This window comes from Mustelus asterias, unplaced genomic scaffold (assembly GCF_964213995.1).
Source record: "Mustelus asterias unplaced genomic scaffold, sMusAst1.hap1.1 HAP1_SCAFFOLD_996, whole genome shotgun sequence".
Taxonomy (NCBI): domain Eukaryota; kingdom Metazoa; phylum Chordata; class Chondrichthyes; order Carcharhiniformes; family Triakidae; genus Mustelus; species Mustelus asterias.
Genome location: NW_027590942.1, coordinates 74132 through 140762, shown reverse-complemented (window position 1 = coordinate 140762; position 66631 = coordinate 74132). Strand labels below are relative to the sequence as shown.

The following is a 66631-nucleotide window of genomic DNA, read 5'->3' as shown; positions in this document are numbered from 1 at the left end:
GGATGGGGAGTCAAGTAGCCAATCATGATACGGGAATAGGGCTTCTCTCTCTCCCATTTGCTGGCTCAGCGACCAATCACTGCAGACTCTGAAGCTACTTTTCCTATTGGTTAAGAGCTGTCACGCGTACAACCAATCAGAGTGATCATAGTCCCCCGCTTCAGGAGGCCAGTGCAGCGCCCCCTGGCGACCGGAGGACTGCCTGACTGCAGCGCCCCTTGGTGGCCGGAGGACTGTCTGCCTGCAGCGCCCCCTGGCGGCCGGAGGACTGCCTGACTGCAGCGCCCCCTGGCAGCCGGAGGACTGCCTGACTGCAGTGTAACATCTCCAGATGTTCAGAACATCTCCACATCATGACTGCAGTGTAACAGCTCCAGCTCCTGATTACAATTCGTTTTATTCTTCAATACAAACTACACAGAGTGGATGCTGGAATTCTAAAACAGGAACAGAAAATGTTGGAAAAGCTCAGATGGTTTTTGGCAGCATTATGTGGAGAGAGAAGCAGAATTTGATTTGATTTATTATTGTCACATGTATTGGAATACAATGAAAAGTATTGTTTCTTATGCACTATAAAGACAAAAAGAACACTTGGAGAGGCGATGGCCTCGTGGTATTGTCGCTAAACTATTAATCCAGAATCTCAGGGACCCCGGTTCGAATCCTGCCACAGCAGATGGTGGAATTTGAATTCATTAAAAAATATCTGGAATAAAAAATCTACTGCTGACCACAAAACCATTGCCGATTGTTGGAAAAAACCCATCTGGTTCACTGATGTCCTTCAGGGAAGGAAACCTGCCATGCTTACCTGGTCTGGCCTACATGTATCTCCAGAGCCACAGCAATGTGGTTGACTCTCAATGGTCCTCGGGCAACAAGGGATGGGCCAGCCAGCAACCCACAAATGAATAATAATAAAAGATACCATTCATAGACTACATAGGGGAGAAGGAAAGGAAAAGCAGCCAGTCAAGGACCCCGGACATCCTCTGTTCCACCTTCTTCCATCAGGAAAAAGATACAAAATTCTGAGGACACGTACCAACCGACTCAAAAACAGCTTCTTCCCTGCTGCCATCAGACCTTTGAATGGACCTACCTTACAGTAGGTCCATTTAAAGTAGGAGGAAATTGCGGGTCCCCTAGTAGAGATATTTGAATCATTAATAGTCACAGGTGAGGTGCCTAAAGATTGGAGGGTGGCGAATGTTGTGTCTTTGTTTAAAAAGGGCTGCAGGGAAAAACCCAGGAACTACAGGCCAGTGAGCCTCACATTTGCTGTGGGTAAGTTGTTGGAAGGTATTTTGAGAGACAGGATCTTCAGGCATTTAGAGACACAAGGACTGATTAGGGAGAGTCAGCAGCTTTGTGAGTGGAAAATCACGTCTCACAAATTTGATTGAGTTTTTTGAAGGGGTAACCAAGAAGGTAGATGAGGGCAATGCAATTGATGTTGTCTACATGGACTTTCGCAAGGCCTTTGACAAGATACCGCATGGTAGGTTGTTGCATAGGGTTAAATCTCATGGGATCCAGGATGAGGTAGCTAAATGGACATAAAATTGGCTTGATGACAGAAGCCAATGTTTTTCAAACTGTGTAAGAAGTTTAACAACCTGGTGTTGTTAAACTTCTTACTGTGTTTACCCCAGTCCAACGCCGGCATCTCCACATCATTTCAAACTGTGACCAGCGGTGTGCCTCAGGGATCAGTGCTGGGTCCACTGTTATTTGTCATTTATATTAATGATTTGGATGAGAATTTAGGAGGCATGGTTAGTAAGTTTGCAGATGACACCAAGATTGGTGGCATAGTGGACAGTGAAGAAGGTTATCTCGGATTGCAACGGGATCTTGATCAATTGGGCCAGTGGGTTGACAAATGGCAGATGGAGTTTAACTTAGATAAATGCGAGGTGATGCATTTTGGTAGATTGAACCAGGGCAGGACTTACTCAGTTAATGGTAGGGCATTGGGGAGTGTTACAGAGCAGAGAGATCTAGAGTACATGTTCATAGCTCCTTGAAAGTGGCGTCACAGGTGGACATGTTTGGTTTCATTGGTCAGAACATTGAATACAGGATTTGGGACATCTTGTTGAAGTTGTACAAAACATTGGTAAGGCCACACTTGGAATACTGTGTACAATTCTGGTCACCCTATTATAGAAAAGATATTATTAAACTAGAAAGAATGCAGAAGAGATTTACCAGGATGCTACTGGGACTTGATGGCTTGAGTTATAAGGAGCGGCTGGATAGACTGGGACTTTTTTCTCTGGAGCATAGAAGGCTAAGGGGTGATCTTATAGAGGTCTATAAAATAATGAGGGGCATAGATCAGCTAGATAGTCAATATCTTTTCCCAAAGGTAGGGGAGTCTAAAACTAGAGGGCATAGGTTTGAGGTGAGAGGGGAGAGATACAGAAGTGACCAGAGGGGCAATCTTTTCACACAGAGGGTGGTGAGTGTCTGGAACAAGCTGCCAGACGTAGTAGTAGAGGCGGGTACAACTTTGTCTTCTAAAAAGCCTTCAGTTACATGGGTAAGATGGGTATAGAGGGATATGGGCCAAACGCGGGTAATTGGGACTAGCTTAGGGGTTTAAAAAAAAGGGAAGCATGGACAAGTTGGGCCGAAGGGCCTGTTTCCATGCTGTAAACCTTTATCACTCTATGGCTCTATATTAAGTTGATCTTTCTCTACACCCTAGCTAGGTAACACGACATTCTGTACCCTCTCCTGTCCTTTTCTATGTAGGTCATGATGTGGAGATGCTGGCGTTGGCTTGGGGTGGGCACAGTAAGAAGCCTCACAACACCAGGTTAAAGTCCAACAGGTTTATTTGGAATCATTAACTTTCAGAGTGCTGCTCCTTCATTAGGTAAATGTGGATCCACTCACCTGATGAAGGAGCAGCGCTCTAAAGCTCATGATTCCAAATAAACCTGTTGGACTTTAACCTGGTTTTGTGAGATTTCTTACTGTTCTCTATGTAAGGTGGGCTTTGTCTGTATATCTTGGACGAAACAATACTTTTCACTCTACACTAATACATGTGACAATAATAAATCAAATAATAAAATACCCGTGAGGGCAAGGAGAGTTGGGATCTGTGTGAGTTTCTGCAGTGAATTTTCTCTCCGCACATTTTCGACTGCAATTTGTTCCTAGTCAGTCAGTGGGCTGAGCGGATTGTAATTGATGTAGCATGTGTCAGCTTTATTTCTCTGTTGTGAGTATTAGCAAATGTGTGATGACATCAATGGTAAAAATATGCTGCCTCTTGTGGAAAACATTCCTCTCGTTAGCATTGGAGAAAATTGGAGAAAATAGGAACAGTTTAAGACACACCCTTAACCCGAGCTGACTGTAAAATCCATGGAGAAAATTATTCAGGTTTGAGAAAAATATTTGGCGATTAATGCCAGTCAGTATGCAAAGTTGTTCCTATGGCATGTTGAGCAGTAGCCAAAAGAGAAAACGCTGGAAAATCTCAGCAGGTCTGGCAGCATCTGTAAGGAGAGACAAGAGCTGATGTTTCAAGTCCAGACGACCCTTTGTCAAAGCTAAAAGGCAGAGTAAATGGGATATTTATACTGCAGGGGGAGGGAATGAAAGATGAGTCCTAGCCATAGAAGCCATGGGGAAAAGACTGCTAATAAACAGCTGTCCACAGAGAAAATAAAGGGTGTGAATGGCCAAATGGCAGAGAAGCTGTAAGCTGTGATAGATGGAGATGTTGGGGGAGAGGGGGGGGGAATGGGACAGAGGTAGAATATAGAAAAGGGGAAGTGGGGGGAGAAAGGGTAAGGGAAGGGGGATGAAGTAGGGAGAACGAAAGATTGGGGGGGGGGAAGAAACTTCATAGTCTCCCAACCCCGAACAGCCCGCTTCTACCTACTTCCCAAAATCCACAAGAAGGACTATCCTGGTAGGCCCATTGTGTCAGCATGCTCCTGCCCCACTGAACTTATTTCCTCTTACTTTGACTCCATCCTCACTCCCCTGGTCCATTCCCTCCCCACCTACATCCAGGATTCCTCTGATGCCCAGCGTCATAGAAACATAGAAACCCTACAGTGCAGAAGGAGGCCATTCGGCCCATCGAGTCTGCACCGACCACAATCCCACCCAGGCCCTACCCCCACATATTTACCCGCTAATCCCTCTAACCTACACATCCCAGGACTCTAAGGGGCAATTTTTAACCTGGCCAATCAACCTAACCCGCACATCTTTGGACTGTGGGAGGAAACCGGAGCACCCGGAGGAAACCCACGCAGACACGAGGAGAATGTGCAAACTCCACACAGACAGTGACCCGAGCCGGGAATCGAACTCAGGACCCTGGAGCTGTGAAGCAACAGTGCTAACCACTGAGCTACCGTGTCATATTGACAGCTTCCAGTTCACAGGCCCTAACCGCCTCCTATTCACCATGGATGTGCAATCTCTCTACGCCTCCATCCCACACCAGGACGGCCTGAGAGCTCTTCGCTTCTTTCTTGAAAAGAGGCCTGAATAATTCCCATCCATCACCACTCTCCTCTGCCTGGCTGAACTCGTTCTCTCTCTCAACAACTTCTCCTTTAACTCATCCCACTTTCTCCAAATCAAAGGAGTAGCAATGGGTACCCACATGGGTTCTAGCTACGCTTGTCTTTTTATGAGGTATGTGGAACTTTCCCTGTTCCAAGACTACCTGGGTCCCCTCCCACAACTCCTTTACCGGTACATCAATGACTATTTTGGTGCCGCTTCATGCTCTCGTCCAGACTTCGAAAAATTCATCAACTTCACTTCCAGTTTCCACCCCTCCATCGCCTGCACCTGGTCCATCTCAGAAACTTTCCTTCCCTTCCCTTCCTTGACCTTTCTGTCTCCATTTCCGGCAATAGACTATCTACCAATATCCATTACAAAACCACTGACCCCCACAGCTATCTGGTCTACAGCTCTTCACACCCTACATCCTGTAAGGACTCCAACCCTTTCTCTCAGTTCCTTTGCCTCCGTCGCATTTGTTCCGATGATGCCACCTTCCAAAGTGGTGCTTCTAATATGTGCTCAACCGTGGATTCCCATTTACAGTTGTCGACAGGGCCCTCAACAGCGTGCGGTCCATCTCCCGCGCCACGACCCTCACCCCCTCCCCTCCCTCCCAGAACAAGGATAGATGCCCCCTTGTTCTCACAATTCACCCCACCAGCCTCCACATGCAAAGCATAATCCTCCGCCATTTTTGCCAACTCCAGAGTGATGCCACCACCAAACACATCTTCCCTTCACTCCCTCTGTCAGCATTCCACAGAGATTGTTCCCTCCGGGATAACCTAGTCCACTCCTCCACTAGACCCAACACCTCTCCCGTCACTCATGGCACCTTCCCATGCAATCGCAGAAGGTGTAACACCTGCCCCTTTACCTCTTCCATTCTCACCGTCCAAGGTCCAAAACACTCATTCCAGGTTAAGCAGCGTTTCACTTGCACCTCTTTCAATTTGGTGAATTGTATTCGCTGCTCCCAATGTGGTCTCCTCCATATTGGAGAGACCAAGCATAGACAGGGTGATCACTTTGCTGAGCACCTTCGGTCTGTGCGCAATCAGGACCCTGACCTTCCGGTTGTTTGCCATTTTAACACACGATCCTGCTCCCATGCCCACATGTCTGTCCTTGGCCTGCTGCAATGTTCCAGTGAAGCTCAACGCAAACTGGAGGAACAGCATCTCATCTTCCGGCTCGGCACTTTACAGCCTTCCGGTCTCAACATCGAATTTAACAACTTCAGATGATTTGCTGTAACCCTCCTTGGCTCTCTTTGTTCTCATTCTATTTTATTTAATTTTTTACTGTTCTCTATCTTTTATTTCTTTGTGGTCTTTTTTCATTTTTCTCCGCCCCTCCACCATGCCCCCCACCCCCCACTCTTACCTTCCCCCTACTTCATCCTGCTGAGATTTCCTAGCAGTAATTTGCTTTTATTGAGCAGTAGCCAAGTGGAGTGGAAAGCCTTTCACTTTTAATTTCCTACAATGGGCTGAATTGGAGCAAAACCAGGCAAAGTTCCAACTCTCTGTCTCTCTCTCTCTGCAAAGATGTGGAGATGCTGGCGTTGGACTTGGGTAGGTACAGTAAGAAGTCTCACAACACCAGGTTAAAGTCCAACAGGTTTATTTGGTAGCACAAGCCTTCGGAGTCTCGCTCCCTCATCAGGTGAGGACTCACCTGATGTACTTTATTGGGCTTGCAAAATCTCACTAACTGTCCTGTCTGGAGACAATACACATCTCTTTAACCTGTGCTTAACCCTCTCTCCACTCACATTGTCTGTACCTTTAAGACTTGATTACCTGTAAAGACTCGCATTCCAACCATTATCTTGTAAATTGAGTTTGTGTCTCTGTATGCCCTGTTTGTGAACAGAACTCCTCACTCACCTGAAGAAGGAGCGACACCCCGAAAGCTTTTGCTGCCAAATAAACCTGTTGGACTTTAACCTGGTGTTTGTGAGACTTCTTACTGAGCCAGGAGGAGGCAGTGTTGTGCCGTGTGGGAGCCTGCGCGGTACCGGCAGTGCCATCATAGCACCTGCGCAGTGCGCTCTCCCTGCTCCCGCAATGCCGTGCCGTGTGGGCGCCTGCGCAGTATGCTCTGCCTACCTCCGCAGCGTCTGCGCGGTGCCGGCCGTGTGTTGGCATTTCCGGTTCCGGTAGTTGTCACGGGTTACCGGCGCTGAGCGGGTGGATCCCGATGGTGGAGAGATGGCGGAGTGAGTGAGAGACAGGGAGAGAGAGGGATCGGCAACCCCCTACTGAATCTGAGGAGGGGAGGGGTCGTCTGCCCCTTTGCCCGGGAGGGGGGTGTCTGCCCCTTTACCGGGGGGGGGGTGTCTGCCCCTTTACCGGGGGGGGGGGGGGGGGGGGTGTCTGCCCCTTTGCCCAGGAGGGGGGGTCTGCCCCTTTGCCCAGGAGGGGGAGGGGGGGGGTGTCTGCCCCTTTGCCCAGGAGGGGGAGGGGGGGTCTGCCCCTTTGCCCAGGAGGGGGAGGGGGGGGTTCTGCCCCTTTGCCCAGGAGGGGGAGGGGGGGTGTCTGCCCCTTTGCCCAGGAGGGGGAGGGGGGGGTGTCTGCCCCTTTGCCCAGGAGGGGGAGGGGGGGTGTCTGCCCCTTTGCCCAGGAGGGGGAGGGGGGGTCTGCCCCTTTGCCCGGGAGGGGGGTGTCTGCCCCTTTACCGGGGGGGGGGGGGGGGTGTCTGCCCCTTTACCGGGGGGGGGGGGGGGTGTCTGCCCCTTTACCGGGGGGGGGGGTGTCTGCCCCTTTACCGGGGGGGGGGGGTGTCTGCCCCTTTGCCCAGGAGGGGGAGGGGGGTGCCCCTTTGCCCAGGAGGGGGGGGTCTGCCCCTTTGCCCAGGAGGGGGAGGGGGGGGTCTGCCCCTTTGCCCAGGAGGGGGAGGGGGGGGTCTGCCCCTTTGCCCAGGAGGGGGAGGGGGGGGTCTGCCCCTTTGCCCAGGAGGGGGGGGGTCTGCCCCTTTGCCCAGGAGGGGGGGGGGGGTCTGCCCCTTTGCCCAGGAGGGGGAGGGGGGGTCTGCCCCTTTGCCCAGGAGGGGGAGGGGGGTTCTGCCCCTTTGCCCGTGGGGGGGGACAGGGGGGTTCTGCCCCTTTGCCCGGGGGGGGTGAGAGGGGGGTCTGCCCCTTTGCCCGGGAGGGGGGGGGGGGGTCTGCCCCTTTGCCCGGGAGGGGGAGGGGGGGTCTGCCCCTTTGCCCGGGAGGGGGGGGGGGTCTGCCCCTTTGCCCGGGAGGGGGAGGGGGGTCTGCCCCTTTGCCCGGGAGGGGGAGGGGGGTCTGCCCCTTTGCCCGGGGGGGAGGGGGGGTCTGCCCCTTTGCCCGTGGGGGGGGACAGGGGGGGTTCTGCCCCTTTGCCCGGGGGGGGTGAGAGGGGGGTCTGCCCCTTTGCCCGGGAGGGGGAGGGGGGGTCTGCCCCTTTGCCCGGGGGGGAGGGGGGGTCTGCCCCTTTGCCCGGGGGGGGGGGGGTCTGCCCCTTTGCCTGGGGGGGGAGGGGGGGTCTGCCCCTTTGCCCGGGGGGGGAGGGGGGGTCTGCCCCTTTGCCCGGGAGGGGGAGGGGGGGTCTGCCCCTTTGCCCGGGGGGGGGGGGGGAGAGAGGGGGGGGGCTTCCCCTTTGCCCGGGAGGGGGGGTCTGCCCCTTTGCCCGGGAGGGGGGGTCTGCCCCTTTGCCCGGGAGGGGGGTCTGCCCCTTTGCCCGGGAGGGGGAAGGGGGGGTCTGCCCCTTTGCCCGTGGGGGGGGGAGAGGGGGGTCTGCCCCTTTGCCCGGGGGGGGAGAGGGGTCTGCCCCTTTGCCCGGGGGGGTGAGAGGGGGGGTCTGCCCCTTTGCCCGGGAGGGGAGGGGTGCATCTGCCCCTTTACCGGGGTGGGAGAGGGGGGGTCTGCCCCTTTGCCCGGGGTGGGGAGGGGGGGGTCTGCCCCTTTGCCCAGGAGGGGGGGTCTGCCCCTTTGCCCAGGAGGGGGAGGGGGGGGTGTCTGCCCCTTTGCCCAGGAGGGGGAGGGGGGGTCTGCCCCTTTGCCCAGGAGGGGGAGGGGGGGGTTCTGCCCCTTTGCCCAGGAGGGGGAGGGGGGGTGTCTGCCCCTTTGCCCAGGAGGGGGAGGGGGGGGTGTCTGCCCCTTTGCCCAGGAGGGGGAGGGGGGGTGTCTGCCCCTTTGCCCAGGAGGGGGAGGGGGGGTCTGCCCCTTTGCCCGGGAGGGGGGTGTCTGCCCCTTTACCGGGGGGGGGGGGGGTGTCTGCCCCTTTACCGGGGGGGGGGGGGGGTGTCTGCCCCTTTACCGGGGGGGGGGGTGTCTGCCCCTTTACCGGGGGGGGGGGGTGTCTGCCCCTTTGCCCAGGAGGGGGAGGGGGGTGCCCCTTTGCCCAGGAGGGGGGGGTCTGCCCCTTTGCCCAGGAGGGGGAGGGGGGGGTCTGCCCCTTGCCCAGGAGGGGGAGGGGGGGGTCTGCCCCTTTGCCCAGGAGGGGGAGGGGGGGGTCTGCCCCTTTGCCCAGGAGGGGGGGGGTCTGCCCCTTTGCCCAGGAGGGGGGGGGGGGGTCTGCCCCTTTGCCCAGGAGGGGGAGGGGGGGTCTGCCCCTTTGCCCAGGAGGGGGAGGGGGGTTCTGCCCCTTTGCCCGTGGGGGGGGACAGGGGGGTTCTGCCCCTTTGCCCGGGGGGGGTGAGAGGGGGGTCTGCCCCTTTGCCCGGGAGGGGGGGGGGGGGTCTGCCCCTTTGCCCGGGAGGGGGAGGGGGGGTCTGCCCTTTGCCCGGGAGGGGGGGGGGGTCTGCCCCTTTGCCCGGGAGGGGGAGGGGGGTCTGCCCCTTTGCCCGGGAGGGGGAGGGGGGTCTGCCCCTTTGCCCGGGGGGGAGGGGGGGTCTGCCCCTTTGCCCGTGGGGGGGGGACAGGGGGGGTTCTGCCCCTTTGCCCGGGGGGGGTGAGAGGGGGGTCTGCCCCTTTGCCCGGGAGGGGGGAGGGGGGGTCTGCCCCTTTGCCCGGGGGGGGAGGGGGGTCTGCCCCTTTGCCCGGGGGGGGGGGTCTGCCCCTTTGCCTGGGGGGGGAGGGGGGGTCTGCCCCTTTGCCCGGGGGGGAGGGGGGGTCTGCCCCTTTGCCCGGGAGGGGGAGGGGGGGTCTGCCCCTTTGCCCGGGGGGGGGGGGGGAGAGAGGGGGGGGGCTTCCCCTTTGCCCGGGAGGGGGGGTCTGCCCCTTTGCCCGGGAGGGGGGGTCTGCCCCTTTGCCCGGGAGGGGGGTCTGCCCCTTTGCCCGGGAGGGGGAAGGGGGGGTCTGCCCCTTTGCCCGTGGGGGGGGGAGAGGGGGGTCTGCCCCTTTGCCCGGGGGGGGAGAGGGGTCTGCCCCTTTGCCCGGGGGGGTGAGAGGGGGGGTCTGCCCCTTTGCCCGGGAGGGGAGGGGTGCATCTGCCCCTTTACCGGGGTGGGAGAGGGGGGGTCTGCCCCTTTGCCCGGGGTGGGGAGGGGGGGGTCTGCCCCTTTGCCCGGGGGTAGGGAGAGGGGGGGTCTGCCCCTTTGCCGGGGAGGGGGGGTCTGCCCCTTTGCCCGGGGGGGGGGGGGGGGGGGGGAGAGGGGGGTCTGCCCCTGTGCCAGGGGGGGGGTGAGAGGGGGGGGTCTGCCCCTTTGCCCGTGGGGGTTGAGAGGGGGGACTGCCCCTTTGCCCGTGGGGGGGGAGAGAGGTCTGCCCCTGTGCCCGGGGGGGGGGGTGAGAGGGGGGGGGTCTGCCCCTTTGCCCGGGGGGGGGGGGGGGGGAGAGGGGGGTCCGCCCCTTTGCCCGGGATGGGGGGGTCTGTCCCTTTGCCCGGGAGGGGGGGTTCTGCCCCTTTGCCCGGGAGGGGGAGGTCTGCCCCTTTGCCCGGGGGGGGGGGGGGGGGGGGTCGGCCCCTTTGTCCGGGGGGGGGGTAGAGGGCGGTCTGCCCCTTCGCCCAGGAGGGGGAGGTCTGCCCCTTTGCCCGGGAGGGGAGGGGGGGAGAGAGGGTGGGTTTGCCCGGGAGGGAGGGGTCTGCCCCTTTGCCTGTGAGGGTGGTGGGGTCTGCCCCTTTGCCCGGGGGGTTGGAGAGGGGGGGGTCTGCCCCTTTGCCTGGGGGGTTGGAGAGTGGGGGGTCTGCCCCTTTGCCTGGGGGTTGGAGAGGGGGTGTCTGCCCCTTTGCCCTGGACGGTGTTGGTCTGCCCCTCTGCCCAGGGGAGGGGGGGGGTCTGCCCCTATGCGCGCGGGGGGGGGGGGGTGGGTCTGGCCCTTTGCCTGTGAATGGAGGGGGGGTGCCCCCTTTCTGTCTGAGGGATATGGGCGGATACCCCCTCTCTGTGTTTGTTTCTGTTGATTCAGTATTTTATGTTCGTGTTTGATCTGTGTATTAGAATAATTTTATGTATCAGTTAATTATGAATAATGTGATGCAGATTAACTATCTCTGCAGATAAGTAATCTGAGATCTGACACAGTCCTTGCCTCATCAGTGATTGGAAGAAATGAGTTTGATCCTATTTCCTTTCCATGTCTGGGTCCACCAGTTTCTACATTCCTGACCCATTTCCTCATCCCTTTGGCACTTTTTCACTCTTCTGTTGAAACCCAAATCAACGCCCTTTTTACACTTCTGTTTAGCTGGGAGAAAACTCAATATGTTGTTGGACTGTGAGCCACAGCAGATCAGCAATCGCAGAAGTGAGGGGTGATCCGGAATTGACACAGGTTAGGATGCAGACAGCAGCATTTTGGATCAACTCAAGTATATGGATGGGGCATATTTTGATTTGATTTATTATTGTCACATGTATTGATATACAGTGAAAAGTATTGTTTCTTGTGCGCTCTACAGACACAGCATACTGTTCATAGAACACATAGGGGAAAAGGAAAGGAGAGGGTTAGGGGCATCTGGAGTCATGACTGAGCAGCAGGGAGGATGAGTATTCTCTTCATTGCATATTCCAGGAGGTGACCACTCCCACTGGCAGAGATGGGTTTATAATAGTAGGTGGGTGACTATCTATAAGAGTAGGAAAAAGCAGGTAATGCAGATGTCTTTGGTGTGTCTGCCATTCTAAAACAGGAACCCAATATTATAAACTACTGGGAGTGGTAACTCTGGCACCAAGGGGCAAGATCTAAGATGGCACTGGAGTGAGGCAACTTCTTGCAAGCTGTCCTCAGAATACCCTCTAATTTTATCTTTTACTTTCGTTCTACGCTGTTAAAACTGTACTCTAACTCTTTACACTGTATTTTGCACCCTCTCCTCTCTCTGTACTCTATGAACGGTATGTTGTGCCTGTATAGTGCACACAAAACAATACTTTTCACTGTATCCCAACGTGTGACAAATCAAATCAGGAAAGGGTTGTGTCCCATCTCTCACCTCCCATAAACTTGCGTTGATCCAAAATGCTGCTGCCTGCATCCTAACCTGTGCCAATTCTGGATCACCCCTCACTGCTGTGTTTGCCGACCTGCTGAGGCTCACAGCCTAACGACATAGAGTTTCCTCACCTTTTCATCCATGGCCTCACCCTCTCCCTAGTTTTGCGGCTTCCTCCCTCCCACTCCTCAAGCCTCCTCTGTGGAGAAGGATTTCTAAACTACTCTCAGACTTCCTCCATGCTAGCTTCTTGCTCATCCCTGATTTACTTTGCTCCATTGACAACCATTTCTTCAGCTGCAACGACCCAAAACTGAAGCTCTTGGTCCCCACATCCAATGTGTGACTGGCTGCTGAATTCTGATTGATCGTGCTCCTGTGAAGCACTTGTGGGTGTTATACTATATTCAAACCACTAAAAACATGCAGTTTGCTGCTTGTATAGTCCCCAAACCCCTCCACACGAAGGATTTCGAGTTTGGGGTCCGAGCTAGGAGTGTTGTAAATTAGTTGATGAGAGATTAATCTCAGCAATCAATTATTGTTATCACCCATCTACCAGGATGGTAGAAGGTGAACTGAATGGAACTCACTCTTTTCCTGCAGCTATTTGGTTGTTCCCTATCATGTCCAGTGCATCACTCTGTTGCCTCTGGACTGGTTCTTTTCAGATAAATTTGAATTGCGGTTGACTGCCGCTTTGAGTCAGTTATGTTGTTAGTTTGGGAAGGTTACAAAGTGGTAGGTACTTGTAAATTTGCCAGGCCCTGGGCAGTGGAAAGTAGCTCAAAATAACTGCTTTTCTCCCTTTTAAAATACTCCTAACACTTCCACGTAGATTGATTTAGATCTAGCAAAAAAACAAAATGTTCCTAATGCACTGCATTTTACTATAATGGTTATAGAGTACTATTTCCAAGGAGCTTGTACAAGCTGGAGTTAAGAATATTCGAGTAGTCCAGCCTTGAGGGGGACAGGGGTCTACATAGACTTCGATTGAAAGTACCTAACAGAAATGAGCACTGGTTCGTACTCCACATGAACCTCCTCTCACCCCTCTTCATCTAACCCACTCAGCATAGCAGACCTGCAGATATCAGTGTTGGTCAGTGAGGTGGAAGAAAACACTTATCTGGAAGAGCTGATGAAGATTGAGTCGAGCAGGACACTGGGATTTTCTGACAGCCCTGGCCAACCTTAAGGCTTCAGCTGTGAATTGGATATAAGTTCAGAGCAGATGAATGGCGGCCTTGACGGAAACTGAAGGAGATGGTTTAAATTTTACTGACAAATTGGAAGACATGATGAGTCGTTCGAACTGAATCTCGGAGGTGGTGTCAGAATAGTAGGAGGAATCTCATCTGTTTTCTCTCATGGTTTGCTTCAGACTGGTTGCAGTTGTACATTTTCTGCAGTGAGATGGACCTGGGAGATTCTGCAACTGGCAATTTGAGTGTCTAACTGTTGGGAGCTCTATTACCCAGTTGTATCATGTTGTTTGATTTATTATTGTCACATGTATTAGTAAATAGTGAAAAATATTGTTTCTTGCGCACTATACAGACAAAGCATACCGTTCATGGAGAAGGGAAGGAGAGGGTGCAGAATGTTGGAGTTCTATTGTATACGCTGGGTAGGAACAATTCTTCTTGAAGGGGATACAAAGGTTAGCAGATTATATTTCCAAAGTAACCCCCACCATCGTACATTTAAAATGTACAGCAAACATCTTTCACTTAGATCACACCTTTAATGTGGTTGTAAAGATCCAAAGGCAATTCAAAGGAGGCAGAAGAGAAAGGGGGAAAGAGAGAGAAGGCTGTGGAGCGAGTTAAAAGCACTGTTCCATCCATTTTTCCTTTTGCTGGAATGCAGTGTAAGTGAGAAGGGATGACTTGGTGGAATGCAAAGCTTACACTTTGGTGTGATTTAATATTGGCCTTGTTGTAGAAGAGGTATCACATTTTCATACCAAATGACTGCGAACAAAACAGCTCTGAAACATGATGCAATTTCTACAGCAACTAACTGAACAACACATTGCTTGGGGGTAGTTTTTACTTTTAGCTGTACTCTTTTTGTAGTTTGTGACTAAACTCTTCAAAATTTGATTTGATTTATCATTGCCACATGTATTAGTATACAGTGAATTGTATTGTTTTCTTGCGTGCTATGCAAAGTATACCGTATATAGAGAAGGAAAGGAGAGGGTGCAAAATGTAGTTTACAGTCATAGCTAGGGTGTAGAGAAAGATCAACTTAATGCGAGGTAGGTCCATTCAAAACTCTGGCAGCAGGGAAGAAGCTGTTTTTGAGTCGGTTGGCGTGTGATCTCAGATTTTTGTACCTTTTTCCCGATGGAAAAGAGTATGTCCCGGCTGCGTGGTTGATTATGCTGGCTGTTTTTCTGAGGCAGCGAGAAGTATAGACTTAAATTATTGATATGTAATTTACTGATGTAATCAGGGCTGAATTTACAAGGGGGGGGGGGGCGGGGAGGGTGGAATCCCAATAATTGGGAAGCATTTTGGCATTTCACAACTTGTCCTTCTAATCTTGTATCCAGCTGATCCTCTGTTAAATTACCCTGGAGGAATATTTTTTAAAAATCAGTTTGCTTTGAAACTACATGCTTTCTGGTTTGATTTCAAGTAATCTGCTTGGTTCCCCTCTCAGCATCTCATCCCTCGCCTACATAAAAGTAAATGGCAGTGTGTAATTTTGGCACCTTGATGGTGTTTTGTTGGTGAATATCCGTTTATCTAATTAGGCAGCAAAAGACATTCTGGTTCACAACTATTCCATTGTGATATAGTTCAGTACAAACACTGGTTTCCACTCTTCCCGTCTGGATCCCCTCTCTTGTCCAAAAATAACTCCCCAACTGGGAGGAAACCAAGCTCTCAAGTATAAGCTTCAGTCAGCATCACCAGCTCTCGACTCATTCTGAATTCTTAAAGTGACCTGCATTTCTAACATTAACAGTTTATTCCTAAATTGAGATTTGAGTCTTATGTCTGGGCTGTTTTCAAGAACACATTCTTCTATCTCCTGAAATCTGCCAAATTTTGCTGCTCACTGTACCTCAGCAAATCAACTTCTGAGCTCCAAGTGTTCAGGTGGCCCCACTCTATGACAGGGATGGATCTTTCTGCCTCCATGGGCTGTTTTTTTTTTGCTTCCTCTGCTCCTTTAATCAGATGACCATTTGTTTTTGCTTCCCCTATCCCATCACTGGGATTTTACCCTCTGGAATTCTTTCAAAAAAATCAGTTCACTGCTCACCGATCAAAAAGCTTTCATAAGAACTAGGAGTAAGCCATCTGGCCCCTCGAGCCTGCTCCGCCATTTAATACGGTCATGGCTGATCTTTTCGTGGACTCAGCTCCACTTACCCACCCACTCACCATAACCCTTAATTCCTTTACTGTTCAAAAATTTATCTATTCTTGCTTTAAAAACATTCAATGAGGTAACCTCAACTGCTTCACTGGGCAGGGAATTCCACAGATTCACAACCCTTTATGTGAAGAAGTTCCTCCTGAACTCAGTCCTAAATCTGCTCCCCCTTATTTTGAGGCCATGCCCCCTAGTTCTAGTTTCACCTGCCAGTGGAAGCAACTTCCCTGCTTCTAGCTTATCTATTCCCTTCATAATCTTATATGTTTTTCTAAGATCTCCCCTCATTCTTCTGAATTCCAGTAAGTATAGCCCCAGTCTACTCAGTCTCTCCTCATAAGCCAACCCTTTCAACTCCGGAATCAACCTCATGAATCTCCTCTGCACCCCCTCCATGCCAGTATATCCTTTCTCAAGTAAGGAGACCAAAACTGTACACCGTACTCCAGGTGTGGCCTCACCAGCACCTTATACAGCTGTAACATAACCTTTTAAACGCCATCCCTCTGGCAGTGCTTTTTCGATTTGCTATTCTGAAGATGGATTTTTCTGATGCATTGTAGCACTGTACTCAACACTGGAATGCCACAGGAATTTGTCAATGAAATATTGTCATTGACTCATTCATATGGGAATTTTCTGTTTTAATAAATTTTGTGCTGTGGACTTGTTCTGTAATTCTAACAGTAGCATACTTTTGTTTAATAGTGCCCAAACTTTTATTGTGAATAGCAGCAAGGCTAATCAGCACTCACCATTGCTCAATCAGGCAGCAACTTCCAGAGTCCAGTTAAAGGGGCAATGGAGAAGTTGCAATCTGAGTTCTCCTATTCAACCACAGAATGATCATAATACTAACTGGTGCCTAGATTCGATTTTGAAATTAATATCTGGGTAAGAGATTGTCGTATGCATCCACTAAACATGGCAGAAAAAAATAAGGCTTGAGATGCATTTGAGTGTACATGAGTTTCTAAATGCAGTGCTATGTCTTAATAACTGCCAAACAACTCCTCTGATCTTGAACATTTCATTTTGAAGTTGTCTGTAGTTGCATTTTTAGAATACTTTTTCTTTGTCTCTCTTCCTCCCCTCTCTTGCTCAAAATCCCATCTCTTCTTCCCTCCTTGTGCTTTGTTTTCCATTAGTGACTTTATTATGATTTGAATAAGCTATTGTAAGCTTCCTTATTTAGATGTTGTGAGTCTGTGAGGATTCTTCACTAAGAAGTTTAACAACACCAGGTTAAAGTCCAACATGTTTATTTGGTAGCAAATACCATTAGCTTTCGGAGCGCTGCGCCTTCGTCAGATGGAGTGGAAATGTGCTCTCAAACAGGGCACAGAGACACAAAATCAAGTTACAGAATACTGATTAGAATGCGAATCCCTACAGCCAACCAGATCTTAAAGATACAGACAATGTGGGTGGAGGGAGCATTAAGCACAGGTTAAAGAGATGTGTATTGTCGCCAGACAGGGCAGCCTGCAAGTCCAGGAGGCATGCTGTGGGGGTTACTGATAATGTGACATAAATCCAACATCCCGGTTTAGGCCGTCCTCATGTGTGCGGAACTTGGCCATCAGTTTCTGCTCAGTGACTCTGCGCTGTCGTGTGTCGTGAAGGCCGCCTTGGAGAACGCTTACCCGAAGATCAGAGGCTGAATGCCCGTGACTGCTGAAGTGCTCCCCCACAGGAAGAGAACAGTCTTGCCTGGTGATTGTCGAGCGGTGTTCATTCACCCGTTGTTGTAGCGCCTGCATGGTTTCCCCAATGTACCATGCCTCGGGACATCCTTTCCTGCAGCGTATCAGGTAGACAACGTTGGCCGAGTTGCAAGAGTAGGTACCGTGTACCTGGTAGATGGTGTTCTCACGTGAGATGATCCAGCACGTCTTGCAGAGGTTGCTGTGACAGGGTTATGTGGTGTCGTGGTCACTGTTCTCCTGAAGGTTGGGTAGTTTGCTGCGGACAATGGTCTGTTTGAGGTTGCGTGGTTGTTTGAAGGCAAGAAGTGGGGGTGTGGGGATGGCCTTGGCGAGATGCTCGTCTTCATCAATGACATGTTGAAGGCTCCGGAGGAGATGCCATAGCTTCTCCGCTCCGGGGAAGTACTGGATGACGAAGGGTACTCTGGCCACCATGTTTGTCTTCTGAGGAGGTCGGTGCGGTTTTTCGCTGTGGCAGGTCGGAACTGTTGATCGATGAGTCGAGCGCCATATCCTGTTCTTATGAGGGCATCTTTCAGCGACTGGAGGTGTCTGTTGCGATCCACCTCATCCAAGCAGATCCTGTTCGGATGAGGAGGATCGCAACAGCACACGACAGCGCAGAGTCGCTGAGCAGAAACTGATAGCCAAGTTCCGCACACATGAGGACGGCCTAAACCGGGATGTTGGATTTATGTCACATCAGTAACCCCCACAGCTTGCCTCCTGGACTTGCAGGCTGTCCTGCCTGGAGACAATACACATCTCTTTAACCTGTGCTTAATGCTCCCTCCACCCACATTGTCTGTACCTTTAAGATCTGGTTGGTTGTAGGGATTCGCATTCTAATCAGTATTCTGTAACTTGATGTGTCTCTGTGCCCTGTTTGAGAGCAGATTTCCACTCCATCTGACGAAGGAGCAGTGCTCCGAAAGCTAATGGTATTTGCTACCAAATAAACCTGTTGGACTTTAACCTGGTGTTGTTAAAACTCTTACTGTGTTCACCCTAGTCCAACACCGGCATCTCCACATCAGGATTTTTCAGTCCAGTTGTTGAAGTGGCTCAATGTTGCTTATGCTGTTCTGTGGCATGGCAAATCCCCTGGGTCAGAAGCCCAAACTAGAGTAACGCTATGCTGAAAAGCCTATAACTCTCCGGGTCAGTGTAGTGGAGGTGAAGCAATGTTCCTTCAGTATTAAGTGCAAAATCTGGACCAATAACTCTTCTGTCAAATTATAATTGCTTGCCCACCTCCATAGGGTGTTGGCTATGACGAGAGGTTGAATAAAATAGGATTGTTTACACTAGAAAAACAGGATCTGAGGGGAGAGCTGATAGAAGTCTACAAAATTGAGAGGCATGGACAGAGTGGATAGTCGGAGGCTTTTTCCAAGGCTTGAAGTGTCAATTACAAGGGGGCACAGGTTCAAGGTGAGAGGAGGAAAGCGTAAGGGAGATCTGCGGGGGAAAGTTTTCACGCAGAGTGATGGGTGCCTGGAATGCGCTGCCAGAGAAGGTGGTGGAAGTGGGCACATTAGCAACATTTAAGAGGCCTCTGGATGGGTACATGAATATGGAGGGAATAGAGGGATACAGACCAAGTAAGGAAAGAAGGTTTTTAGTGAGGGCATCATGATCGACACAGGCTTGGAGAGCCAAAGGGCCTGTTCCTGTGCTGTACTTTTCTTTCCCCAATGTTCTTTCTTTGGATGGCTTCAATTTTAACTCAACTTGTTCAAATCCTGTTAAGCATTTCCTCATTCCCTCGTTCAGTCCCCTCTGCTGTGATTCTACCCAAGTATAAGGTCATGGTTTACTGTCCAGCAGTGAACCTTATATTTATATACACCAGAGACTTGGACAGATGCAGATGCATCTCCAAGCAATGGAGAAGTACTAACTGCAATGTCTCCACCAAATCCACTGGCAATAAATGTGGTCCAACAGCAGCGTCCTCTCACTCGCCCAGCATCGAGGTGCTAATCCCTCAAAACCAGCTCCGTTGGCGTTGCTTGCTGTTAATATGCCTGACACCAGATTCCCAAAGCAGTTCTACTCCGAACTTGGCCATAGTGGGAGTTTTTCAGGAGGACAGTGGAAATGCTTTAGGGATGTCCTCAAAACATCCCTGAAGTGGTTAAACATCCCGCCGACTCATGGGACACTGACTTGTAACCAACTGAAATGAAGGTGATTTGTTCTGGAAGGCACTGAACACTTGAGAGACTTCCAACAGGAACATGCGGAGGCAAAGTCAAGGCATTGGAGAGCATGCACAAACCTCCCAACAACTCATCCAGCTGACCCTTCGAGCACACCCTGCCCCGCGTGTGAAATAGTTTGCTGACACGCATCGGGCAGACGTTTCAGAACCCATCAAACCAGAGGTGGAAGCAACTCTTCCTCGACGCCATATGTCCTCAGACGGACATATTTTACACAGAGGGTGGTGGGGGCCTGGAATGCGCTGCCAGGCAAGGTGGTGGAGGCGGACACACTGGGAACGTTGAAGACTTATCTAGACAGCCATATGAACGGAGTGGGAATGGAGGGATACAAAAGAATGGTCTAGTTTGGACCAGGGAGCGGCGCGGGCTTGGAGGGCCGAAGGGCCTGTTCCTGTGCTCTATTGTTCTTTGTTCTTTGACGCCCTGGTACTGTATCAGGAGAAAACCAATTCTGCAGACCATTGTTTCTGATTCTAAACCTATTTGCATTATTGACCAACGGTTTCAATGTGTTTGGATTGACTTTACTCACAACAGTAGATTAAATGATTCTCTTTTTGTTCCATTCAGTTCTGTACTGCAGCTGCATCCTAAAAGAGCCTGTTGCTAGTGACACTTGGCAACCGATAACCAGAATGAAAAGCTGTGAAAGGGCAGCAAATGCAGTAATTTAACAAATTACCAAGTAATCAAGCTCTAATTTAAAACCTTATCATATTCAGAATTCAACACTTTGTCACATTGACATTTGCCAGGTGCTGTTTTGATCTCCCTAAATAGCTGAGCCATATACACTGGGCAAGTTTCAGGTCTCTGCCAGTTAAATCAATTCATTATTACAGAGAAGAGTGTAAACAAGGATAATAGGACTAAAATGTTTGTACTCTTCCATGAGGTGTGAGCAACGATGACAAGGCCAGCATTTGTTGCCCATCCCTAATTGAGAAGGTGGTGGTGATCTGCCATTTTTAACAGCCATGATGTGGAGATGCTGACATTGGACTGGGGTAAACACAGTAAGAAGTCTCACAACACCAGGTTAAAGTCCAACAGGTTTATTTGATAGCAAAAGCCACTAGCAGCGCTCCGAAAGCTCGTGGCTTTTGCTACCAAATAAACCTGTTGGACTTTAACCTGGTGTTGTGAGACTTCTTACTGTTTTTTAACGGCTGCAGTTCATGTGGTGTAGGTACTCCACAGTGCTGTTAGGGATGGAGTTCTCAGCGACAGTGAAGGAACAGCATCATTTCCAAGTCAGGATGGTGTGTGACTTGGAGGGGAGTTTGACAATCACGGTGTCCCCTAGCATCTGCTGCCCTCATCCTCCTCAATGGTAGTGGTCACAGGTTTGGAATGTGCTGCCAAAGGAGCGTTGGAGAGTTGCTGCAGTGCATATTGGTTGTATAGGATAGACTTTGCACATTGATGGTAGAGGGAGTTTGTGAGATTCTGAACAAACGGGTTGCTTCTTTCTGATGGTGTTGAGTTTCTTGAGTGTTGTTGGAGCTGCGCTTATTCAAGGAATTGGTAAGTATTCCATCACACTCTTCACTGTAGATGGTGGGCAGTCTTTGGGGGGTCAATTAGTGAGTTACTTGCCGCAGAATATCCAGCCTCTGATCTATTCTTGCAGCCACAGGATTTATATGATTGGTCCAGTTCAGTCAATGGCAACCCCCTGGGATGTTGAGGATTCAGCAATGGTAATGCTGTTGAATGTCAAGGGGAGATGGTTAAATTCTCTCTCATTGGAGAAGATCACTGACACCTTTATGACACACATGCTACTAAATGCTGGTACAGAAGCAGTGGACCTGTTAACGTCCTGCGCTGTACCATTTGATAATTCTATCTCTGCCTGGCAACCGTGTGTCAAAAGTTCCACCAGTGTCATTACATCCTGATCAACATCCTGTCATCACTGCTGAAAGTGTGAATGTCACAACTGCTGATACTATTTCTCTGACCTGATTGAATAACCCCCAGTCACAGTTCATGTCCAGTTGCAAATTGGACAAGGTGCATCACTGCACTGATGCAACTGTATCCCAGTGAAGAGACTGTCTTCAGACAAAAGGAGGAGATAAGTAGGGGAGAAGTACAATCACTCTTACTTTCACTGAATAACCTATGCGTGTCAGTGACTGAAGTTTAACTGTGCATATACATTTATTCAGTTTATGACCCCATCCAGCACGACATGTGGATAATGCAAACAGTGTAATCATCATTGTGCTGGTTAATTTCAAATTTTGAATAATTAGGCAATGATTTTCAACATTGAAAAAACTATCTGGATCATGGAATTGCTCAGTAGATTCTTTTGCTCAGATTTTGTTTTTGCCATAAATTAGTGTGAAAGTTCTGCCTGCAGTATGAGGAAGCAGATTGGATCAAATTTACTAGATTGCATAGGATTCTATTGACTTCTGTTGCTGATAGAACAACAGTCAAATTGCGTGCTGTGCGAGGATAGATGTTCCAGATATTCAAAGTGGCTTTGGAAGACAGAGGACACATTGGGTATTGCCTGGTCCAAGTGTTATGATGTGGCAGGTGCCGATTCCCGGGCTGACCAAATCCCAAAGGGAAACTTGGGCAAGCTATCACAACAATTTGCAAATTTGTATTTTATTATGAGAAGGTACATTGTACTGAAGTCGAGAGGCAAAATATTATATGCCACTTTTGGAGATATTAAATATTAACTCAAAAGTTTATTAACAAAGAGAAGAAAACTTAAACCTGCAAAATTATATTTGCACAGTTAAGAATTAATCTGACAATAATTTCCCTCAATCCCTTTCGATACTTAGTCTATGCAAATTGCCAGTAATATTACCGCAAGACACCCACTGCTGTTATTGGGGAAGTACTTCACAAAGCTTCACTCTCATTCGACAGTGAAAATCCAAGACTGTCATCAAAACCCTACTTTCTGGAACAAACCTCTCTGCGTTTTCTGGATATAGCTTACTTTGTTTTTTTCACAGCCTTCTCTCAGCACAGCACACTGCAGGATCTTAAACGACCACTCCTAGCTTATCTTCTAACCGCCCCTTAAATATGCTTTTTCTCTTTCATTTTTAAAACCATTGTTATCCTTTGGAAGTTACCTTTCCGAGAATATAAAAACTTCTTGTGTTTTCCTAATAGTTGCCACTTTTGGATAAAATAAACATAGTTTTTCTTTATTCATTTATGATCTTTGCCAATCCATATCTCCTTTGACAAAGGGTCATCTGGACTCGAAATATCAGCTCTTTTCTCTCCTTACAGATGCTGCCAGACCCAAGATTTTCCAGCACACACACTCTTATTTTCAGATTCCAACATCCACAGTAATTTGCTTTTATCCATATCTCCTTTGTTTATCTTTGAAATTCAACAGCTAAGATCCAACTCCTCACTTATTTCCTAATGCAGATTTTGACTCGGGTTGTGTTTACTTGCAACTTATTTTAGCTTGGTCACCTCCACTTCAAATGCCTGCTTTTACACCTAGCCTTTTGATGATTTAAAGCTTGCAGCCGAACTGTCTTCGGCTTAATTAAATTAGTCACGCACACACACAACCCCCACAAGCCTGATTATTATTTGGAGAAAAATACATTTTCTTCAGACACGAGGAAGGCAGAATGAAAGCACTGGTAATCCTTACTGCTCCCGAGCATCTAATAGCTTGTTCCAAAGCAAGAGCAGCTTGACAGCTCTGTTATCAGCTAGGTAATGATGCGTGTGAGTTATAGATGGACCTGTTGAATTTTTCACGATGTGCGTAATGCATTGTCATTGGTTTGGTTTCATTGGGGGTGGAAAGGATATTATAGCTTTTGTCAAAAGGTTGCATTTCTTACTAAGACCCAAACGTGCTTACTGTGAGAACGAACAACTGCTTATAAAACATGGGGTCAAGTAACCTTTCTTATTTCTGTTGCAGGTTACTGAACTAGATAAAGGCAACATTGCTTCTAACTGCAGGTAGTGCGGTCAAAAGACTGCATCTCAACAAGTGTGTTGCAGCAGATCCATACACGCAGTCTAACCATGCTGGAAGAGGATATTGAAGTAGCCATCAAGGTGGTGGTTGTTGGCAATGGTGCTGTTGGTAAATCGAGCATGATCCAGCGATACTGCAAGGGGATTTTCACCAAGGATTACAAGAAAACCATTGGAGTGGACTTCCTGGAAAGACAGATTCAGTGAGTGAAGATCTCTGCTATACTGTAATATATGTAGGAGGGACTTGTCATGAGTCATTCGGATACTTGTAGTGGGGGTGAGCAATAGAATCATTCAAAGAAAAGAATCAATTTAACAATTAATAAAAGTGCAAGTTTCAAGGCATTGAGCACAGTAAAGAATCAATCTGCACCGTTCCATCTTAGTGATGTGTACCAGTGGCAAAGCACTTTTGGCTGTTCAATTAATGCACTTCACTGTTGCAACGGGTTTATTTTGCTTTGATTGAATTGTAGATTGTCAAAGCACAGAAGGAGTCTAGTAGACCTATCGTGCCGTTGCCAGATCGACCAAAAAATTGTCCAAGTAGACCTTCTCCTGGCAGCTTTTTCCAATCCATTTTGGAAAGTCATTATTGAATGTTTTGGGCAATGCATTCCATATCACACTGAACGAAAAAGATTCTCCTCGCATCTCTGGGTCTTGCCAGTTATCATGAAACTTCTCTAGTGTGGCTGACTAAGGTAGTGAATAACTGGGGGCATTATAGACTTGGTAAGTTCCAGCTTTGATCCCCTAGTCTTCGGGTTAACTGGTTTGTACACCAGGAAAAGGACAAAGATGGACAAGAAATTAGGCTTCTGGATTGGGGGAAGGCTGATTTTAATCAGATAAGACAGGACCTAGCCAAAGTAGTCTGGGAGCAGCTACTTGTAGGAGTCATTCAAGAAGGAAATAGAGAAAGTACAAAGCCAACACGTTCCTGGAAAGGATGGGATGAAAAACTCCAGAGAACTCCGGATGTCAAGGGAAATACAGGATTTGATAAGGAAAGAAAGAAGGCTTAAAACAATGGATAGTCTAGAAAAATATATAAAATGCAGGAGGGAACTTAAAAAAAGAAATTAGGAGAGCGAAGAGATGGCATGAGAAAACACTGGGGGGAATAAAGGAAAATCGCAAAGTGTTTTAGAAGTATATTAAGGGCGAGAGAATAACCAGCAAAAGAGTAGGGCCCAAATGGACCAAAAAGTGTGTGGAGCCGAAGGATGTAGGTGACGTATTAAATGAGTATTTTGCATCTGTATTCACTATGGAGAAGGATGATGTCGGTATAGCAAGCAGGGAGGGGGACTCTGATATAATTGAACAGATTAGCATTGAGAGGGCAAGAGGTGTTAGTGGGCTTAAAAGTGGATGAATCCTCAGGTCCAGATGAGATGTATCCTAGGCTGCTGTGTGAGGCAAGAGAGGAGATTACAAGCGCTCCAAGCTCTTCAAAATCCCATCTAGCCACAGGAGAGGTGCCAGAAGATCGGGAGGAAGAAAGGAAGTAAGGGGGAAAAAAAACAGGTAATTACAGGCCAGTGAACAGGCCACTAAATTGTCCCCCCAGTGTCAGGGGAACTAGCTAGGGTAAATGCATGGGGTATAGGGATAGGGCCTGTGTGGGACTGTGGTCGGTGCAGACTCGATGGGCCAAATGGCCGCCTCCTGCACTTGGGGCTCTATGATTCAGTGAATCTAACACCAGTGGTAGGGAAATTATTGGAAACAATTCTGATGGACAAAATTAATCTCCACTTGGAGATGCAAGGATTAATCAAGGATAGTCAGCATGGCTTTGTCAGGGGAAGATCATGTCTAACAAACTTGATTGAATTATTTGAGGAGGATACTAGGTGCGTTGTTGAGGGCAGTGCAGTTGATGGTAGTCTACATGGACTTCAGTAAGACTTTTGACAAGGTCCCGCATGCAAGACTGATTAAGAAGGAAGGAGTTCATGGGATCCAGGGCAATTTGGAAAATTGGATTCAAAATTGGCTTAGTGGCAGGAGGCAGAGGGTATTGGTCGCATTTTGTTTTTGTGACTGGAAGTCCGTGTCCACTGATAGAACCATAGAAAATTACAGCTCAGAAACAGGCCTTTTGGCCCTTCTTGTCTGTGCCGAACCATTTTATGCCTAGTCCCACTGACCTGCACTTGGACCATATCCCTCCACACCCCTCTCCTCCATGAACCCGTCCAAGTTTTTCTTAAATGTTAAAAGTGACCCCGCATATACCTCAGGGATTGATGCTGGATCCCTTGTTTCTCATGTACATTTAATGATCTAGATGGGAATGTAACACAAAAATTGGTGGTGTGGTAAATAGTGAGGAGGAAACCCTTAGATTACAGGGCAGAAAGACCTCTTTCTGTGCTGAATGGCGATGAAAGGGGAACGTGGCCAGGCTTCTCCTGACTCATGAAGCTCTGGACCCTGCTCCTGGAGGTGGATATTTAACCCAGCGAGGGCAAGATCTCTCGCTTCGCCTTCATTACCCTGTTAAATCATCTGCCAGCACTTGCTGTTAAGACTTTAGACATGGGGAAATGCCATGGAGAATGGAGCATGATTGTACAGTTACAACTAAGAAGAGGTGGATGCTTTCAGGCTGGGAAAGAAGAGACGAAAAGCCTCTGCACAGAATGGGGGGACATTTCAGGAGAAAAGCAAGGGTAGGTAAAGAAAGAAAATTACTCTGGGAAACATGAAGGTAAATGTTTAAAATCCTAAAGAGACCGCCACACTTTCTGAAAGTTGGCGTCAGCTAACTCAGCGAGTTTTGCTTAACCTTTGATTCCTCGATTTGAATTCCATCTCAGTGGATGTGGGTTTCCTCATTGTCCCACCTGTAAGTGGGCCCTGTGTGCAATTACTTCATCCGTACTCAATTCCTGATCGATACTGGGCCCATGGTATGCAAATAGTGACAGAAGCACGCGGTTAACATTCTCACTGAAGGAAATTTCGGGCAAGGTGGTTAGCACTGCTGCCTCACAGCACCAGGGACCCGGGTTCAATTCCCGGCTTGGATCAGTGTCTGTGTGGAGTTTGCACATTCTCCCCGTGTCTGTGTGGTTTCCTCCGAGTGCTCAGGTTTCTTCTCATGCTCCAATGATGTGCGTGTTAGGTGGATTGGCCATGCTAAATTGTCCCCCAGTGTCAGGGGAACTAGCTAGGGATAGGGCCTGTGTGGGATTGTGGTCGGTGCAGACTTGATGGGCCAAATGGCCGCCTCCTGCACTGAGGGCTCTATGATTCTAAGAAAGGGGAGAATACGTCTCGAAAGAAGGGAGGAATGATGAGGGTGTTAATCGTGAATGTCATAGCGAAAGAAAGGGGGATACTGCTGTGTAAAAAAAATAGTTGGAGCAGAAGAGCACCATTTTGCAATTTATGCATGACCTGTAATATTACTTCGATTTGCCGCGTGTGGCAAAATTGAAACATTGCCTGTCCCATAATATTGATCTACAAGTCTTTGAGTACAAAATGCACCAAAAGTTCTAATTTTCAGACTAAAGAAACATTTTTATTTGTTTTAAAAATAGCTTTGTTTTATATTCCTCAGAGCACCCTAAAGAGTTTCTCATTCATTGAGTTGCTTTTGAAGTTGTTGTGTGGGGAAAGTGAGGCAACAATTTAAAATCATAGAATCCCCACAGTGCCGAAGGAGGCCATTCGGCCCATTGAACCTGCACTGACAACAGTCCCACCCAGGCCCCTATCACCATTACGCACGTATTTACCCTGCTAAGCCCCCTGACACTAAGGGACAATTTATCATGGCCAATCAATCTAACCCACACATCGCTGGAATGTGGGAGGAAACCGGAGCACCCAGACGGAACCCACACAGACATGGGAAGACCATGCCAACACGACACAGACAATCACCCAAGGTCAGAATTGAACCCGGGTCCCTGGCGCTGTGAGGCAGCAGTGCTAACCACTCTGTCACCCCCACACGTCACTTCCGCATGTCAAAACCCAACCACATCAAATGAGATGACTGACTCATTAATTTTTATGGTGTTTAATTCAGGAAGAACAGCTCCCTCAGGCTCGTGGAGAGCTCTTTTGCTCTGTGAGCAGCGCCACTCCATAATTCTTAATCTTGACCTGGGCCTCACTTGTTTAATACCTGATCTGAAAGGTGGCACCTCTGACAGTGCTGCCCTCCCTCAGTACTACATCAGCCGAGCTGATCTGCTTAATCCCTGGGTGGGCATTAACCCGCAAAGCTTGTGGTTCAAAGTTGAGAGTAACTGAGACGAGTCAATGAGTAGTGAAATATTCACGTGGTATTAATGGTGATGTTACATGTTGTGTTTCAACAAGTTGCGCTGCGGGAAACGGATCCCTCACCTGACTTGCTGGAGGGACAGTTGAAGGATTGTTCTCTTGGGTTGCTCTTGTAAGTTTGTCAACATTTGGCAGGATTTATTTATTCTTATCCTCTGAGCAAAGGAGCAATTGTGCACAGCGATCCTGCAAAAAGATGCAATAAACTTGTTGAAGGGAAGAAATTGCATTTCATAAACAGCCCCACAATAAAGCATCAGCTCCTAATTAAATAGAAATGTTCCACTTACTAGTAGTTACTCTGAGCATGATTAAGCACAAGAGATCTCAATCTATCATCTTTTGAAAGTAACAACTAACAAGCAAGCAAATTGATGTATAATATTGTAACAAATGATATAAGGCAATCATAAAATACCAATCTGAGCATGTGATGTGATGATTGTTCTCCTTGATGCTGAGCAGCTGTGGTCGGGAGACCAGAGCTGATTGAATGTGGTGAGCTCTCTGTAATCGAGCACGGTTAGATTAAGTAAACGCTCCATTAAATGTTCCACTCACGTTGCAGGCTAATTTCAGGGTTTCCAAGACGAATGATTTGATCTCGAGTGTCACATCTATTTTTCAGAATTAATGATGAGGATGTCAGATTAATGTTATGGGATACGGCAGGTCAAGAGGAGTTTGATGCTATAACGAAAGCCTACTATAGAGGTGAGTCAATAGGATACATCTGTAAGAGGATTCCAGTTGGAACTCTCGAGTTTGTTTTCTGTTCAAGTTTATTTATTAGTGTCACAAGTAGGCTTACATTAACACTGCAGTGAAGTTAGTGTCTGTGTGGAGTTTGCACATTCTCCTCGTGTCTGCGTGGGTTTCCTCCGGGTGCTCCGGTTTCCTCCCACAGTCCAAAGATGTGCGGGTTAGGTTGATTGGCCAGGTTAAAAATTGCCCCTTGGAGTCCTGGGATGCGTAGGTTAGAGGGATTAGCGGGTAAATATGTGGGGGTAGGGCCTGGGTGGGATTGTGGTCGGTGCAGACTTGATGGGCCGAATGGCCTCCTTCTGCACTGTAGGGTTTCTATGTTTCTACTGTGAAAATCCCCGAGTCGCCACACTCCGGCACCTGTTCGGGTACAGTGAGTGGGAATTTAGCACGGCCAATCAACCTAACCTGCACTTTGGAGTGTGGGAGGAAACCGGAGCACCCAGAGGAAACCCGCAGACACGGGGAATATATGAAAACTCCGCACAGACAGTCACCCAAGGCTGGAATCGATCCTGGGGCCCTCAGCGCTCTGAGACAGCAGTGTTAACCGTGCTGCTCTTTCATGTAAAAAGGACATTTTATAATTTGGGCTTTTATAGAAATAGCATATTGCATCTATAACTGGTTTAGACAAGATCATCAATACATTTTCTGTTAGTGGAGCCTAAGAATTTACCTGTTGCACACTTATTACTGGGTGGCTTCAATAGCAAGTTCAAAGTGTACCATAAGCTGGAAAAATTACTTTAAGTATAGCGCCAATTGCTGAAAGTTAGTTATGTCAGAAAATGAACAAAACCATAAGATATAGGAGCAGACTTAGGCCATTCATACCGGCGAATCTGCTCCGCCATTCAGCCATGGCTGATGAGGTTCTCAACCCCATTCTCCCGCCTTTCCCCGTAACCTTTAATCCCCTTACCAATCAAGAACATATCTATCTCTGTCTCAAATACACTCAATGACCTGGCCTTCACAGCCTTCTGTGGTAATGAATTCCACAGATTCACCACCCTCTGGCTGAAGAAATCCCTCCCCATCTCAGTTCTAAAGGGTCGTCCTTTTACCCTGAGGCTGTGCCCTCAGATCCTAATCTCTCCGACTAATGGAAACATCTTCCCCACGTCCACTCTATCCAGGCCTTTCAGTATTCTGTAAGTTTCAATGAGATCCCCCCTCATCCTGAACTCCATTGAGTACAGGCCCAGAGTCTTCAGATGCTCCTCATACGCCAAGCTTTTCATTCCCGGGATCGTTCTCGTGAACCTCCTCTGGACCCTCTCCAAAGCCTGCACATCCTTAGATACGGGGCCCAGAATTGCTCGCAATATTCTAAATGTGGTCTGACCAGAGCCTTTATAATGCCTCATGCTTTAATTCCCTGGCATTTAATTCAATCCCTGAAAGGAGCTTCACTTAAGTTGACTTGTACTAGTCTTGTGAGTTTTCTCTGCCCTGATGACATGCTGTGTAAACCCGATTACTGAACCCTGGTTAGTAACTTGTGCTCTGGAGTGTTACACTGTGGTTGATCAGGATTTCCTGGGGGAAAAAAGGCAGTGCTGCTTCTCGTTAAGCAGTGAATGTTTCCTGTATCACTGTGGAGGATTCCTCGAAGGTATTGGAAACACTATGTGTGTCTTCACTGAATACAGTTCCACCCCAAAGTGTTGGTTGCTTTGGTAATGCAGTACTCCAGTGCCAGCTATTCCTTAAAGTAATAATATGCAAAGTTATATCGCTGAGCATTTTGCATGGGACAGAATTCAAATTGCGGTGGCCAAATGTTACGAGGTTGTAAAGAGCAGTTGCAATTCTAATATGATGGTTTTGCTACTTTATCGCAGGTGCTCAGGCATGTGTGCTGGTGTTCTCCACTACCGACAGGGAATCTTTTGAGGCTATCCCCAGCTGGAAAGAGAAAGTTGAGGCTGAAGTCGGAGATATCCCTACGGTCCTAGTACAGAACAAAATAGACCTCTTGGATGAAACTGTACTTAAAAAGTATGTGGATGAGGTTTATATTCAACTCGGGCTGACTGATTTATAAATTATTGGTTATGTTTCACGCACTCGAGAGGCAAAACAATTTACATTTATATAGCAGTTATAACATCACAAAATGTTCCAAGGCACTTCACAGGACATTACTGAGTAAAGTTTTGTGCTGAGTCACATAACATAAGACATGGGAGCAGAATTAGGCCACTCAGCCCATCGAGTCTGCTCCACCATTCAATCATGGCTGATATGATTCTCATCCCCATTCTCCTGCCTTTTCCCCATAACCCCTGATCACCTTATTAATCAGCAGGGATGGGGGAGGCGATGGCCTCGTGGTATTATCCCTATACTATTAATCCAAGAGCTCAGCTAATGTTCTGGGAGATCCGGATTCGAATCCCACCGCGGCAGATGGTGGAATTTGAATTCAATAAAATATATCTGGAATCAAGAATCTACTGATGACCATGAAACCATTGTTGATTGTTGAAAAAACCCACCTGGGTTCGCTGATGTCCTTTCGGGAAGAAAATCTGCCATCCTTGCCTGGTCTGGTCTACATGTGACTCCAGAGCAATGTGGTTGACTCTCTCTGAAATGGCTAAACAAGCCGTTCAGTTGTATCAACGGTTCAAGAAGACAGCTCACCACCACCTCAGGGGCAACTAGGAATGGGCAATAAATGCTGGCCAGCCAGCGATGCCCATGTCCCACAAATTAATTTTTTAAAAAGTGAGCAAAAGCTTGACCAGCAAGAGAGGTTTTTAGGTGCATCTTAAAGGACGTGAGAAAGGCAAGCGGTTTTGGGAGGGAATCCCAGAGCTTGGAGCCAAAGCAGCTGAAAGCGCAGCTACCAAGAGTAGAGTGAAGAAAATTTTCAGTGTGCAGGAAGCCAGAATTGAAGGAACACAGATCTCGGTTACACAATGCCACAAGGGCATTTCTGCAGTGACTGAAACTTTGAGGTCAGTGGCATGCTGGAGAGAAAGAGGGAGAGAGACCCTTAAAAGGTGAATGGAAAAATAGAATATATAGAGCTATAGATAATGACAAAAGGAGTCATTTGCGCAAATGTCAACAGGATTCCTACTCGCAGGTAGAATATTGTTGACATATTAGCTGGGCCTCCTAAACTATGATGGTTTTGTTTAGTACCGGTGCAGTTAGAAGTCTAAATGCAATTTTAAATAATCCCTTTGTGCAACTTCACCGATGCAGGGTAAGGAGGTTGAAATTGGTGTGACAAATTTTCTTGCAGTTGTAAAACTGGAAGGATTATAATAAATAAATAGAAGGTGGAAGTCTTGATCCTGATTTGGAAGAAGTTACTTTTGTCGGGGGGTCTGTTTTGGATCCAACAAGCAGTTGAAAATGTTTCTTTAAGCCGTATGGCACATAAGCCAAATAAAGAAATTTCATTTGGGTTTTGTGAAAGAGGTTTTTCAGTTTGACCCAATTCCATTCTCCCTTTTGCTCACTTTCCTTGATACTCGGAGGAAGACGCGTCAGTTGAATTGACATTCAGCCTAAATCTCTGAATGCCATTGCTAGTTTAGTACGTTATGTGAAAGACAAATATGATTCTATTGATAAGAACCAAAACAAGTTCAACAGGGGCCAGCAGGAGAATAGAACAAAATAATTTAAGATGGCAGAGGCAAAGATTTGCAGATTAAAAAAAGTCATTTCGATTTATGTTCTGTTTCTTGCCCAGACCCCCAGGTTGTTGATAACATCTGGTTAGCGATCAATAATGCTTTGTTTAAAGTAGTCAAAGGTTCAGATTCAAGGCATTTATCAATGAATAAAGCCACAAGGTTCCAAACAGAAATAAACATTATTATGCAAGTTTGGAAGAATAAAACATTTTCCAACATTTATCTTCTGCTGTTCAGGGTTAATATGGGGCACACGTGGATTAGCAGGCAAACTGGAGTCGAACACAGCACCCTGAGCAATAAATGGCAAATGCAATCAAATAAGGTCATTGGATCCATGGATTTCTCAACAACCCACCTTGACGTCAGTAACACTGAATCAGCCAATCTCGCTGATACGGTGGGTGGGACTTTCTGGCCGCGCTCACCCCGAGGCCAGAAATTCCCACCTGAGGTCAATGGACCTTTGCATGGTCCGCCCCCGCCTGCTACTATTCCTGTGGCGGGTGGAACGGGAAAATACCACCCTTTGTCTCCCACGAGGGATTCCAGTCTTCATCTTCGAAGATCTAACCTTGACATTTTTTTTTCCAAAACCCACTCCAACTTGGATGGTGTTAGTGGTGCATCTCGCAGGGTTTCAATCTCATTTCTCGTGATCCTATGCCCCTCGATTCCTGAATATGTACTCGAGCATCAACTCTCAAACATGACTTTATATTTTTTGGCTGTGCCAGGCAGAACACAGAAGGGTAACTTTCCCCTAACGGCCCAGAGCACGGAGCCCTTGGGCTGCTTTCCTGGATCTTCAGGGCTTCTCCTGAGCCCTCTTCACTTAAAGGTCTGCTCTCCACAACCGTTTTCCCATTTGGATCCTTTTTCTACTCCTCTCTTTGTAACGGAGCAGGGACACTTTCCTGTCTATTGCCTGTCTAACTATTCTTTTGGCACTTTTCCTCCTCTCTGCCTTCTGCTTGGAATGCTGGTCTTGCATGGTCACCTGCCCTGGGTCTTTTCACCTTTTTGTCCACAGGCACGCTGGGCCCAAAGGCCACTGAAATTACAGAACTGTGTATTTGTAGCCCGCTCGTGGTCTGTGCATGTTCATTGGGAGGTGAAGTTCCCAACCTCTGCTCTCAAAAAGGTTCAGTATAGTTTTCATAACAATGTGGGAAGGATAACCCAAAGGTGCAATTGGGGGATAGCAAACAACAATAAGTCATCGTCTTTAGAGCATTAGTAAACATCTTGAAACTGTCTGCCATTCAACTTAGAGCTTGGCCATCCTGTGTGTTCTCTCTATCTGTAATTCTTAATACCTGAGGATTGTTTGAGGACTCTGGGTCTGTACTCAATGGAGTTTAAAAGGGTGAGGGGGAATCTCATTGAAACTTACAGAATACTGCAAAGCCTGGATGGAGGGGACATGGGAAGATATTTCTGTTAGTGGGAGAGACTAGGGTCTGAGGGCCCAGCCTCAGAGTAAAGGGACGACCCTTTAGAACTGAGATGAGGAATTTCTTCAGCCAGAGGGTGGTGAATCAGTGGAATTCATTGCCACAGAAGGCTGTGGAAGTCAGGTCTGTATTGACTGACTGTATTTAAGAGAGAGATAGATAGGCTCTTGATTGGTAAGGGGATTAAAGGTTATGGGTAAAGATGAGAGAATGGGGTTGAGAACCTCATCAGCCATGATTGAATAGTGGAGCAGATTCAATGGGCCGACTGGTCTTATTCTGCTCCTATATCTTATGTACCTTTGACTCACCAAAATCTATCAATCTCTATTTTGAAATTTTCAATTGATCCTTAGCCTCAAAAGCTTTTAAAATAATTCCAGATTTTCACTATCCGTTGCTTGCTTGACCACATCAGCGACCTCAACAGTGCGAAGGCAGCAAATGATGGGAAAAAAGGAAGCTTGCATTTATGGACTTACAGAATGAGTGTAAATAGATGTGGATCAATGAAGGAACTGTCATAACTTGTACCCTATAAAAGTCAAGAAGGAGGGTGCTAATCTATGTGTTTTCTTTGGTGCAGTGAAGAGGCTGAGGCTCTCGCTAAAAAACTGAAACTTCGGTTTTACCGGGCTTCTGTGAAAGAGGATCTAAATGTCAATGAAGGTGAGTGTACCAGGGGATCTTCCCTGTTTAACTTTGCACTTTGTCAGTTACTTTATCAGGAATATTTATTTTGCAGTTGAAAATTTAGCTTTGTTCATATTGGAGCTTACGGCAATTTACTTACTTGATTATGGATTGCATCATAAAAATAACTAAACAATCTAGCCTCCACTGTGATCCTTGTTTTCATATCCTTCCATGGCCTTGCTTACCCTTTCCCTGTAACTACCTTCAGTCCTGAAGCCCTTTGAAAACACACTTCCTCCACTTCTGACCTCCTTATGCAGCCCAGACCCCTCCATCGACAGCCGTGCCTTGAGTTTAGGCCTTTATGCATTAGAATCCCTAGTCCCCTCTAAAACTTCTTCCCCCTACCTCTTTCTTCCTTTTAAGAAAGCTTTGTTAAACCAAGCTGATATCTCCCTCAGTGCCTTGGCATCGAAGTTTTGTCTGCTAACACTGTTAGAATGTTTTGCCAGGTTAAAGTTGCTATATAAAAGTTGCTACATAAATGCAAGTTATTGTTGGGTACTACAGTGGACTCTCCAAAAACTGTTGAGATTCTCCCAGGCTGTTGTGAATTGAACAGTGTGGTCGTGGACATATTAAGACCCAGGCCCGAAACTCCAAGGTGTTTTGTGAAGTTAGCCTGCACCCCAAGTTTTACATTTGATTTTGGATTTGGGGTGAGCATAAGGTGTTCCAATGCAGGTATGATTCAAGTGACCACTAGGAAACTTTTATGAAACAAAGTTTATTTAAGGACACAGTTAAAATATAGCAAAAAGAATTGGCATAACTTTTACCAATTACAAAACTTAAATATGGCACATTATAACTCTGAATGTTTGAATGTTGGATCAATTCTTCGAGGTGCCTCAGTCCTTGAATTTTCCAAAAGCCTCAGGGGAGAGAGAGTGAGACAGACAGAGACACTGCCTTCTTCTACCAGCTTCTAGCAGCAACGGAAACGAAACTACAAACTTGCCCGAATCTTCCACGAAGCGGCAGTCTCTGTCAGATTGCTGTTCCTTGCTTACTTTTCCACGCCCCGACTCTGTTCCGCGTTTCTGGACAGGTCTTCCAAGGCTGGCTGGCTTCAGAAATGCAGAGCCCACAATCCCATAAAGAGCTTCATCGCAGTGCTGGAGTGTCATGGGAGAAGATGAGTCATGGCCCCCTGTTACACCAACAGCTGCTAGTAAGACAAGTTAAAACTTCCAGTGTGAATGTTAATAGACAAGTGAGTGAATGGGCAGGCTAAAAGGCTGGATAGCTGGGTGAGCTAAGTGGGGTAGGTTGGCAGATGGGTAAGGTGGTCGGTGGATAGAGTGGGTGGGGTGGCTGGTGGGAGGCTTGTCAAGTCGGAGGTAGTTAGGTGGTAATGGGAATAATTAGATAGTTGGAGGTTAGGGTGGTGAGCAGAGGTGGTCGGGTCGAGGTGGGGTCAGGCAGGGTGGTTGGGGTGAGTGGTCGGGGGAATGGTCAGGTTGGGTCGGGGATAATCAGGGGAGTCATGGGGCAATTGGGTGATCAGTTCTGTAGTTGGCCAGGAGTTACACTAGGATTTTTCTGCCTCGCGCTTCCTGGATAAATATTCAGGTAAGTAAATCAGGATTGCCCGAAGTCTCAGACTGTAGCTTGGAGTCAGAGACTTTCATGGAGATTCCTAGGAAGCAAGGATGTTAACCTTCGGAAGTTCAAACTTCCTGGTCCATTTCCACAGAGATCAGGCACACCAGGACATCCGCATGACCCAAATCTTCAGGGTACGTCTAGTCTCTTGACAACCTGCAGACTGAAAGATTGCTTTTTGGAACTTTGTCGTTGTTCATTTTGTTTGTATAGGGTTTGCAATGGCACAAAATCATACATTACAAAAGGAGGCTAATTGAACCATTGTGCCTGTGTCACCTCTCTCCCACTCTCTCTGCCCCTTGCCCATTAACCTGCAAATTTCATCTTTTGTTACGAATGGCATTTAAAGTGGACTCTTCCAGTCTTGTTTTTGGGTGGGGAGAGTGTTGTAGCACTTTGATTATGGGGATTTATTGAAGCTTTGAGGGGAGATTTGGCTGTTGTGGGTGTGCCAATAACTCGATCAGTGGAGATTGTGCATCATCTGGAAGATCAGAGAGGGGGGTGGTCATATCTGCTTCTGAGTTGAACGGGGATTGGGTTGTGGAGGCGACTGAAGATTTTTTTTTCCATTCCTGATTCTGTCACCCCAACAACACTCAAAATCCCAATCCACCTGATCAGCTGGTGACGTACACAGTCAGAGCACCAGGGTAAGTAAGGATGCTGGAGGTGTTGCATTGAGCGGTGGCACTCCGAGTAGTGCGGTAACCCCATTGTTTGGCTGCGATTATCCCAAATTGTTTTGTTGCAATTCATTGTGAGAATGGCTATTTTTGTGTGAGGAATACTTTTTTTTGTTTTTTTTGGATGTATTGAAATACAGTGAATTCATTCATTCTTGAAATGAATTGCATTTTATCCATTTGGATTGAAACAAGCCATTGTTTCAATACAAACGGATCTGGTATGTTCAATCTGACTTTAGAAAACATACACAATGGTGGGAAGGTTTAGTTCAAGTTATTTTATCTCCACAGTTTTCAAGTATCTGGCTGAGAAGTACCTGCAGCGACTCAAACAGCACACCACAGAAGAACAGGAACAAGTGCACTCGACAAGCAATCGCATAGGTACTTTGCCTCATTAACTCATTAAAAATACCTCCGAGTTGTGATGTCCGACAGCCTTGGGTATCGTGTTCATGTGAGCTGTCCAAGGGTTTCAGTGTTGGAAAGGGAATTGTCTGACACTAGATGATGCAGTAGGTGAGACAACATTTCACGGGGAACTTCAAATTGAGGGATGAATCTCTGCTCTAGCTGTTGATTGTAAGGCTCATACACAAAACAAAGCAATTGCTTTCGATTATAGGAAGCTCCTACAATGAAGACTGCACCCCAGGAAATAGCGAACCGATGGTTTCTCCTCCCTCAATAGGGCGGCACTGTGGCACAGTGGTTAGCACTACTGCCTCACAGTGCTAGGGACCTGAGTTCGATTCCCAGCTTGGGTCACTGTCTGTGCGGAGTCTGCACGTTCTCCCCGTGTCTACATGGGTTTCTTACAGGTGTTCCGGTTTCCTCCCACACTCCGAAGATGTGCGGGTTAGGTGGATTGGCCATGCTAAATTGCTCCTTAGTGCCAGAGGGACTAGCTGGGGTAAATGTGTGGGGTTATGGGGATAGGGCCTAGGTGGGATTGTGGTCAGTGTAGACTCAATGGGCCGAATGGCCTCTTTCTGGACTGTAGGATTCAATGATTCTAATATCCTGTGCGCCACGGCACAATGGCTGATGTTGGCCTATTTATTAACTTGCTTGTGTCTCATTGCTCTCATCCCTTTCAAATCCCACTGTTGCTCATCTGTACAGTAGCCCTGGTACAATCCCCACCTCTTCAGTTAGTGGCCTAGTTGCTCACTCAGGTTACCTCAAGCAATGGAAAGGAAGATGTGCTTATTTAGCATCTTTCAGGGTCTCAGTGTCTCAAAGCACTTCACAGCCAATTAAGTGCTTTTGAACACTGCCATGAGAACCAATTTGCACACAGCAAAATCCCACAAACAGCAATGCAGTAGTGACCAGATAGATGATCTGTATTGTTGATTGATGGATAAATAATGAAAGTGTCAGCTGCACAAGTGGAGGTTGAATCTGTGCCTTTCTGACTCAGCGGCAAGCGTTCTATCCATGAAGACACTGTGTGATGGATTTTATGGTAGCAGAAGTAGTCATGTTTGGATGATGTACAATTTGTCAGGTAGTTGCTGGGAGCACGTGGTTTAAGCCTGGTGGTTCAGCTTCTCCAAACCAGTGTTTCCTGCTTCCTGCCAGACATGTTAAATCTGCTGCTGCAGAAACCCTCTGAAAGCTGGCTGCAGGGGCAGAGCCATCAGGCACATAGAACATAGAACAGTACAGCACTGAACAGGCCCTTCGGCCCATGATGTTGTGCCGAACTTTATCTGAAACCAAGATCAAGCTATCCCACTCCCTATCATCCTGGTGTGCTCCATGTGCCTATCCAATAACCGCTTAAATGTTCCTAAAGTGTCTGACTCCACTATCACTGCAGGCAGTCCATTCCACACCCCAACCACTCTCTGCGTAAAGAACCTACCTCTGATATCCTTCCTATATCTCCCACCACGAACCCTATAGTTATGCCCCCTTGTAATAGCTCCATCCACCTGAGGAAATAGTCTTTGAACATTCACTCTATCTATCCCCTTCATCATTTTATAAACCTCTATTAAGTCTCCCCTCAGTCTCCTCCGCTCCAGAGAGAACAGCCCTAGCTCCCTCAACCTTTCCTCATAAGACCTACCCTCCAAACCAGGCAGCATCCTAGTAAATCTCCTCTGCACTCTTTCCTGCGCTTCCACATCCTTCTTATAGTGAGGTGACCAGAACTGCACACAATATTCCAAATGTGGTCTCACCAAGGTCCTGTACAGTTGCAGCATAACCCCACGGCTCTTAAACTCCAACCCCCTGTTAATAAAAGCTAACACACTATAGGCCTTCTTCACAGCTCTATCCACTTGAGTGGCAACCTTTAGAGATCTGTGGATATGGACCCCAAGATCTCTCTGTTCCTCCACAGTCTTCAGAACCCTACCTTTGACCCTGTAATCCACATTTAAATTAGTCCTACCAAAATGAATCACCTCACATTTATCAGAGTTAAACTCCATTTGCCATTTTTCAGCCCAGCTTTGCATCCTATCTATGTCTCTTTGCAGCCTACAACAGCCCTCCACCTCATCCACTACTCCACCAATCTTGGTGTCATCAGCAAATTTACTGATCCACCCTTCAGCCCCCTCCTCTAAGTCATTAATAAAAATCACAAAGAGCAGAGGACCAAGCACTGATCCCTGTGGCACTCCACTAGCAACCTGCCTCCAATCCGAAAATTTTCCATCCACCACCACCCTCTGTCTTCAATTAGACAGCCAGTTACCTATCCAATCGGCCAACTTTCCCTCTATCCCACACCTCCTCACTTTCATCATAAGCCGACCATGGGGGACCTTATCAAATGCCTTACTAAAATCCATGTATATGACATCAACTGCCCTACCTTCATCAACCCACTTAGTTACCTCCTCAAAAAATTCTATCAAATTTGTGAGGCACGATTTGCCCTTCACGAATCCATGCTGACTATCCCGGATTAATCCGCATCTTTCTAAATGGTCGTAAATCCCATCCCTAAGGACCTTTTCCATCAATTTACCAACCACCGAAGTAAGACTAACCGGTCTATAATTACCAGGGTCATTTCTATTCCCTTTCTTAAACAGAGGAACAACATTCGCCATTCTCCAGTCCTCTGGCACCATCCCCGTGGACAGTGAGGACCCAAAGATCAAAGCCAAAGGCTCTGCAATCTCATCCCTTGCCTCCCAAAGAATCCTAGGATACATTTCATCAGGCCCAGGGGACTTATCGACCTTCAGTTTAATCAAAACTGCCAGGACATCCTCCCTCCAAACATCTATTTCCTCCAGCCTATTAGCCTGTAACACCTTCTCTTCCTCAAAAACATGGCCCCTCTCCTTGGTGAACACTGAAGAAAAGTATTCATTCGTCACCTCGCCTATCTCTACTGGCTCCATACACAAGTTCCCACTACTGTCCTTGGCACGGCATCACAGAATTGTTGCAGCACACTAGAAGGCCATTCAGTCCATCGTATCTGCACTGGCTGTCCAACTGAGCAATTCACTATGTGCCATTACCCTGCTTTCTCCCCATAACCCTGCACATTCCTGCTATGCTTCAATTGAACCTGTTTCTACCACATCCTCGGGCGGTTCATTCCAGACCTGAGCCACTCTCTGCGCATCGCTTTTCGGACAATTACATCAAATCTGTTCGCTCTCGTTCTCAATCCTTTCACAAGTGGGAACAGTCAACTTCAGTGTTCCTGACAAATCAAAAGATGATAGAAGATCCTCGGCTCCCTGCTAGTATTTTCTACAGGAGGGTTTGTGTGTGTGTGTGTGTCTAGATAGTGGAGGAGGGAGTAAGTTTGCATTTGGATCCCATTGCCAAACCAGAGAGTTTTTTTCATGAGGGTGAGGGACATTGAAAGTATTAGATTTACCCTGCCAGTATTAACAATTATTGTTTGAGGAAACTCTGTCCAATCTTCTTTGACAAGCTGACAAAGGATTAATTATGTTGGCTAAGTTGCACAAGTGATTTAAAAAATACATATATAAAGTTGCAGCCAAAGAACCGTAGTACAAGTCTGTGCATGTACAGTTTTAGAGTAGGTTTGACACAAAGACAGTCGTGAAGAGTTGCCATGCAATGCTGTTAGCGCTAACTGCAATTAGTGTATCAGATTAAATGATTGAAATTCTTCTCTTCTCCCAGGAGTATTCAACACGGCTGGCGGCAGTCACTCTGGCCAGAATTCCAGCATGATAAACGGTGGAGCGGTTATCAGCCTGCGGCCAAACAAGCAGAGGACCAAGAAGAGCAGAAGCCTCGGGGGCCGCTGTGGAAAACTCTAGCCATTCCGCTGCAGCACAGCGTCGGTGCGCAACGTCTGTGCAGCTGTTGAGATCAGTAAGGGTTTTTAATTTAGATATTCTGACACTTCGGCGGTAGGTCACAATTACGGACACTGTGGTACTTGGCTACCCACAGCTCGGCTCGTGCAGAGGCTTCGGAAAACATATCACTCGGTCCGAATTCGGTTGATGGTTGCGATAGCGTAAAAGGGGGAGCTGTGCCCGGAACAGGCAATCACTGGCGCATCTGATTGCTGCAGCTTTGCGTGGATTGGTTCTGGGACGTTAGGTTTATTCACCGCTTTAGTCACCTCCTTTATTCCGAAAATCAATGTGCTCGAGTTGTGCAGCATCCAGTCAGATCCACGGCATTACCTAAAAGGGAAACAGTAATGAAGGCAGTGTGATTAATCCTTGAAAGCACTTCCTCCAAGTGAGGGAGTAACCCAGTTACCAGGACCAAGAATCACCAGAGCGAGCTTAAAATATTTTCCTTTAGGGAATTGACTAAAAAAACCCTTTTCTTTTTAAAAAGAAAGCATTGTAATTATGAGATTTTATTGTCATTTGAACAGATGTAACGAAAACATTGCCATTTGTGCTTTATGTGTGTGATTGTTAATTGATGGAACTGACACTAATGACTTGTGCAATATTTCAGTGTTGGATGCAGCTGAAGCAAAGTATTTTGCTACTAGGAGTAGTATTTTTCACATTCCGATGGTTTGAGTTGATCGTACTATTTAGATAAGTGTAAAAAAAAATGGCTTTTGATATTTTGATGTTTGTAATCATAAATTTGCTGTTTGTATACTTTTTCTATTGTGAATGTATAATCATGTCTGTCAATTGTTTGCATGTAAGATTTGGATAATTTTCTTCACAGGCCTTATTATTCAGAGCAAGATATTAGCATGAGTGCCAATTCAGTACTGCAATTATTGCCTTTTGTCTTTCATTGTTTCCTGCAAGTAAATAAGAAATTCGCCCATCCCGAAACCGTAAAATCCCGCCCGAAATCAACGGACCTTTCCGTGGTCCGCTCCGATTCCCGTGGCGGGTGGGATGGTAAAAGATTCTGAATGATACGGTAAGTAGAACCTATGGCAGGGGCCCATATCTGAGGTAGCGTTACCTGATAGCACTACAATTTTTATATCATACTGTCTCCAAATCACGAGTTACTGACTGCATGATTGTTGTTTTTAAGTTACACAGCTTGGCAGCTGCTATACGTTCTCCCCTTCCACCTCCATCCAGAATTTCTGCTGTGTTCAGTTTGCAGTCTGCACGTGACAACAACCAGTTTGTGGATGGCATACTAACGCTGCATGGTTTTGTAACTTTTGACGTAATCTCCATTGTCACCGCGAATCTACAGAATTAGCAGGTAGGAAAAGATGAGCTTGTCCAGCCAGCCTGCCTCACCATTGACAGATCTTCATGACTAGGCCTCTCCTCCCTTTCGCCCTACCTCACCCCGCAGCCGTGAAATTGCCTAGGAGAGAATTTTTAAAAGCCTGGGCTAACTAGGGGAGAGAGATTCCTGGAAGATTCCTCTCCATCCTCAGGCAATCAAAACGAGTCCAGGGAACTGGTGTTTATTTTTCAGTCACCCAATTAAGTTTCAGATTTTTAAATCTGTTGTTGTTTGAGGCACTGCCAGGAAACAGGCACTTTGAATAAAATGTCTTCCCTTGCAGTGATGTCGGGAGAATAGCATTGACTGTGTTGCTGCTGCTGCTGACTTGTGTCACTACAAAGGAGGCTTTTCGCAGTCCTAGACAAGATTGTTCAATGTTCGAGTCACTGAAATGAGGGACCAAATTAATTATTCTGATATTCACAAGAATGCAGCTGTGTTAAACTTTTCAGTCACAGTCAGCTGAAGTAAAACGCAAACTTGGATTTCTCCCGACACATGCTGACTGGTCACCTGTGCTTTTCCATTTTTGTTATTCGGAGCAAATGAGACATCGGTTTCTTTGATCCTACTCCATGTCACTCATTTTAGAAATTTACAAGGAAACAGCACTCGCCAAAATAAATGTGCATTTGGGAAGCTGCATGCACCCAGATGGTTAAATATAAATCATGGAGCTGCCTTTTTCTTGTGAAGAATTTTACAGCGCAGAAACAGACCATTCAGCCTAAATAATCTTTGCTGGTGTTTATACTCCACACCACCATAAACACTGCAAGTACCATACACTATTAAAGATTTATTTTTTGTAACAGATTTTTATTGAAAGAAGCTAGTGTGTGTGCGTGCTTGCATATATAGATATATGTATGTAGGTTGAGGTTAGATACAAGTTGTTTGAAGCCAACCTTATACATTGGTCCACATTGTGGGTTTATTGCAGTTTTGAAATTCCGAGCTGTGCTTCAGGTTTATTTGAGGTCCATTTGTACAGTCAGGGCGGCGCACTGCTGCCTCACAGCGCCAGGGACCCGGGTTCAATTCTGGCCTCGGGTCACTGTCTGTGCAGAGTTTGCACGTTCTCCCCACGTCTGTGTGGGTTTCCTCCGGGTGCTCCAGTTTCCTCCCACACTCCAAAGATGTGCGGGTTAGGTCGACAGGCCATGCTAAATTGACCCTGGTGTCAGGGGGATTAGAACAAAGAAAATTACAGCACAGGAACAGGCCCTTCAGCCCTCCAATCCTGCACTGACCCTGCTGCTCAACTGTACTAAAACCCCCTACCCTTCCCAGGACCATATCCCTCTATTCCCATCCTATTCATGTATTTGTCAAGACGCCCATTAAAAGCCACTACCTTCCCCAGCAGCGAGTTCCATGCACCCACCACCCTCTGTGTTTTAAAAAAAAAGCTTGCCTCGTACATCTCCTTTAAACCTTGTCCCTCGCACCTCCGAGGGATTAGCAGGGTAAATATGTGCGGTTACGGGAATAGGGCGTGGCTGGGATTGTGGTTGGTGCAGGCTCGCTGGACCGAATGGCCGCCTCCTGCACTGTAGGAATTCTATGATTCAGACTGATGGCACATGGGTCGTAAGAAAAAAGGGACAAAATGCAATTACTGGAGATGAATACAAAAGTTAATAAATGCCACCCTTGCCAATGATACCAACATTCTGTGGATGAATGAATCAATACATGTACTAAAATTGGTGCCTGGAAGATGAGGGTGGAGGGTTGAGATTCGGGCCGTTAGGATGAAAAGTCTTGCTTGCGAGGTTTAGCCAGAACTTTCATGTGTTGCTTTCCCCTATTACTTGTTACCAGGACATCCTGGTTTTGGTTTCATGAGGATTGGCTTTTCTCAATATACACTCCCTGCCTTGCATGAAATTGTAATCATGAGCTTGCCCACAATCTCCCAGTGCAAGGCACCATGTTTGGCAGTGTGTATTGAGAAAATCCGCCCTAGTTTCCTTGATGTTGCTGCTATGATATTTTGTACAATTTGTCATATTTGCTGCTGCATATCAATTTAGTATATAGTTTTCAAGATACCTATAGTTGTGCCTTCCAGTCAATGGAGGGTTTGTGTTATCTCGTCATATAATACTGTATAGAATCAGACCATTCAGCCCATTGGCCCTGTACAAGCTCTTTCAAAGAGTGAAGAGTGGGTGGCATGGTGGCACAGTGGTTAGCATTGCTGCCTCACAGCGCCAGGGACCCAGGTTCAATTTCGGCCTTGGGTCACTGTCTATGTGGAGTTTGCACGTTCTTCCCGTGTCTGCGTGGATTTCCTCCAGGTGCTCCAGTTTCCTCCCACACTCCAAAGGTGTGCAGGCTAGGTTTATTAGCCATGCTAAGTTGTTCCTTAGTGTCAGGGGGATTAGCGGGGTAAATCCATGGGGTTACGGGGATAGGGCCTGGGTGGGATTGTTGATGCAGGCTCGATGAGCCAAATAGCCTCCTGCCCCTGTAGGGTTTCTATGATTCGAATTAGTCCTCCTCCCCTATCCTCATCTGTAAATTGTACCCTGATATATGCTCCTTTTTGCATTGCACGATACAAAACTGCTGTCATAGTACCGACCCATTGCCATTCCACTATTCCATGTGCACATAGTTGGGCCAGTGCAGTGCCTGCCAGCAGGACAATGCACCTCCTGGCAGCCAATCTGAACACAGTGACGTATGGGGACTGAATGCAGTACCACCGAAAGCGTAGGGTCAGAGTGACTTGTACCCAACAAACTCCAGAACTCTGATCATTATACAAGAGTTGGAACATCACTATGTCCACTTTGGTTGACGTGTTACAGACTCACAAAGCACCCTGACCCAAGTCTGTGTGGAAAGCAGTGGTCTGGTGGTAGGAACTGCAGTGTGGTACAATTCGACAAGGACAAAACACTTGTGTTTGGAGACATCTGTTTTGTTGCTTCCTTTCAACTCTCTGCCTGATAAGGTTCCAGGCAGCTAATCTTTGTGCATTGATTTCCCCACTCCCATCTCCCTGCATTCAAAGTCAGTGCTCAATTGAGGAGTCAAGTTGGCCTATTTTGGCAATTCTACTCTTCTCTACAGCTTCTGCTTTTACAAATCCTGTGAAAACCAGTCATTAACTTCCAAAAGCCCAGGGGGCAGTTCATCACTTGTTTGAGCGTATCCATGCATGGGGGTAGGGGATCGCGCAGTTACTGGTCAGAATTTTCAGATAAAATATATATTAGATGCAGGCCATTCTCTGTGACTGTCTCCTATTTGGAGAAGACTGGAATGTTTGTTAGAATTTGTCAATGTGCAAGTATTATACTGAGATGTTCCAAGTGTCAAAAGTGAAGAGGTGTTGCATACACCTTGCACTTCCTCTGTATTATGCAGTCATCATTCTTTTTGGTTAGTGGTTGCTGTGATGCATCACTATCACGTGTTAGCCGTGAGTCCGTGGATAATGTACTCACCTCTGAGTCACAAGGTGCCGGCTTCAAGTCCCACTCCAGGGCCCGAGCACAAAAATCAAGGCTGACTCCAATACAATGCTGAGGGAGCACTTTCTTTTATGCTTCGATATTAACTGTTTTGCTTCCATTCCTCCCAGCCCTTGGATCATTCTACCAAGTATGTTAAGGTGCTATATGAATGAACCTTGCTGCTCTTGCTTCCCCACCCCACAGGCCCACTAAGCCGAGAGGATGAATGTGAAGAGACTGTTTGACTAGAAGAGGAGGGAGGTCTCACCCAGATGGCCCATTACCTCTTCACGTCTCTTCTTGAGCTGTCCAGTCCTGGATATTTTTTCTCCCCTCCTGTGGAGGCGAGGAATCCAAATCAGAAGGTGCATCAGCATTGAGTGGTTAGCAACGGGAGGAGGCCACTGGTGTCTGTGGCAGCTCTTCAAAAACACCATCAAATTAATCCCATTCCCCAGCTCTCCCCAAAAGCTGTACAATATGTTTCCTTTTCAAGTCCAACTTTCTTTTGAAAGTTATTGAACCTTCATCCTTACACTTTCAGACAGTTAATTCCAGATCATTATCATGGTACTCCTTATCATGGTACTCCTTATCATTCTCATTCAAGAGAACTGACACTCCTTTATGTAAGAAAGCAGTCATCTCACCCTGGGTCTTCTACCCATCTCTGGTTACTAGCCTTTCAAGGCTGACACTCCAATGCAGTACTAAGGGAGCACTGCACGGTGGAAGGTGCTGTCTTTTGGATATGACATTAAACCAAGGTCCCGTCTGCCTGCTTTAGTGGGTGTAAAAGCAGGGACGTTCTCCCCAATGCCTTGGCTGATGTCTATCCCTCATTCAACATCACAAAAAACTTATTTCTGGGTCATTACTATGCTGTTAACCACATTCATTTTAAAAAAAATGTTGGCAGAATGCAGATGTTAGTCTGAGATACCGGCACAACCAAAGCAGAAACAGATAGTGGGGAAGTCTATCCTGGCATCTTTCTGGTTTGTGTACGATGCTGCCTTCCTTGCTGAGCCACAGTGGGAGCCATTGGAGCTCTCGAGAGCAGAGCTTATTCACAAGAAGAGCTGATGGCGTGCACTCTTCCTCTCAGGATCTGATCCAACAGCTAATCCTCTGTTGGGACTGCAGCAGTGATTTGCTGATCTCAAACTCCCAGCAAGGAGCCTTTCTGTTAAGTGTCTATTGGAACTTGTTGGAAATAAAGTGCCTCTGACTTTTCTAGTGACTCCCATCAAAGGCCATATAGGGTGCTAGCATGTAGACAGGAAGCATTACAACCTTGAAATACTCTGCTGGTTTATACCCCTGTGAATGAAAGTCCAAATGGCATTTGATTCTGGTTTTACAATGGGATGTCTCCAAACGTTCAGCATGCTTTCAAAGCTGGGCAGAGTTTGGTAAATATGAATAGAATCCCAGTAAATAAACCAATGAAGCAAAATTGCTGCTGTGTAGATTTTGGTAACTAAATCCCATTTAAAAAATGCTGTGTGTTGCGTTGGTTTAAGTTTTCTGAAGGTATAGACTCAGTTTTGATGTACTGCCATGGGGTTAGGTACAGTTATGCTCCGCTTTTGCAATGGGAGAACATTTTAATAGCAGTTTCAGAATGAGTTGCTCCATCAGTGGGTCACAGTGGTTCGCACTGCTGCCTCACAGCTCCAGGGACCTGGGTTTGATTCCCGGCTTGGGTCACTGTGTGGAGTTTGTAAAATTCTCAATTGGCTTGCATTCCAACTGATCTGGGTAATTCCTGGTTTAAAACATTCATTTGGGACAGCACGGTGGCACAGTGGTTAGCACTGCTGCCTCACAGCGCCAAGGACCCGGGTTCGATTCCCGGCTTGGGTCACTGTGTGGAGATTGCACATTCTCCCCGTGTCTGTGTGGGTTTCCTCCGGGTGCTCCGGTTTCCTCCCACACTTCAAAGATGTGCGGGTTAGGTGGATTGGCCATGCTAAATTGACCCTTAGGATAAATGCATGAGGTTATGGGATAGGGCCTGAGTGGGATTGTGGTCGGTGTAGATCCGATGGGCCAAATGGCCTCTTTCTGCACTATAGGGATTCTATGATCTGCAATGGAGCCAATTCACTGACAACATAATTATACTGAAGATTATTCACACGTGCATGCATTGACTTTTACACCCTCTCTCTGTGATGCATATAAATATCTCCCAACGTCCCAGTCATAGGAAATTTTTATACTTTCAGGTGTGTAATCAATCAGTTATTCTGGTCGGCAGTAGCTGGCAATATGATTTATTTAATAAGTGTTTCTTATTCTTTTACTGCATTTGATGGTATGCATGTATGTGTCTGTTACATAGTGCCACACTAATCTCTCAATTTTAGCAGATTTTTTTATTGACATATTTGTGTAAATGATCTTAATAAAATGAAAATTCTACTGGATTCTTTGTGACTTGTGAATTTCTGTTTTTTGTCTGCAAAACTCATTTAGTCATCAGCACCAAGGCACTCCTTACTGGCTGGTCTTCTGCTAGCTTTAACTCTTCGTAAGTCGCCTTGTCCCCAATGTGACAAATTGTGACCACAACTCTGTTAACTTTAGGATAGTAATGGACAAGGACGAGTGCTGTCCTACGGGTAGGGTGCTAAATTGGGGGAAGGCTAACAAGAGCCAGATTAGGCAGAAATTGGTGGCTGTTGATTGGGAGAGGCTGTTCCGGGGTAAGTCCATGCCTGGCATGTGGGAGTCTTTTTTAAGGAACAGTTGATAAGGCTGCAGGACAGGCATGTGCCTGTAAAAAGGAAGGATAGGAAAGATAGGATTCGAGATCCGTGGATAACCAGGGAAATTGAGGATCTGAACAAAAAGAAAAGAGAGGCGTACGTTAGATCCAGGCAACTGAAAACAGATGGAGCTCTGGAGGAATACAGAGAGAGTAGGAAAGAACTCAAACGGGGAGTTCGGGCAAAAAGATGTCACAAAATGTTCTTGGCAGACAGGATTAAGGAGAACCCTAAGACATTTTATTCATATGTTAGGAACAAAAGAGTTGTCAGGGAAAAAGTCGGACCTCTCAGGGACAAAAGAAGGGGAATTATGCTTAGAACGCAAGGGTAATGGGGAGATCCTAAATGAATACTTTGCATCGGTATTCACAAAGGAGAGGGACTTGTTGACTGGGAGTGTCTCAGAGGGAGGTGTTGACCCGTTAGAATCCCCATTACAAGGGAGGAAGTGTTAGGTTTTTTAGGTAACATTAAAACTGACAAATCCCCAGGGCCTGATGGCATCTATCCTAGACTGCTCAGGGAGACAAGAGATGTAATTGCTGGGCCTCTGACGGAAATCTTTGTCTCTTCGTTGGAGACAGGTGAGGTCCTGAGGATTGGAAGATAGCGAATGTGGTACCGTTATTTAAGAAGGGTAGCAGGGGTAACCCGGGTAATTATAGGCCAGTGAGCTTGACGTCCGTGGTAAGGAAGTTGTTGGAGAAGATTCTTAGAGACAGGATGTATGCGCATTTAGAACGGAACAATCTCATTAGTAACAGACAGCATGGGTCTGTAAGAGGGAGGTCGTGCCTTACAAATTTGGTGGAGCTTTTTGAGGAAGTGACAAAAATGGTTGACGAAGGAAGGGCCGTGGATGTCGTCTGTATGGATTTCAGTAAGGCATTTGACAAAGTCCCTCATGGCAGGTTGGTTAAGAAGGTTAAGGCTCATGGGATACAAGGAGAGGGGGCTAGATGGGTAGAAAACTGGCTTGGCCACAGGAGACAGAGGGTAGCAGTCGAAGGGTCTTTTTCCGGCTGGAGGTCTGTGACCAGTGGTGTTCCGCAGGGCTCTGTACTGGGACCTCTGCTATTCGTGACATATATAAATGATTTGGAAGAAGGTGTAACTGGTGTTATCAGCAAGTTTGCGGATGACACGAAGGTGGCTGGACTTGCGGATAGCGATGAACATTGTCGGACAATACAGCAGGATATAGATAGGCTGGAAAATTGGGCGGAGAAATGGCAGATGGAATTTAATCCAGATAAATGCGAAGTGATGCATTTTGGTAGAACTAATGTAGGGGGGAGTTATACAATAAATGGCAGAGCCATCAAGAGTATAGAAACATGGGGACCTAGGTGTGCAAGTCCACAAATCCTTGAAGGTGGCAACACAGGTGGAGAAGGTGGTGAAGAAGGCATATGGTATGCTTGCCTTTATAGGACGGGGTAGAGACCATAAAAGCTGGAGTCTGATGTTGCAGCTGTATAGAACACTGGTTAGGCCACATTTGGAGGACTGCGTCCAGTTCTAGTCGCCGCACTACCAGAAGGACGTGGAGGCTTTAGAGAGAGTGCAGAGAAGGTTTACCAGCATGTTGCCTGGTATGGAGGGTCTTGGCTATGAGGAGAGATTGGGTAAACTGGGCTTGTTCTCCCTGGAAAGACGGAGAATGAGGGGAGACCTAATAGAGGTGTACAAAATTATGAAGGGTATAGGTAGGGTGAACAGTGGGAAGCTTTTTCCCAGGTCAGAGGTGACGATCACGAGGGGTCACAGGCTCAAGGTGAGAGGGGCGAGGTATAACTCAGATATCAGGGGGACGTTTTTTTACACAGAGGGTGGTGGGGGCCTGGAATGCGCTGCCAAGTCAGGTGGTGGAGGCAGACACGCTGGCATCGTTTAAGACTTACCTGGATAGTCACGTGAGCAGTCTGGGAATGGAGGGATACAAACGAATGGTCTAGTTGGACCAAGGAGCGGCACAGGCTTGGAGGGCCGAAGGGCCTGTTTCCTGTGCTGTACTGTTCTTTGTTCACCCTGTGGTTCTTGTAGAGCCGATCTCAGACAAAAGCAGTTCAACTATTTCTAAAACCATGGTTACATTTCTTTCATCTGAATGTTTTACACAGCCAACTGACACGAGCTGCATAACTTGAGAAGTGGAGAGTTCTCACCGCCGTGGGAGTGGCAGAGGACACTGTAAACTCATTTCCCTTTTCTGCTTTTGATTCAATGACTGGGGGAAGGGGAGGGTTGCAGTGATCACTGTGGGGAAATGTTCAAGCAAAGAAATGAATAGATTGCTTGTTTCATCAGTGAGGTCCAGAATTATAATGGCTGAACAGATTCATGTAAATTGAAGGCGTTTTCTCCAGAGCCAAGCCGGCTCTTACCACTTTCTTTGCACAAATCAAGCTTGGCACAAAATCCACATCACAAGTGCTAAACTTGTACAATGATGGGCTCTGAAGACACTACAGTGTTTCTAGGCAATAAATGCCAGGGTAGAGCTTTTTAACCTGGAGTCAGGCTGTGCCTGATATCCTTTTTCTGGGAATGATTCTCGGTCAGTTTAAAAGTGCAAAGACACAAATTCTGTATTTTTACTTTCTAATTTTACGATCGTGTGTTAGTTTTGGCCCGTGGAACACGTGTAAGGGGGTTACACTTATTTGGTGCTTTGGGGAAAAGGAAAGTAACCATGGAACGTACCATCGGAACTGTAATTCCGAGCTGGAAGGTTCCTCCTGATTTCACTCATTTGAATTGAGAATGGTTGTCTTGCTGCACGCCATAGAATCCCTACAGTGTAGGAGGAGGCCATTTGGCCCATTGATTCTGCACCGACTCTATCAGAGTATCTTGCCCAGGCCCACTCCCTTGCCCTATCCCTGTAGCCCTGCACATTTACCATGGCTAATCCAACTAACCTGCACATCTGGGGACACCAAGGGGCAATTTAGCACAGCTAATCCACCTAACCTGCATATCTTGGGAGGCTAAGGGGCAGTTTAGCATAGCCAATCCATTTAACCTGCATATCTTCGGACACTGAGGGGCAATTTAGCATAGCCAATCCACCTAACCAGCACGTCTTTCAGGCTGTGGGAGGAAACCCACGCAGAAACGGGGAGAACATGCAGACTCCACACAGACCAGTCACCCAGGTTACTGGCACTGTGAGACAGCAGTGCTAACCACTGCCGCGACATTAAGATTCTGTGGAACGTGACTAATTTTGATATCCAACTTAGTTTTCTACTCATCATGCGAATGCCTGTATCTTTATAGACAAAAACTACTCTGAACTATTTTTCAAACGATAGTTTCTCAAAATTTCACCGTCATCCTACACAAAGCAAGCTGGTTCTCTGAGTGGCAATCCCCAAACCACCCAGAAGAACTGGAGGCTGACAAAGCTAGATTCAATGCACCAAACATGATTTCCTTCACTTTATTTCAGTTTGTTGAAAATGTGTGTCATACATAAGATGCCTCAACGGTAACAGAATTATTTCAAAAAATAATTCCAAAAATTTTAGACAGGAATGTAAAAGGCGATTAACGCAAACAATTGTAACCATGACCTACTACGTAGCAGAGGGCATGTTATCATCTAGTGACCTTTATTTCCATCGATACTTCTGTCCTAACTTTATCCTGGAACGATGGCTTTTAAATTGGTTCTTTATTCTCTTTCCTTTCAAAATACCTCAATCACCATTTTTACCCCTGCGATAAACAGACTGGAACTATCTTCGCAGGGAAAAAAAGAAAACTGAGGGGTGATTTGATTGAGGCCTTTAAAATTGTGAAGGTTTAATCGGGCAGACATGGAGATGTTACTGCTTGGTGCAGGAGACCAAAGTCGGGCCGTAAATCTAAGGTAGTCACCAATAAATCCAACAGGGAATTCAGGAGAACCCTCTTTACCCAGAGAGAGATGAGAATGTGGAAGTCGTTACCAGAGGGAGTAGTTGAGGCAATTAGTCTAGATGAATGCAAGGTGAATCTAGATAAGAGATGAAGAGAATCGAGATAAATCCAATGGATGACTCGGTGGCACAGTGCCAGGGACTTGGGATCGATTCCGGGTCTTGGCTGACTGCGTGGAGTTTGCACGTTCTCCCCGTGACTGTGTGGGTTTCCTCCGGGTGCTCCGGTTTCCTCCCACAGTCAAAGGATGTGCAGGTTAGGTGGACTGGCCATGCTAAATTGCCCCTTATTGTTAGGTGGACTAACAGGGTAAATACCTGGTGTTACAGATATAGACTCCGGGTGGGATTGTTGTCGGTGTCGGCTCAAGGGCCGAATGGGCTCTTTCTGCACTGCAGGGATTCTATGATTCTAAGCATGAGAGAAATTAATAAAAGGATGTGTTGATAGAGTGAAGAGGGGTGGGAGGAAACTCGCATGGGCCATAGGTAAGCATCAACCAGTTGCACGACAGATGGTCATTCTGTGCAATGAGGATGCCAAATGAAACTTATCTATTTACTGTTCCTGCCAACCAATTTTCCATCAGTAGGAAGTCACATATAGAACATAGAACATTACAGCGCAGTACAGGCCCTTTGGCCCTCGATGTTGCGCCGACCAGTGAAACCAATCTAAAGCCCATCTAACCTACACTAGAACATAGAACATAGAACATTACAGCGCAGAACAGGCCCTTCGGCCCACGATGTTGCACCGACCAGTTAAAAAAAAAAACTGTGACCCTCCAACCTAAACCAATTTCTTTTCGTCCATGAACCTATCTACGGATCTCTTAAACGCCCCCAAACTAGGCGCATTTACTACTGATGCTGGCAGGGCATTCCAATCCCTCACCACCCTCTGGGTAAAGAACCTACCCCTGACATCGGTTCTATAACTACCCCCCCTCAATTTAAAGCCATGCCCCCTCGTGCTGGATTTCTCCATCAGAGGAAAAAGGCTATCACTATCCACCCTATCTAAACCTCTAATCATCTTATATGTTTCAATAAGATCCCCTCTTAGCCGCCGCCTTTCCAGCGAAAACAATCCCAAATCCCTCAGCCTCTCCTCATAGGATCTCCCCTCCATACCAGGCAACATCCTGGTAAACCTCCTCTGCACCCTCTCCAAAGCCTCCACATCCTTCCTGTAATGTGGGGACCAGAACTGCACACAGTACTCCAAGTGCGGCCGCACCAGAGTTGTGTACAGTTGCAACATAACGCTACGACTCCTAAATTCAATCCCCCTACCAATAAACGCCAAGACACCATATGCCTTCTTAACAACCTTATCTACTTGATTCCCAACTTTCAGGGATCTATGCACACATACACCTAGATCCCTCTGCTCCTCCACACTATTCAAAGTCCTCCCGTTAGCCCTATACTCAACACATCTGTTATTCCTACCAAAGTGAATTACCTCACACTTCTCCGCATTAAACTCCATCCGCCACCTCTCGGCCCAACTTTGCAACCTGTCTAAGTCTTCCTGCAAACTACGACACCCTTCCTCACTGTCTACCACACCACCGACTTTGGTGTCATCAGCAAATTTGCTAATCCACCCAACTATACCCTCATCCAGATCATTAATAAATATTACAAACAGCAGTGGCCCCAAAACAGATCCCTGAGGTACACCACTTGTAACCGCACTCCATGATGAATATTTACTATCAACCACCACCCTCTGTTTCCTATCCGCTAGCCAATTCCTGATCCAATTTCCTAGGTCACCCCCAATCCCATACATCTGCATTTTCTGCAGAAGCCTACCATGGTGAACCTTATCAAACGCCTTACTAAAATCCATATATACCACGTCCACTGCCTTGCCCCCATCCACCTCCTTGGTCACTTTCTCAAAAAACTCAATAAGGTTAGTAAGGCACGACCTACCTGCCACAAAACCATGCTGACTATCACCTATCAATTCATTACTCTCCAAATAACTATAAATCCTATCCCTTATAATTTTTTCCAACATCTTGCCGACAACAGAAGTGAGACTCACCGGTCTATAATTCCCGGGGAAGTCTCTGTTCCCCTTCTTAAACAATGGGACAACATTCGCTAACCTCCAATCTTCTGGTACTATACCAGAGGCCAACGACGACCTGAAGATCAGAGCCAGAGGCTCTGCAATCACTTCTCTTGCCTCCCAGAGAATCCTTGGATAAATCCCATCCGGACCAGGGGATTTATCTATTTTCAGACCCTCCAGAATATCCTGCACATCCTCCTTATCAACTGTAATACTGTCTATTCTACTCCCTTGCAACCCAGTGTCCTCCTCAGCTATATTCATGTCCCCTTGCGTGAACACCGAAGAGAAATATTGGTTCAATGCTTCACCAATCTCCTCCGGTTCCACACATAACTTCCCTCTGCCATCTATAACTGGCCCTAAACTTGCCCTAACCAACCTTCTGTTCTTGACATACCTATAGAACGCCTTAGGATTCTCTTTAACCCTATCCGCCAAAGTCTTCTCATGTCCCCTTTTAGCCCTTCTAAGCTCGCTCTTCAACTCCCTCTTAGCCAATCTAAAGCTTTCTAGTGCACTACCCGAGTGCTCACGTCTCATCCGAACATAAGCCTCCTTTTTCTTTTTAACCAACAAAGAAACTTTTTTGGTGCACCACGGTTCCCTAGCCCTACCAATTCCTCCTTGCCTGACAGGGACATACCTATCACAGACTCGCAGTAGCTGCTCCTTGAAAAAACTCCACATGTCGGACGTTCCCAGTCCCTGTAATCTCCTAGTCCAACCTATGTTTCCTAATTCTCTCCTAATAGCCTCATAATTACCCTTCCCCCAGCTAAAACCACTGGCCCGAGGTTCATGCCTATCCCTTTCCATCACTAAGGTGAACGTAACCGAATTGTGGTCACTATCACCAAAATGCACACCAACTTCCAAGTCTAGCACCTGGTCTGGCTCATTTCCCAGCACCAGATCCAATATAGCCTCACCTCTAGTTGGCCTGTCTACATACTGAGTCAAAAAACCTTCCTGCACGCTTTGAACAAAAACTGACCCCTCTAACGAGCTAGAGCTACAACAATTCCAGTCAATATTAGTCAAGTTAAAATCCCCCATAACAATTGCCCTATTACTTTCACTCCTAAGCAGGATTGACTCCGCAATCCTTTCCTCAACCTCTCTAGAACTTTTAGGAGGTCTATAAAAGACTCCCAACAGGGTGACCTCTCCTCTCCTATTTCTAATCTCCGCCCATACTACCTCAACAGATAAGTCCTCATCAAACCTCCTCTCTGACACTGTGATACAATCTCTGACCAATAATGCTACCCCTCCCCCTCTTCTACCTCCTTCCCTACTTCGACTAAAACATTTGAACCCCGGGACCTGCAGCATCCATTCCTGCCCCTGCTCTATCCATGTCTCTGAAATAGCCACAACATCGAAGTCCCAGGTACTGATCCACGCTGCAAGTTCACCCACTTTATTGCGAATACTCCTGGCATTGAAGTATACACATTTCAAACCCTGCTCCACCCCACCTCTGCAATGCCGTGCATTGCAGTCCCCATCCATGCATCCCTCACTTTCAGCCCCACTACTCAGGATCCCTCCCCCCCCCCGAATCAGTTTAAACCTCCCTGCATGGCCTTAGCAAATTTACCCCCCAGGATATTGGTCCCCTTCTGATTAAGGTGTAGACCATCCTTCTCATAGAGGTCACACCTTCCCCAGTACGAGCCCCAATTGCTTAAGTACCTGAACCCCTCCCTCCTGCACCATCCCCTCAGCCATGAATTCAAACCTTCCCTCTCCCTATTCCTCTCTAAACTATCCCGTGGTACAGGCAAGAGTCCAGAGATAACCACTCTGTCAGTCTTGGCCTTTAGTTTCCACCCCAACTCCATAAATCCCTGCCTAATATCCCCTTCCCCTATCCTCCCTATGTCGTGTGTCCCCACATGTACAATAACTTGTGGTTTATCTCCCTCCCCCCTAAGAGTCCTGAATACCCTGTCAGACACATCCCGGACCCCAGCCCCTGGTAGGCAACACACCAACCCTGAGTCCCTACCTTTAGTTCCGACCCTCCTATCTGTCCCCTTAATTGTGGAGTCCCCAATCACAAGGCCCAGTCTTTTACAGCCCCTAACCACCTGAGCTTTCTCACTCGGCTCACCCCCAGAGATCTGCTCTCTATGCTCAGTTGATTCCTCCTCAACTGTAGCCTCCAGCACCGAAAACCTATTATGGAGGGGAACCGCCCCAGGGGATTGTCTTCCCGATTGCTTCTTACCCCTCCTCCTGGCATTGACCCAAGCCTCATTTCTAGGAGTTACTATTTCTCTATAACTCCTATCAACTTCCACCTCCGCCTCCCGAATTATGCGGAGTTCCTCTACCTCCCCCTCCAGCTCCTTTACACGCTCCTCCAGAAGCTGCAATCTAATGCACTTCTTACAACTAAAATCTCCTGAAACACTACTGGATTTCCTCACCACATACATCCCACAGGAGATGCAGCATACTGCCTGAACTGCCATCCCTGAAGCCATTACCAGCAAGAAAAAAAGAAACAAAAAACTTCCCCACACTTATAATTAGGTTAGAGGAGGATGGAAGGGTGGGATCCTCTACCAGTGTAGAGGATCGGGTATCTCCTCTGCACCAATTTATAGGGCTAGGGGCCCGAGAGAAAAAAAAACTACTACTGAGGGGGAACCACCCAGGTAACTGACTTTTAAAGTTAAAATAAAAACCCTTCCCAGACTCCTTTGCTGCCCACTTCTAGTTTTCACTTTAAACTTGAAAAACTGCTGTTAAAGTAAAGGCCAAAAAAATACACACACTAGCTGACTAATTAAATAAATAAACAATTCAATTAATCCAATTAATCTCTTACCAGCACTGCTGCTTTTCAATCACCCCTCTCAGCTTGCTCCAGTGGATCAACTATTCCAATATCATCCATATGTTTATCCAATGACCATTTAAATGCCCTTAATGTTGGCGAGTCCACTACTGCTGCAGGCAGGGCATTCCACGCCCTTACTACTCTCTGAGTAAAGAACCTACCTCTGACATCTATCACCCCTCAATTTAAAGCTATGTCCCCTCGTGTTAGCCATCACCATCCGAGGAAAAAGGCTCTCACTGTCTACCCTATCTAATCCTCTGATCATTTTGTATGCCTCTATTAAGTCACCTCTTAACCTTCTCTCTAACCAAAACAACCTCAAATCCCTCAGCCTTTCCTCATAAGACCTTCCCACCATACCAGGCAACATCCTAGTAAATTTCCTCTGCACCCTTTCCAATGCTTCCACATCCTTCCTATAATGCGGTGACCAGAACTGTACGCAATACTCCAAGTGCGGCCGCACCAGAGTTTTGTACAGCTGCAACATGACCTCCTGGCTCCGAAACTCAATCCCTCTACCAATAAAAGCTAACACTCCGTACGCCTTCTTAACAACCCTATCAACCTGGGTGCCAACGTTCAGGGATCTATGCACATGGACACCGAGATCTCTCCGTTCATCCACACTACCAAGTATCTTACCATTAGCCCAGTACTCTGTAATCCGTTACTCCTTCCAAAGTGAATCACCTCACACTTTTCCGCATTGAACTCCATTTGCCACCTCTCAGCCCAGCACTGCAGCTTATCTATGTCCCTCTGTAACCTGCAACAACCATCCGCACTGTCCACAACTCCACCGACATATAGTAAAACTGGGATAAATGTTAACACGGCTTAAAGTGAGAATGAATAATATGGCGAAAGATGACATGAGATGGGAAATATGTTCTCCTTGAAATCCTCACCAACATGCCAAACTGTTCAGTGTTACTGTTACAACAACAATAAAGCTGTGACATTGTTAGACAAACAGCAGGCAATCAATCAATGCAGGTTAGAGATTTTAAATTTTCACCAGTTTTTTAATATATTTTATTGAAGAGAGAACACAACCTCACCATTATTTTGTCTTATTCGCAAAGTGAAACCGCTTGTTTTTTTTCAGTTTTGCAGCTGGAGATTTCTAAGACTGAATATAAATCAGAAATGAAGAACCTTGTTTAATATACAGCATTTAAATCAATGCTAATTCTGAGCCTTTTTTACATAGCAAACTTGAAGAACGCTGCTTCAGAAATGTCCCGTCCTGTCTGAAAGTTTATTTATTAGTCACAAGTAGGCTTACATTAACACTGCAATGAAGTTACTGTGAAAATCCCCTAATCACCACACTCCGGTGCCTGTTCGGGTACACTGAGGAAGAATTTAGCATGGCCACCTAACCAGCACATCTTGCAGACTGTGGGAGGAAACAGGAGCACCCGGAGGAAACCCACGCAGAAATGGGGAGAACGTGCAAACTTTGCACAGACAGTGACCCAAGCCGGGAATCGAACCCAGGTCCCTCGCGCTGTGAGGCAGCAGTGCTAACAGCAGTGCTAACCGCTGTGCCACCATGCTGCCTTCTTTAATGAGTGCCTCAAGTGTATGTAATAATGCAGCCTTGTACCTTAGGAAGAAAGCACCTATCATTTTTGCTTTGTCAGTGCAACATTCACCGTCCGTTTCAGTCAGCATTTTTAAATAACTTCTGTGCTTAACATTTTTAAAATAGAAAGTTAAACATAAAGGGCAGAGTTTCCACTCTTGGGGCTTTTCTTTCATTGGCAAAAATCAACCAAACTGTCAAAAAAAGTTTTGAAAGTTTGTTTTAGTGTCACAGGTAGGCTCACATAAATACTGCAATGAAGTTACTGTGAAAATCCCTGAAAACTTGTGCAAAAGATCAAGAAATTTCAAATGCAGATTACAGGTGGGGCTCCTCGATTTTTCACTAGCATTGTCCTCGAAGCCAATCACACCCCAAAATCCAATCGATCACCGGGGAGCATTTCGACTAATGGTGCTCCATTGTTGGCCTTCAACAAGCCTTTTAAAATCAGCTTTATTTTAGTTGCAAGAATGTTGATAGGTGTATTTTTAAAGTTTTTCAATATTAGAAGAATCTAATGTATTAAGAAACTGACCATACTGCTGTACAGTACACCAATGAAACTAATATGAAGTGATGCATTTTGGTAGAACTAACGTAGGGGTGAGCTGTACGATAAATGGCAGAACCTTAAAGGGTGTAGATACGCAGAGGGACCTGGGTGTGCAAGTCCACAGACCCTTGAAGGTGACGTCACAGGTGGAGAAGGTAGTGAATAAGGCATATGGCATGCTTGCCTTTATAGGACGGGGCATAGAGTATAAAAGTTGGGGTCTGATGTTGCAGTTGTATAGAACGTTGGTTCGGCCACATTTGGAATACTGCGCCCAGTTCTGGTCGCCACACTACCAGAAGGACGTGGAGGCTTTAGAGAGAGTGCAGAGGAGGTTTACCAGGATGTTGCCTGGCATGGAAGGGCTTAGTTACGAGGAGAGATTGGGTAAACTGGGGTTGTTCTCACTGGAAAGACGGAGGATGAGGGGTGACCTAATAGAGGTGTATAAAATTATGAAAGGCATAGATAGGTGAACGGTGGGAAGCTTTTTCCCAGGTCGGTGGTGACGTTCACGAGGGGTCATAGGTTCAAGGTGAGGGAGGGGAGGTTTAACACGGATATCAGAAGGACGTATTTTAAACAGAGGGTGGTGGGGGCCTGGAATGCGCTGCCGGGCAAGGTGGTGGAGGCGGACACACTGGGAACATTTAAGACTTATCGAGATAGCCACATGAACGGAGTGGGAATGGAGGGATACAAAAGAAAGGTCTAGTTTGGACCAGGGAGCGGCACGGGCTTGGAGGGCTGAAGGGCCTGTTCCTGTGCTGTATTGTTCTTTGTTCTTTGACACTACTGTGCCTTTAAGAAATTTATTTTATAAGACCATAAGATATATTTTAATCATGTTTCTCTGCAGTTTTTTTTTCAAACAGGCCCTGGTGTTATTGTTGCTGTAATGTCTGTATTGGTGTCCTTTGATTGTTACTGAAGTAATATAATGGGCATCTTGTTTATTTTTACTCTGGGCCAGTACAGTGTCCTAGAGTTTTATGACCCTTTTGGAATTGTTGGGTGGAGATGATTTGACAGCTTAGGTGCTGGCTTTGGACAATTTTTTTTCCCCAAGGTTTTAGTTTCATTTTGGTCAGAAGCTGTTTGGACTGCAGACTGGAAGCAGCATTTTGTTTTCTCTCTCTGGAGTGAAAACTTTGCTATTGGTTGTTTGCCAACCAGAAGCAGTGTCTCTACCTCTACTTTGAGGTGTGCTGAACATTTCAGGACTAAGAAGGCCTCAGTGTTTTAATTTAACATCCAAAGGCCTGATTCACAGCAGGTATTAAGAAGCTGCAAAATCCAGCATCATGTGAACAAACTTGCTTCCTGTGCTAAGTCTAGAAAGAGGTTTATGTTTGTGGGGGTTGTTTGATTTGGAACAGTAAAGTTAGCTGTTAAGATTTATACAATATAATGGATGCTTTTTTTGTACTTGGTAATAGTTACGCTATCTTTTCTTATTATACGTTAACTGTGTTCTTGAATAAACTTCGTTTAATAAAAGCTCCCTCGTGAGTCACTTGGATCATACCTGGAATGGAACATCTGACGCTTACCCTAGCAAAATTCAAAGTGCAAAACTTATGGTCTAAGCTAAAAGCAAAATACTGTGGATGCTGGAATCTGAAACAAAAACAGAAAATGCTGGAAAATCTCAGCATGTCTGACAGCTCTGACAAAGGGTCATCCAGACTTGAAACATTGGCTCTATTTTCTCCCCACAGATGCGGTTAGACATGCTGAGATTTTCCAGCATTTTCTGCTTTTGAAACTTATGGTCTAGGCTGACTTCATAAAAAATCTTAGAGTTTCTGCCCTGGAACATAACGCTAGTCATTGGTTGCGTATAGTTTTTTTTAATGTCCCTTCAGTTATTTAAACTCGGGTTACTCACAATTGGCAGATTCTGATTACAATGCTGACATTTTTGTGATAAATGTGCTTTCAGCAGTAGTAATAAAACCTTGCTTTTAATCACTTTAAATACATCGAGGAATATTCTTTGAAACAATTGCATTCTAAAACACTGCCCAACCTAACGGATGTTAGCGACAGGGACCGATTTTATGCCTATATTAATCGGTGGCACGGTGGTTAGCACTGCTGCTCCACAGCACCAGGGACCCGGGTTCAATTCCCGGCTTGGGTCACTGTCTGTGCAGAGTCTGCACATTCTCCCCGTGTCTGCATGAGTTTTTTCCGGGTGCTCCGGTTTCCTCCCACAGTCTGAAAGACGTGCTGGTTAGGTGCATTGGCCGTGCTAAATTCTCCCTCAGTGTACCCGAATAGGCGCCAGCCGGAGTGTGGCGACTAGGAGATTTTCACAGTAACTTCATTGCAGTGTTAATGTAAGCCGAATGATTAAACTTTAATTTATATTATGTAACTGTCCTGTACTCCTGCATTTTTCTGGAGCTGTAACCGTGCTTTTATCAGGAGATCCCTTGTAGTTTTGGTTATGAGTTCTGTTTGCTGTAGCTTTGATTATGAATTCTATTTGCTGTAGTTTGTGGAGACTCTAAGCAGACAATTGTGGACTGATTGTTTGCTGTAGTATGCTGTTTAAAAAGGTGATTTGTTGAGTAAAGTACTAATGTTTGCTAAGAGACCTTCTACAAGTCCCACCCCACCTCCAACTCATGGACTGATACATTGGTGTCAATACTCACTTTGTGAACTACATTTTGGTTCTTTGAATAGCGCAGGCATGGAGAGTTTCAGTAGATATAATTATATTTGCCAGGCTTTGCTTTCTGCTGGTCCAAGAGGATGATTGATCTATCGGCATTGGAGACATTTCTAATCAGCTTTTCCAGCCGGTTCTTGATTTTCTTCTGATCTTCCAAGGCACAGCCTACGATAAGGGATTGGAATTTCTGGTCGACGGGTCCCTGAGGTGCCTCAGAGGAGCAGGCATTGTAGAGAGCTGTTAAATGGTTCTTGGCACTTCCGAGGTCCTGCAGGACCTTATTGACCACCTCATCAATCAACGCTGTTGCTTTGCAGAGGGCTTCCTCTTGCTGAACATTCCGGATCGTCTCCACGGAAACTGCCACCGTCAGAGTTCGGCCAATGAGGCGATTGGCTGTTAAATGGAGTTCTTCTCGCTCCCCTGTGTAAAAGTTTGAATAAACAGAGTAAACAAAAACATTGTCAAACTATAATTCACACTTCCATCCGTGTTCATGGCTACACATTGGTAATAAAAATTGTGACTCATTCACTGTTATAAAATTAGAAACAACATCTATGGATTGAACAGTGATCAAACATAAGTCAATCCTTTAATTAACATTGTATTTATGGCAGCACAGTAGCACAGTGGTTAGCACTGCTGTCTCACAGCACCAGGGACCCGGGTTCTATTCTGGCCTTAGGTCACTGTGTGTGTGGAATTTGCATGTTCTCCTCGTGTCTGCGTGGGTTTCCTCCGGGTGCTCCGGTTTCCTCCCAAACTCCAAAAATGTGTGGGTTAGGTGGATTGGCCATGATAAATTGCCCCTTAGTGTCAGGGGGACTAGCTAGGGTAAATGCATGTGGTTATGAGGATAGAGTCTGGGTGAGATTGTGGTCGGTGCGGACTCGATGGGCTGAATGGCCTCCTGCACTGTATGATTCTATGAGTTTTCAATCTTTGATTCCATGAACGTAATTGTTTACAGCACTGAAACCGACCATTCAGCCCATTGTATCTGTGCCAGCTCTTTACGAGAACAATCCAAACTTAATTCCACCCCTCTGCTATCCTCCTCGTGTTTCAAACAAGTTGTCTTTTATTCATTCGTGGGACATGGACCATCGCTGGGGCCAGCATTTATTGCCAATCCCTAGTTGCCCTTAAACTGGGTGGCTCGTTCGGCTTTCAGAGAGCAGTGAAGAGTCAACCACATTGCTGTGCCTCTGGAGTCACATGTAGGCCAGACCAGGTAAGGACAGCAGATTTCCTTCCCTAAAGGATATTAGTGAATCAGATAGGTTTTTCCGACAATCGACAATGGTTTCATGGTCATCAGTAGATTCTTAATTCCAGATATTTTTTATTGAATTCAAATTCCACCAGCTGCCGTGGTGGGATTCAAACCCAGAACATTAGCTGAGTTTCTGGATTAACAGTCGAGTGATGATACCACTGAGCCATCACCTCTCCTTAATATTTGCAAATATCAATCCAATTCTCCTTCAAGAGATACAGTTGTCACTATCTCAGCCATTTCCTGTGGCAAAGCGTTAGATGTTTTGACTGTGTTGTCGAAGAAGGGGTTAATAGACTGTAGACTGTAGAAGGGGTTAATAGACATTAGCAGTTAAAAGGATATAGAGAGAGAGACATATAATCAACCTTACCCAACATGAGGAAAATGAACAACTGATTATGTGTTAAAAAGATTTGAAATGAAATTCAGCCATGATTTATATAAATGAATGACTAACATTTGATGTTATTAAAATTGAATTGTATTAATTAAGATTGTAAAAGCTGAAACGTGCAGTTAGTCAGCACTGCGACTGAAGATATCAGTAACTTTAACAAAATTATACAATATTCAGCAACATTTTGATATAAAATGGTGTAACTTGCATTTAAGAAACAATGAATGCAGGCAAACTTATTCAGAATATATTGATATTAAGGAACATTTTAAGATACATTTTATATAGTTCAAGTTGCCCTGGCCTGGAAAGATGTCAAGTGATGGGCCCTCATTTGGCATTAGACCAAGGGCCCGATTTTACCATTGCGTCGCACCTGTTTTCAGACCCGAAAACGTGGTAAAGTCGGGTGTGAGGCCATTAACGCGATCCGCGCCCACGTCCGCACAGATGGCCACTTTACCGAGACCCGGGAATGTCGGCGATCCGATTCGCGCCCAAAACGGGCGCAACGGCGATTTAAATGTACTTGCATGCATTTAAATTGAATTAATGAACTGCCCGCCCGACTTTATCAGCATTTCCCCCTTTACCACCGCGTTTGCCAATCCGGAACCGTGCCGTAATGGACCTGCTGAATAAAAGCCTGAATCGCGCGTTCAGCTGCTGAAGAGGTGAGTTCAGAGCTTCCAACGGCTCTCTGACTCAGATCAGTGGTGGGGGGCGGGGGGGAGGCCCGATCGTTGTCTGGTTGGTAGGGGGGGGGTGGGGGGTGGGGAGAGGGAGGCGGGCCAGATCATTCTCTGGTGAGGGGGTGGGGAGGGGGCGGAGGCGGGTCAGATGTACCTCTGGGGGGGAGGGGAGTGAGGCCAGATTGTTCTCGGGGGGGGGGGGGGGGGGGCACGCGGCCAGATCATTCTCTGGGGGAGGGGGGGGCGGGGGGGAGTGATGCTAGATCATTCTCTGGGGGGAGGGGGTGGAGTGAGGCCAGATCATTCTCGAGGGGCGGGGGGGGGGGGGGGGGAGTGATGCTAGATCATTCTCTGGGGGTGGAGGGGAGGCCTGATCACTCACTGGTGGGGGAGGGAAGAGGGGGAGGCCAGATGGATCTCTGGTGGGGGGAATGGGGGGGCAGGGGGTCCACTGCCATTCTTCAGGCGATCGGTGCCGGAGAAGGGGGCAGGGGGTCGCGATTGGTCTGGGTAGCGGGGGGAGGGTGAATAAGGGGGACAGTGATGTTGTGGGGGTGGGGAGGATGTCTGTGGGGGCTATCGCTCCCGCTTTTCGCTCTCGAGCCACTTTCTCTGCTTTCTGCGGCCTGGGAGTGATCTGACACGGGCGCGCTTTTTCAAATCTTTTCCTAACTGCGCATGCGCAGTTCAGAGCGTTTTGGGCGCGCTAAGCCCTGCCCACAGCATAATTCAGGCCCGCGATTTTTTTTTTAGGCCATGTGCATATAGGGGTGCCTGAAAGCAGATTCCCAAGTCGGACCTGAATTGCGCCCAGATTCAGCACTTAGAATGAAAATGGTAAAATCAGGCCCCAAGTCTTGGCGTTTAGCCATTGCTGACTTAAGCAAAATAAAGTTTCTTGGATACTATGGCAACAAGAAAGTAATCTATGCCAAGAGGTGGACTTCTGCTGATCAGAAAGAACTAATGAAATAACATGACTTAAGGTGACAGATTGTAATTGATTTAAAATACTGCCATGATTAGATTGACATATTGAATAATAAATGAAATCAATTATTGGGCTGAACTATTGATAATGAAAGTGTACAATTGACTAACATTTTGGCACGTAAGATGAGATCTTCTAAGAATGTTCTGTGATACTCTTGTGCTATCAGGCATACCTGCGATCTCCCTTTGGTTGAAGTTATTGTTTTGTCTTTTGTATGTCATGTTTGATTTTTTCATGTTTTGTTAAAACTAGTTTTGAATAAATTTTATTACGCTTTTAAACTGAGTCATTTTACCTTTGCGAAGTTTGCATTTTTGGTTATCCTTTAAGGCCTTGGCAGGTAGGATTAAGGAAAACCCTAAGGCGTTCTATAAATATGTGAAGAGTAAAAGGACGAGACGTGGAGGAATAGGGCCTATAAAAGGTGAAGGCGGGAAAGTCTGTATGGAACCAGTAGAAATGGCAGAGGTGCTGAATGAGTATTTTGCCTCGGTTTTCACAGAGGAGAAGGACCCTGGGTGGATGTACTGCGGGCTTGCGGTGGACTGAAAAGATTGAGTATGTGGACTTTAAGAAAGAGGTTGTGCTGGAATCTTTGAATGGCATCAAGATAGATAAGTCGCCGGGTCCGGATGGGATGTACCCCAGGTTACTGTGGGAGGCGAGGGAAGAGATTGCAGAGCCTCTGAATCTTTGTGTCGTCGATAGAGACGGGAGAGGTGCCGGAGGATTGGAGGATTGCGGATGTGGTTCCTATTTTCAAGAAGGGGAATAGGGATAGCCCAGGAAATTACCAACCGGTGAGTCTAACCTCAGTGGTTGGTAAGCTGATGGAGAAGATCCTGAGGGACAAGATTTATGAGCATTTAGAGAGGTTTAGTATGCTCAAGAATACTCAGCATGACTTTGTCAAAGGCAGATCGTGCCTTACAAGCCTGGTGGAGTTCTTCGAAAATGTGACTAAACACATTGACGAAGGGAAAGCGGTAGATGTGGTTTATATGGATTTTAGCAAGGCGTTCGATAAGGTCCCCCATGCAAGACTTCTAGAAAAAGTGAGAGGGCATGGGATCCAAGGGGCTGCTGCCCTGTGGATCCAGAACTGCCTTGCCCAAAGGAGGCAGAGAGTGGGTATAGATG

General features: G+C 46.8%; 2 protein-coding genes across 4 annotated transcripts in view; one reads left to right on the top strand and one right to left on the bottom strand.

The window, feature by feature from the left end:
- The first annotated feature begins 6692 nt into the window (after positions 1 to 6692).
- On the top strand, positions 6693 to 42810 carry rab23 (RAB23, member RAS oncogene family). Of its 2 annotated transcripts, none has more exons than XM_078205804.1 (7): positions 6693 to 6781; positions 23186 to 23447; positions 28190 to 28275; positions 30177 to 30333; positions 34035 to 34117; positions 36736 to 36828; positions 40588 to 42810. In XM_078205804.1, exons 2-7 carry the CDS (start codon positions 23293 to 23295, stop codon positions 40725 to 40727), a joined length of 714 nt encoding a protein of 237 aa, XP_078061930.1. In that variant the 5' UTR covers positions 6693 to 6781; positions 23186 to 23292; the 3' UTR covers positions 40728 to 42810. The 2 variants fall into 2 exon arrangements, with proteins under 2 accessions (XP_078061930.1, XP_078061931.1); XM_078205805.1 differs by having other exon boundaries at positions 6729 to 6785; positions 40588 to 41663.
- Positions 42811 to 58290: 15480 nt separating this feature from the next.
- bag2 (BCL2 associated athanogene 2) overlaps positions 58291 to 66631 on the bottom strand; it is a 23404-nt gene continuing 15063 nt past the window's right edge. The window contains exons 3-4 of one of the 2 annotated variants that reach the window (XM_078205801.1): positions 62104 to 62546; positions 58291 to 58422 (exon numbers count right to left, since the gene is read on the bottom strand). In XM_078205801.1, the coding sequence (XP_078061927.1) occupies positions 62152 to 62546 (395 nt within the window). In that variant the 3' untranslated portion in view covers positions 58291 to 58422; positions 62104 to 62151. Of the gene's footprint in view, positions 58423 to 61669; positions 62547 to 66631 lie in introns of those variants that run through there. The other variant, XM_078205803.1, reaches the window with a different exon arrangement.

Coding starts and splice junctions, on each gene's coding strand:
- rab23 (XM_078205804.1), top strand. CDS start 23,293: ATGCTGGAAGAGGATATTGAAGTAGCCATCAAGGTGGTGGTTGTTGGC. Junction 30,334..34,034: donor GATGAAACTGTACTTAAAAA/GTATGTGGATGA, acceptor TCTTTGGTGCAG/TGAAGAGGCTGAGGCTCTCG. Junction 36,829..40,587: donor CTCGACAAGCAATCGCATAG/GTACTTTGCCTC, acceptor CTCTTCTCCCAG/GAGTATTCAACACGGCTGGC.